The 62558-nt window shown below is 43.2% G+C and overlaps 1 pseudogene; it reads right to left on the bottom strand.

The window, feature by feature from the left end:
• Positions 1-21141: 21141 nt before the first annotated feature.
• On the bottom strand, positions 21142-39281 carry LOC102970351 (annotated as a pseudogene).
• Positions 39282-62558: the final 23277 nt, after the last annotated feature.

Raw genomic sequence — 62558 nt, 5'->3', positions numbered from 1 at the left:
TGCCTCTTCTACCCCTTGGTGCACCCTCGAAACAGGGACCTGCTGTCTGGGTCTCTCAGGCCTGGCTTCCTGTCCCTGCAAACTGTGAAATCACAACCTCTGTTTCTGTTGCATCTACAGACCTCATATTGTCATTTCTGTACACTGTCACTCGGGTATAGACAATTCTGACCTCCCTGTGATTGCTTCTCTAAGCCACGACAATTCAGGGGTTTGACGTGTGTTCTAATTTCCAATTATTTGTGGACTTTCCAGAGATCCTCATGTTACAGATTTCTAATTTAATGTCACTGCGGTTACAGAGTGTACTACATAATTTCCCTGCCTTCACATTTATTTAGGGCCAGACTGTGGTCTATTTTGGCTCATGGAATGGCCAAGTCCTTACCTGTTCTATTAACGAGAGAAGAGTATCAATCTCTAAATACAATAGTTAATTTGTCTATTTATTTACCCTTCTTCCACTTTATGTGTCACCTGTTTTAGAGCTCTGTACTGAGGGTCTTCTCCATTCATTACTTTGTCTTGCTGTGATGCTGACCTATTATTCTTATAGAACGTCCTTCTCTGTCTCTAGCGATGCTCCCTATGTGACAACATATTTTGCTTCAGATTAATGCAACAGTTCAGACTTCTTATGCTTTTTATTCCCATAAGATATTCATTCCTTCACCATTTAAGTTTTAACTTATTTTTGGTTTTGTAGTTCAAGTGTTTCTATTCTACATAATGTATAGTCCATCTTGATATTTATGCAGTCCAATAATGTCAACTTTTTGAGTAGAATTTTAGTTGGTTTATATTTAATATGATTCCTGACATGGTAGGATTTGGGTCTATCATTTTGCTCTTTGTGTCTGAAGTGTCTCATGTCTTTTCCATTCTTGTACCTCCTTTCTACCTTCCTTTGTTTCAAGCAAATAGTTTTTGTTTATGATTTGATTATTCTAATGGCTCTCTAGTTGTATTTATTTCTGTTAATTTTTATTGAAGTTGTAGGAATTGAAACCTGCATTTTTAACTTTTCACAATCTACTTAAGGTAACATTGAACTCCATCCAGTAAATACAGGAATGGAGTTTCATTTAGGCCCCTCTGTGCTAGTATTGTTACATGTGTCACCAACATACATTGTAAGCCAGATAATATCATGTACCACTTAGTGTTTGGCACAGTCATACATCTTTTAAAGAAGTTAAGAAGATGGGAATGCAAGTTGCTGCAGCCACGCTGGAAAACAGTATGGAGATTCCTCAAAAAACTAAAAATAGAACTATCCTATGACCCAGGAATTGCACTACTAGGCATTTATCCACAGGATACAGGTGTGCTGTTTTGAAGGGAGACATGCACCCCCATGTTTATAGCAGCACTATCAACAATAGCCAAAGTATGGAAAGAGCCCAAATGTCTAGCCAGGGATAAATGGATAAAGAAGATGTGATATATACATACAATGGAGTATTACTCAGCAATCAAAAACAATGAAATCTTGCCATTTGCAACTACATGGATGGAACTGGAGGGTATTATGCTAAGTGAAATTAGTCAGTCAGAGAAAGACAAAAATCATGACTTCACTCATATGAGGACTTTGAGAGACAACACAGATGAACATAAGGAAGGGAAACAAAAATAATATAAAAACAGGGAGGGGGACAAAACAGAAGAGACTCATAAATATGGAGAACAAACTGAGGGTTACTGGAGGGGTTGTGGGTGGGGGTGAGCTAAATGAGTAAGGGGCACTAAGGAATCTACTCTTGAAATCATTGTTGCACTATATGCTAACTAATTTGGATGTAAGTTTTAAAAACTTAAAATTAAAATTAAAAAAAATAACAGTAAACCAAATACGGTAAGCGTTAGGTTTCACTAAACACTTTTTTTTTTTAAGTTAGAATTATTTTCTGAAGGCATTCAGTGTCATGAAAGACAGGTGAGGAAAAATACTGTGCTAAATTTCTCTCTGAGTAAATTTCTGTCTGCCGCTGTTACGTTATCCATTATCTTAAAAATCAGGTTCTCTGTGATTTAATTATTACAAACTCTTTTCTGTTGTTATGAAGTAATATTCATACATTATTAAAGAAAAACTTCCGAGCTCAAAAAAAAGAAAAAAAGAAGTTAAGAAGAAAATGTATGTGTATAGACTATCACCATTTTTGTTGTTAATCACTCCATTCTGTTTATGAGTTAACATCTAGTGTCATCTCTTTCTGGCCTGCAGGACTTAAAAGTAGTTCATGGCAGAGAGCTCGCAACGAATTCTCCTAGCTTATATTTATATATAATACATTTATCTAAAATTTTTCCCATCATTTATATTTACCTAGGTTATATTTATCTCTTCTGTGCCACTTCCTCCCTACTTTTGTTTTATTTCTTAAGGTTTTTCAGATGAGATAAAATTCCCCAGGGGTGAATGCACAGTTAGAGGAATGTCACCAATGGTTTAGACCCATGGAACTAGTAAGACGATAGAGAACAGGTCCCTTATCCTGAGTTTCCTGATGCCCCTTTGCATCTGGTCCTCACCCCAGCCCCCGGCCCTGGGCGGCCACTGGTCTCCTTTCTGTCTGCACTTGTGACATTTCTCATTCTATTACATTTCTCATGAGGAGGCTCTCCTTATCTCCAGCAATGTGCTCTCTTTTCAAATCTCTTTTGCTCCTGATGTTAACATATCAGCCTCTTCATGTCACAGTTTGCCTGGCACAACTGTTTCATCAACTTACATTCCGCCTGTGTCTTCATAGTGAAAGTGGACGTCTCAGTTCTTGTTTAGTGTTTATTTATTTATTTATTTTTGTAGGGCAGAGAGAGAGGGAGTCAGAGAATCCAAAACAGGCTCCTTGCTGTCAGCACAGAGACTGACGCAAGGCTCGAACTCACAAACCATGAGATCATGACCTGAGCTGAAGCGGATGCTTAAACAATTGAGCCACCCAGGTTCCCCAAAAGTGCATGTCTTGTGCACAGCATGCAGTTGGCTTATGTCTCTGCACACTGTGACCCATCTTTCTGGGGTGTGAGACTGTGTCTGCAGTGGGGTCACCTCTTCAGCCTGCTTCTCCCCAATAGAATTGTAGGGCTCCCGAGGCTTCTTTTCCTTTTCTATGTCTCTGCCCCTTTCCTTGAAAATTTCCAGCATTCCTGCTAATCTTTTCCTCCTAAACTCTCATCTCACAGTCCTTCCGACTCCACCCCTGTCCCGCTCCTCAGCACCTGCCTCATGTTAAGTATCTGTGAGGCCAGCACCCATGTCCAGGTACCAACATCTGTATCGTCATCCATTGCAGTGTCACAAATTATAACACAATTCTGCAGCTTCACATGACATTATTATGGCAATAAATTCTTGAGGATCATAAGTGTAAGGACAGGGGAGCGGGGCAGCTTCAGCTAAGTTTTCTCATTAGGTTGCAGCCAAGATGAAACTAGAATCACAATGATGCGAAGGCTTGACATGGGCTGGAGGATCAAGTTCACGCACCCACCTGTGGCTACTGGCAGGGAGCTTCAGTGTCCGCAGACTCATAGGGGGAAGCCTCAGTTCCTCACATGTGGGCCTGTCTGCAAGTGAGGATCTTTCTGACAGGACACCTGGCTTCTTCCAGAACCCATGATCTGAGAGAGGGAAAGAAAGGGAAGAGAGAGAAAAAAAAAACACATTCCTTTGGGACCTAAACTCTAAAGTCACACCCCATTACATCTCCCTTATTTTCTCCGTTGGAAGTGAGTCACTGAGTCCAGTCCATGCACAAGAGGAAAAGAATTAGTTCCACCTCTTCATGAGGAGAGTATCAGTGAATCTGTGAAAATTTTGAAAACACAACATCCTGTGTGGAAGGTGTCACATGGACATGAATGAGCTTTGGTGTGGTTTTCTTTTGCTTCTGTTCTCATGAGTGATGACCTTCTCAGATCTATAGGCTCACGGTTTTTGCACTAAAGTAGAAGAATTTCCAAACATAATTTCTTCAAATCTTTTTTGTTTTTTTTTTTTTTGTCTCCTTCTAATTTTTGAACTGTGATTGTCTATTTGTCTTTTTAATTCTCCTTTGGATTTCTGAGGTTATATTAGTTTCTCTTCAATCTTTTTTCTCAGTGTTTTTTGAGTTGGGTAATTTGTATAGATTTATATTCAACCTCATTGATTCTTTATTCTCCCTTCCCAGGGTTTCAGTGGAGTTTGCTTGTTGAATTTTATTACTTTTTTTTCTTTTTTAGTTCTAGAATTTCTATTTGGTCTTCTTTGTACATTCCACTTCTTCATTCAGATTTCATTTCTGTTCAGTCTTTAAGAACTTGATTTTCTTAAATTATTTCAACACATATTTATTCATTCTTTAAAACTATTTCCTGAAGTTCATGGCAGCATTTGGTGTTGATTCCAACATCTGGGTACACGGGGGATATGTCTGTGTTGACTTTCTCACAGTCACACATCTCTGTTTCTTTGCATGTTTGGTAATATGTCCTTTAAAAGTAAATGAATTATGCATTTTAAGCTTTAGCAAATCTGGAATCTATTTTATTTATTTAAGTTGAAGACTGTTTTTATCCTGGAAGTGTTTCACTTGCATGGACCCCACTATGACTTTAACCCCCACATTGTTGGCAGCTATTGTCTATGCCCTGTTTTTCCCATATCCAGAGGCTGCATTTTATCCTGGGTCTTGAGTGAGCCCCCCTCCATCTGTGTGACCTGGTGGTCAGTCAAGGGTTCGTGCAGGTTCTTCTCAGATTTTGGCCCTCACCTTCTCTGTGGTCGTCTTGTTCCTGATATTTTCCCCTAACTTCCAAATGCCCTCCCAGCCACAAAGTCTGACCATCCTTCATCCATTATGATTTTATTTTTTAAGTAAACTCTATGCCCTATGTGGGGCTTAAACTCATGATCCCAAGATCAAGACTAAGCCACACTGGCACCCACAGTATGATTTTTCTTGCTGTTGCCTGAGCCTTGTGCTGATTGGAGAATTCATAAGTCAACAGCGCAGACTCACAAATTAGATCAGGACAGTTGTGTCTTTAAAGCTAGACCTCTTCTGGTTCTTTCTGTGTTATCAACAGTGTCTCCTGGCATCCCTCAGCCATGCAGAGTGTGGTGCTCATCCAGGGAACTTGAGTGACATTCTATTCAGATCTCAACCCTCTGCTGCTCCCTCACTTTCAAATTTCCCCCTTTAAATATCCAGCTCCTTGGCACTGTGACTGCTGTCATCTGCTCTGGGAGCCAATGGGCTGCAGTTTTGCTGGGGGAGGGGAGCACCCAGAGGGGAGAAGGCTCTGTACTTGTGGTTCTTGCCCATTGTAGTGGTGGTTATTCAAGATTAAAGTTCTCATGTTTCTGCCTGCATTTACTTTTCAGTGACTTCAAATGTTTATTTTTAATGTTTTTCTCCAGTTTTCATAATTGCCTTCTGGGGAAGAACTTACTCCACCCCTTCCTCCTGCCATTACCGGCAGTCTCACCTGAGAGAGGATTTGGGGTGAAACGTCCCAGCACATGATCTGATTTTGTGTGAACGATGTGGATTCAGGCCCCTGCGGTTTCATGTTCAGGCTTCTCCCACTGAAATAAAGGGAGTCCTGGGATCTGGGCACCAGCTGACTGGATATAACCCATAGTGATGTAGAACACTCCTGAGCCGCCTCCCATCCAACTGCTTCTGTAGTATTAGAAACAACATCTTTTTTTTTTTTAAGATTTTACTTTTTAAAAAGTAATTTCTACAACCAACATGTGGCCCAAACCCACCACCCCTGCAAGAGTTGCATGCTCTACTGACTGAGCCAGCCAGGCCCCCAGCCTTTTTTTGTAATTTTCAGTACAATATGCCCCCCAGAGTGGGCCTTGAACTCCTGACCTTAAAATCTAGAGTCACATGCTCTACTCCCTGAGCTAGACAGGCACACCTATAAACACATTCTTTCGTGAAAATTTTCTTTTTCTTTCTTTTCTTTCTTTCTTTCTTTCTTTCTTTTTCTTTCTTTCTTTCTTTCTTTCTTTCTTTCTTTCTTTCTTTTTCTTTTAGTATTCAGGTATTTATTCTTTTTCATTCTTTCAGTCCCTTTAATTTACAAACTATTTTTAAAATTTATTTATTTTTTTAAATTTTAATCTGAGTTAGTTAGCATATAGTGCAACAATGATATCAGGAGTAGATTCCTTAATGCTCCTTACCCATTTAGCCAATCACCCCTCCCACAGCCGTTCCAGCAACCCTCTGTTCCCTATAATTAGGGGTCTCATGTTTTTGTACCCGTCCCTGTTTTTATATATTTTTTTGCTTCCTTTCCCTTATGTTCACCTGTTTTGTATCTTAAATTCCTCATATCAGTGAAGTCATATGATATTTGTCTTTCTCTGACTAATTTCCCTTAGCTAATATCCTCCAGTTCCATCCATGTAGTTGCAAATGGCAAGATTTCATTCTTTTCAATTGCTGAGTAATACTCCATTGAATTTATATACCACATCTTCTTTATCCATTCATCCATTGATGGACACTTGGGCTCTTTCCATACTTTGGCTATTGTCAATAGGGTGCATGTGCCCCTTCGAAACAGCACACCTGCATCCCTTGGATAAATACCTAGTAGTGCAATTGCTGAGTCATAGGGTAGTTTTATTTTTAATCTTTAGAGGAACCTCCACACTGTTTTCCAGAGTGGCAGCACTCGTTTGCATTCCCAAAAACAGTGCAGAAGACATCCTCTTTCTCTGCATCCTCACCAACCTCTGTCGTTGCCTAGTTGTTAATGTTAGCCATTCTGACTGGTGTGAGGTGATATCTCACTGTGGTTTTGATTTGTATTTCCTTGATGATGAGTGATGCTGAAGATTTTTTCATGTGTCTATTAGCCATATGGATGTCTTCTTTGAAGAAGTGTCTATTTGTGTCTTTTGTCCATTTCTTCACTGGATTATTTTTTTGGAGGGGATGTTGAGTTTGAGAAGTTCTTTATAGATTTTGGATACTAACCTTTATCTGATATGTCGTTTGCAAATGTCTTCTCCCATTCCATCGGATGCCTTTTAGTTTTGCTGATTCTTTTCTTTGCTGTGCAGAAGTTTTTATTTTGACGAGGTCTCAATAGTTCATTTTTGCTTTTGTTTCCCTTGCCTCTGAAGACGTGTTGAGTAAGAAGTTGCTGTGGCCGAAGTCAAAGAAGTTTTTGCCCGGTTTCTCCTCTAAGATTTTGAAGGCTTCCTTTCTTACATTTAGGTCTTTAGTCCATTTTGAGTTTGTTTTTGTGTATGGTCCAGGTTCATTTTTCTGCATGTTGCCCTCCAGTTTTCCCAGCACCATTTGCTGAAGAGACTGTCTTTATTCCATTGAATATTCTTTCCTGCTTTGTCAAAGATTAGTTGGCCATACATTTGTGGGTCCATTTCTGGGTTTTCTGTTCTGTTCCATTGATCTCTGTGTCTATTTTTGTGCCAGTACCATACTGCCTTGATGATTACAGCTTTGTAATACATCTTGAAGTCCTGAATAGTGATGCCTCCAGCTTTGGTTTTCTTGTTCAGGATTGCTTTGACTATTAGGGCTCTTTTCTGGTTCCATACAAATTTTAGGATTGTTTATTCTAGCTCTGTGAAGAACGCTGGTGTTATTTTGATAGGGATTGCATTGAATATGTAGATTGCTTTGGGTAGTATCAACATTTTAACTATATTTTTTCTTCCAATCCATGAGCATGGAATGTTTTTCCATTTGTGTGAGTGTGTGTGTGTCTTCAATTTCAGTCATAAACTTTCTATAGTTTTCAGCCTATAGATATTTCACCTCTTTGGTTAGGTTTATTCCTAGGTATTTTATGTTTTTGGTGCAATTGTAAATGGGATTGATTCCTTGGTTTCTCTTTCTGCTGCTTCATTATTGGTGTATACAAATGCAACCAATTTCTGTACATTGATTTTATATCCTGCAACTTTGCCGAATTCGTGGACCAGTTCAGACAGTTTTTTGGTGGAGTCTTTTGGGTTTTCCACATAAAGTATCATGTCATCTGTGCAGAGTGAAAGTTTGACTTCCTCCTTGTCGATTTGGATGCCTTTTATTTCTTTATTTTGTCTGATTGCTGAGGCTAGGACTTTCAACACCATGTTGAATAATAGTGGTAAGAGTGGACATCCTTGTGGTGTTCCTGACTTTAGGGGGAAAGCTCTCAGTTTTTCCCCATTGTGGATGATATTAGAGGTGGGTCTTTCATATGTGGCTTTTATGATCCCGAGATATGATCTTTCTATCCCTACTTTCTTGAGGGTTTTTATCAAGAAAGGATGCTGTATTTTGTCAAATACTTTCTCTGCATCTATTGAGAGAATCATGTGGCTCTTGGCCTTTCTTTTATTGATGTGATATATTACATTGATTGATTGGCAGATGATGAACCAGCCCTGCATCCCAGGAATAAATCCCACTTGACTGTGGTGAATAATTCATTTAATGTGTTGTTGGATCTTGTTGGCTAGTATCTTGTTGATAATTTTTGCATCCATGTTCATCAGGGAATTTGGTCTGTAGTTCTCCTTTTCAGTGAGGTCTTTGATTTTGGAATTGAGGTAATGCTGGCCTCATAGAATGAGTTTTGAAGTTTTCTTCCCATTTATATTTTTTGGAACAACTTCAAAAGACTAGGTGTTAACTCTTCTTTAAATGTTTGGTAGATGGGGCGCCTGGGTGGCACAGTCGGTTAAGCGTCCGACTTCAGCCAGGTCACGATCTCGCGGTCCGTGAGTTCGAGCCCCGCGTCAGGCTCTGGGCTGATGGCTCGGAGCCTGGAGCCTGTTTCCGATTCTGTGTCTCCCTCTCTCTCTGCCCCTCCCCCGTTCATGCTCTGTCTCTCTCTGTCCCAAAAATAAAAAAATTAAAAAAAAAAATGTTTGGTAGAATTCCCCTGGAAATCCATCCAGCCTTGGACTCTGTTTTTTGGGGGAGATTTTTTATTACTAATTCAATTTCTTTACTGGTTGTGGGTCTGTTCAAATTTTCTATTTCTTCTTGTTTCAGTTTTGGTAGTTTTTCTTTCTGGGAATTTGTCCATTTCTTCCAGATTGCCCAATTTATTGGCATATAATTGTTCATAATATTCTCTTACTATTGTTTGTATTTCTGCAAAGTTGGCTGTGATCTCTTCTCTTTCATTCTTGATTTTATTTATTTGGGTCCTTTCCTTTTTCTTTTTGATCAGTCTGGCTAAGGGTTTATCAATCTTGTTAATTCTTTCAAGGAACCAGCTCCTGGTTTCATTGATCTGTTTTTTTTTTGTTTTTTTTTTTTTTATATATCATTGATTTCTGCTCTAATCTTTATTAATTCCTGTCTTCTGCTGGTTTAGGGCTTTGTTTGCTGTTCTTTTTCCCACTCTTTAAGGTGTAAAGTTAGGTTGTGTATATGAGACCTTTCTTCCTTCTTTAGGAAGGCCTGGATTGCTATATACTTCCCTCTTATGATTGCCTTTACTGCTTCCCAGAGGTTTTGGGCTGTCGTGTTTTAATTTTCATTGGTTCCCATGTACTTTTCAATTTCCTCTTTAATTATTGGTTAACCCATTCATCCTTTAGTAAGATGTTCTTTAATTTCCATGTATCCACGTGTTGCCTGTAGAGTTGGGAGTTTCTGGTAATGTTCTCTGGTATTTCTAGTCGTTTGGTCTTTTTGTCTTGTTTTGTCTTTTCTCTGCTTAGAGAGTCCCCCATAAAATTTCTTTCAGCGTTAGTTTAGTGGTCATGAACTCCTTTAGTTTTTGTTTATCTGGGAAACTCTTTATGGTCCTTCCATTTTGAACGACAGCCTTGCTGAAAAAGAATTCTTGGCTGCATATTTTCCTATTCAGAACTTTGAATATATCTTGCCACTCCTTTCTGGTCTGCCAAGTTTCTGTGGATAGGTCTGTTGTGAACATGTTCTCTCTTCCCTTATAGGTTAAGAGGGAAACCTTTTATAATTCTTTCCTTGTCTGTGTATTTTGTGAATTTGACTATGATATGCCTTGGTGATGGTTGGTTTTTGTTGAATATATTGGGAGTTCTCTGTTTTTCTTGGATTTTGATGTCTGTCTCCTTCTCTAGATTAGGTAAGTTTTCCACTATGATTTGCTCACATAAATCTTCTGCCCCTTTTTCTCTCTTTTCATCTTCTGGGACTCCTATGATTCAGACATTATTCTTTTTAATGTATCTCTGAGTTCTCTAAGTCTTGTATTTCCCTCCTTTTTTCTGCTTCATTATTCTCCACAATTTTGTCTTATATATCACTAATTTGCTACTCTGCTTTGTCTATCCTTGCTGTCATGGCAACTATTCAAGATTGCATCTCGGTTATAGGATTTTTAATTTCATCGTGACTAGGTTATACTTCTTTTACCTCCCCAGAAAAGGATTGTATGGTTTTTTCAGTCCCAACTAGTATTCTTATTATGGTGATTCTAAGTTCTAGTTCAGACATCTTGTTTATATCTGTGTTGATTAAGCTCCTGGCTTTCATATCTTCCTGATCTTTCTTTTGGGGTGAAATTCCTTAGTTTTGTAATTTTAAGGAAGAAAAAAATAATAAAATTAAAAAATTAAAAACAGAACAAAAATCATAAAAGCTAGATCCTGCGTATGTTTTGGTCTACTTGTTGAGAGAATCTTGATAGAAGACAGAAAAAGGGGAAAGAAAAGAAATGAAAAGAAAGAAAAGAAGGTTAAGAAAAAATTTAAAAATTAGAAAATGTATACATCAAAATAGAATAAAATGAAATAAAGGAAGTGAAATTGAATTAAGAATTTACAAAAAAAAATTAAAAACATAGTAAAAAATAATTTAAAAATTTTTTTAAATAAATTAACCAGCAAACAGAATGAAACCCAAATGAAGTTACATCCTGTTTCCCTTAGAACTCAAACTATGAAGCACTCTATAGTCCATACACTAAGCAGGTAGAGGGACTTGTGGTGGTCCTCTAGGGGATATGCTTGGAGGGTACAGTTGGGTGGGGCTCCAGTGCAATGGCTCCGATGTCCACTAGGTGGTGCTGATAAACTTACTGGGGTGGTAGGTGTGGTGTGCATGGATGTGCACCTGCATTTGTGTGTGGGGTGGGGGAGAGGTGAAAATGGCTTCACCCACTTTCTTACTCTCTGGCGCAGGAACTTTGCACTCTCATTGACCCACAATCAAGCACCCTTCCTTTGTCTCAGGCCTCTGTCCACGGCCCGCCTCAATCCTGTCTGTGTCCAGACATTCACCTACCAGGTGGCACCTTCCCCCAGAGTTTTATCTCAGATGGGGCTGTGTTTCCAAAACCCTCACTTCAGAGACCCTTTTGACTTGGACTCCTGCGGATTCTCTGGGGGAGTGTCTCACTGAGCAGTGGCCCGGTGCTGGCTTGCCCAAGAAAATGTTCGCGCATTTGCACAGCAGCAGAAGTTCAGAGATTATGGCAATTCACAATACACAGCCACCACCAGGTTTCACCATATTCTGGAGTCTTTGTCCCAAAATCAGCAAACGTGGCTGCTCTCTGGGGTCTGCTGGAACCTTTGTCTATGGGGACGCCATATGGCCTCTACCAAATGCTCTCCAGGCAGAGAACTGCCTCTCCCCATGTGGGCACAAGAACCCCTCAAACCTCTCTGCCTGCTCCTGGAGGTTCACCCTACTTCCTCACCAGAGCACCACCAGGCACTGAGCTCAGGGATTTCAGACTCTGTGCTCTACTGTTTATAGAATCCTAATGGTACTGAAACCCTCTCTTCTCTCCCCATCAGTGATTTCGAGGAACAGATTTCTTGTTCAGTCCCCTGAGAGTGTTTTCACTCTTTCTCTTTCTCTCCAGCTGCTTTCAGGGGAGTGCTTTTCCTGCAGATGCACTGCACTCTCTTCCCCACCCCCCTTTCTCTGTCCTTTTTCCACAAAAACAGCTTATCATTATCCTCAGTTTATCTATCATCCATGGCTTTTCTCTCCCCCAGTTCACCTCTCTCCACCAAGTACCTGCTGAGTTCTGTGGCTCAAGTCATGCAGATTGTTGTGTTAATCATCAGATCCATTTCCTAGGTGTACAAAATGGTGTGGTGTTGATCTAGCTGCATTTCAGGGATGAGACAAGCTGAGAGGTTCCATGCTGTTCTGCCATCTTAAACCTTCCCCATAGTGCAAAATTCTGATGGAAATTTTTCAATGTTTGCTGCTGTTATCAACCCTGTATTTTTTTTAAATTAAAAAAAAATTTTTTTAATGTTTATTTATTTTTGAGACAGAGAGAGACAGAGCATGAATGGGGGAGGGTCAGAGACAGAGGGAGACACAGAATCCGAAGCAGGATCCAGGCTCTGAGCTGTCAGCACAGAGCCTGACGCAGGGCTTGAACTCACAGACTGTGAGATATGACCTGAGCCAAAGTCGGACGCTTAACCGACTGAGCTACCCAGGCGTCCCAACCCTGTAAGTATTGTTAATAGAAAGTTTTAGTATTTCAAAGACTTTACTGTGTGAAGTTCATTTACAAAAAGTTCTTCTTGATTATTGCTAATTGTTCATTGCATTCTGAGCACTGACAGCATGCTTTCAGCACATTCACATTCACACAGCCTTGGAGCATGATTTGCACATAATATTTACATGGCTAGCAAGAGTAAGACACCAGTGAGTTTTGGCAGAGTAGCAGGGTTTTTTTCTTTAATTTTAGAAATGTCAAATAGTATTGAACTAAATCATACACAGTCTGGAAGCCACTCCCACTCATTATAACATTTGTACAATAGTAGATGCTCTGTTACACATCAGGCTGTGATTCATCACTAGTGTTGTGGCTCCCTGTCTCCTCTCAGACCCAGAAGATTCATGATTAGTATATTTCAAAGCAATATTAAAAGGTATTTAAGCTTTGTCACTTCATTCTTACTGCTTATTTCTTTGTATTCTATTTCAGTTCTTGAATTTACATCTATTATTTCCACAAGAATTGTTGCATACTGACCATAAAAACAAAGGAAAAGTCAAACATACATGGTTTCAGAAGTTATGCAACATGAGGATAATGATAAATTGAAGACTCTCCTAATCTCAGAGAGAAGAAATACAACGCAGATCGTTGTCCAAACTGCCTTTGGATCACGAATGCAGCATTAGCTCTGCTCGCACACCCAGCCTGCCCGCCTGCCCTGCACATTTTGGACTTCCAACTCCCGCCCCCGTCCCATAAGCCAGTTCCTTGAAATTCTCCCACCTCTCACTCTATGCACATATCTTCTTGTATCTGTTTCCCTGAGCACCCTAACACAGTACTGTGACAGGCACAAAGGATAGGGATCTACAAAAAAGAAAACTCACCGTTTACATGGAATGCACAGAGGCAGGTGGTGAACGTGCAATCACGTGATGCTCATTGGCCATGGCTGCACATGAGCAGAAGCTACCCATCTTACCCAGGTTGCAGCAGGGGGTTGGAGGAGGGAGGCAAACTGTCCCCAAGGAAGTAACATTTCAGCGGAGACCAGAAGGATGTAAGACCAAAGGTTGTGGCAGAGAGATGGGGAGAGTGTGCCACATGAGGGAAGAAGGATGAATCAAAGGTCCTGGGATAGAATGGAGTTTGAGGGACAGAACAGGAGGAGCAGGGAGGCTAGGACAAGAACAGCTGCAGGCTGTGCCTTCTCTTGGAGCATCCCTCCTTACTCCTGCACCTCCTCCTTCACACTCATCACCTGGATCCCTTGGTGACTTCTTGGGCTCTACAACTGTCACATAGCAGGACTGGAAGGCCCTGGGCCTTGTAGCTTCATGGCTTTGTTCTAGAGATAAAGAAGCCTAGGCCACAGAAGGGAGTGACTTTCGCAGGAAACAGAGGGTGTGGTGGGGCTGGAACCCCTGACTCTGAGGCCAGTGCCTTTTCCACAGTGACAGGGAGGGTGATGTGAAAGAAGGGGACCTTGGTCAGAAGAAAGGTGGGGCTAGCAGGGGTTGGGATGCTACGACATCACAGCAGTGGACTTGGAGAGGGTCCCATTCCAGGGTACTAACACCTCAGCCAGAGCCATGAGAATATTTCTAAATCTCCCCCACTCCTCCTGATGCCTCCACTTCTTCAAACCCTGTTCAAGATCAGCTTTTTCACAGAACTTTTCTTTTTTGAGAAAGATAGAGAGCATGAAAGCATGTGAGAGCAGGGGAGGGGCAAAGGGAGAGGGGAAAGAGAGAATCTTAAGAACATTCCATACCCAGCATGGAGCCCCATCTCACAACTGTGAGACTAATCAAGAGTTGGATGCTTAAGCAACTGAGCCACCCAGGTGCCCTGATGGCACTTTTATTTTTGGGGATTAGAGTAACATTTCTTTTTTGTTTTGCTGAATCCCATCAGTGTACAATGGGTGTGGGATTTGAATATCACTTTGGTGGTGGGGGGTGGGGTGGAGGTTGTTGTGTCATTGTCTTTCCACTATTGTATTCTGTATGCCCTGTCTCTCCTATCATACAACACGAGCATGCACACACATACACACACAGACACTCACACTTATTCCCCACACATGGATAATTAGTACCTAACTCATAAATACTGGAGCTTCCTCTGAAGGCACTGGTTCCTACCTCAGGAATGCGCTGTCTACAGCATTTTTCCTTGGCTGTGTCTGAACCAGCTCCAGAAGTCCTCGCATTTACTGTCTTGGGATTCATTAACTACCAACCTTTCATCTGCCATGAAAATGAGGAGATGAAGAGAAAGTCTTGAGTCCAGTGGCTGATGGAAGAGCCAAGATTTTTGACAACAAGACCAAGATTTTCACAAGCCAAATGAAGAGTAACCACTTATTTCTGAGAAACATGAAGCAATACTACAACCACACCACGGAGCACTGTCTCACAAAGAACACCATGAAAGAAAGCCTAAGTCTGGTAGACAGCCACTGTCTAGCTTTAACCAAAGAAGTGAAATACCTGTGCTCTGAAACTATAAAACACTGAGCAAAGAAATTGAAAATGACATCATGAAATGGAAAGACAATCAATGCTCATGAATTGGAAGCACAGATATCAAAATGTCTATACTACCAAAAGCAATTTACACATTTAGTGTGATCCCTACCAAAATACTAACAGCATTTTTCACAGAACTAGAAACACTCAATCCTATATTTGTATGGAACCACAAAAGACCCTGAAGAGCCCAAGAAATCTTGAAAAAGAAAAGCAAAGCTGGAGGCACCAGAATTCCAGACCCCAATTTTACAAAGCTGTAGTAATCAATACAGTATGGTACTGGCATAAAAATAGACACACATTTCAATAGAACAGAGTAAAAAATCCAGAAATAAACCCACAATTATATGGTAAGTTAATCTTTGACAAATCAGGAAAGAGCATTCAATAGGAAAAAGACTTCTTCAACAAATGGTATTGGGAAAACTGGACAACGACATGCAGACAAATGAAACTGCACCATTTTCATATACCACACACAAAAATGAATTCAAAATGGATTAATTACCTAAGTGTGAGACCTGAAACCATAAAAATCCTAGAAGTGAGTACAGGCAGTAAATTCACTGACATCGGACACAGCAACATTTTTCTAGGTATTCTCTTAAGGCAAGGGAAAGAAAAGCAAAAATAAACTATTGGGACTACATCACAATATAAGCTTCTGTACCGCAAAGGAAACAACCAACAAAACTAAAAGACAACGTATAGAATGAGAAAATATATTTGCAAATGACATATTTGAAAAAGGGTTATTATCCACAATACAGAAAGAACTTATATGATTCAAAACATAAGACAAAAATGCCAATTAAAAAATGGGCAGAAGACATGAACAGATAGCTTTCCAAAGAAGACATCCAGGTGGCCAAAAGACACATGAAAAGATGCTCAACGTCACTCAAAATCAGGGAAATGCTCGTGAAAACCTAGTGCTAATCCCAACAGGTGCCCTCCTCAATACCCATCACCCACCTTCCCCTACCTCCCACCCCCCCATCAACCCTCAGTTTGTTCTGTTTTTAAGAGGCTCTTATGATTTGCCTCCCTCCTTCTCTTTTTTTTTTTTCCTTCCCCTCCCCCATGGTCTTCTGTTAAGTTTCTCAGGATCCAAACAGGAGTGAAAACATATGGTATCTGTCTTTCTCTGTATGGCTTATTTCACTTAGCATAACACTCTCCAGTTCCATCCATGTTGCTACAAAAGGCCATATTTCATTCTTTCTCATTGCCACGTAGTATTCCATTGTGTATATAAACCACAATTTCTTTATCCATTCATCAGTTGATGGACATTTAGGCTCTTTCCATAATTTGGCTATTGTTGAAAGTGCTGCTATAAACATTAGGGTACAAGTGCCCCTATGCATCAGCACTCCTGTATCCCTTGGGTAAATTCCTAGCAGTACTATTCCTGGGTCATAGAGTAGATTTTTTGAGGAACCTCCACACTGTTTTCCAGAGCGGCTGCACCAGTTTGCATTCCCACCAATAGTGCAAGAGGGTTCCCATTTCTCTACATCCCCTCCAGCATCTATAGTCTCCTGACTTGTTCATTTTAGGCACTCTGACAAGAGTGTGGTGGTATCTGAGTGTGGTTTTGATTTGTATTTCCATGATGAGAAGCGACGTTGAGCATCTTTTCATGTGCCTGTTGGCCATCTGGATGTCTTCTTTAGAGAAGTGTCTATTCATGTTTTCTACCCATTTCTTCACTGGATTATTTGTTTTTTGGGTGTGGAGTTTGGTGAATTATTTATAGATTTTGGATACTAGCCCTTTGTCTGATATGTCATTTGCAAATATCTTTTCCCATTCCATTGGTTGCCTTTTAGTTTTGTTGGTTGTTTCCTTTGCAGTGCAGAAGCTTTTTATCTTCATGAGGTCCCAATAGTTCATTTTTGCTTTTAATTCCCTTGCCTTTAGGGAATGTGTCAAGTAAGAAATTGCTGCGACTGAGGTCAGAGAGGTCTTTTCCTGCTTTCTCCTCTAGGAGTTTGATGGTTTCCTGTCTCACATTCAGGTCCTTTATCCATTTTGAGTTTATTTTTGTGAATGGTGTGAGAAAGTGGTCTAGTTTCAATCTTCTGCATGTTGCTGTCCAGTTCTCCAGGAACCTTTTGTTAAAGAGACTGTCTCTTTTCCATTGGATATTCTATCCTGCTTTGTCAAAGATTAGTTGGCCATATTTTTGTGGGTCCAATTCTGGAGTGTCTGTTCTATTCCATTGGTCTATGTGTCTGCTTTTGTGCCAATACCATGCTGTCTTGATGATTACAGCTTTGTAGTAGAGGCTAAAGTCTGGGATTGTGATGTCTCCTGCTTTGGTCTTCTTCTTCAATATTACTTTGGCTATTCGGGTTCTTTTGTGGTTCTATACAAATTTTAGGATTGCTTGTTCTAGCTTCGAGAAGAATGCTGGTGCAATTTTGATTGGGATTGCATTGAATGTGTAGATAGCTTTGGGTAGTATTGACATTTTGACAATATTTATTCTTCCAATCCATGAACACGGAATGTTTTTCCATTTCTTTATACCTTCTTCAATTTCCTTCATAAGCTTTCTATAGTTTTCAGCATACAGATCTTTTACATCTTTGGTTAGATTTATTCCTAGGTATTTTATGCTTCTTGGTGCAGTTGTGACTGGGATCAGTTTCTTTATTTGTCTTTCTGTTGCTTCATTATTAGTGTACAAGAATGCAACTAGATTTCTGTACATTGATTTTGTATCTTGAGACTTTGCTGAATTTATGTATCAGTTCTAGGAGACTTTGGGTGGAGTCTATTGGGTTTTCCATGTATAGTATCATGTCATCTGCAGAAAGTGAAAGGTTGACTTCATCTTTGGCAATTTTGATGCCTTTGATTTCCTTTTGTTGCCTGATGGCTGATGCTAGGACTTCCAACACTATGTTAAACAACAGTGGTGAGAGTGGACATCCCTGTCGTGTTCCTGATCTCAGGGGGAAAGCTCTCAGTGTTTCCCCATTGAGGATGATATTAGCTGTGGGCTTTTCACAAATGACTTTTATAATGTTTACATATGTTCTTTCTATCCCGACTTTCTCGAGGGTTTTTATTAAGAAATGATGATGAATTTTGTCAAATGCTTTTTCTGCATCGATTGACAGGATCATATGGTTCTTATCTTTTCTTTTATTAATGTGATGTATCACGTTGATTGATTTGCAAATGTTGAACCATCCCTGCAGCCCAGGAATTAATCCCACTTGATCATGGTGAATAATTCTTTTTATATGCTGTTGAGTTCGATTTGCTAGTATCTTATTGAGAATTTATACATCCATATTCATCAGGGATATTGGCCTATAGTTCTCTTTTTTTTGCTGGGTCTCTGGTTTGGGAATCAAAGTAATGCTGGCTTCATAGAATGAGTCTGGAAGTTTTCCTTCCCTTTCTATTTTTTCGAACAGTTTGAGAAGGATAGGTATCATCTCTGCTTTAAATGTTGGTAGAATTCTCCAGGGAAGCCATCTGGTCCTGAACTCTTATTTGTTGGGAGATTTTTGATAACTGATTCAGTTTCTTCTCTGGTTATGGGTCTGTCCAAGTTTTCTATTTCTTCCTGTTTGAGTTTTGGAAGTGCTTAGGAATTTGTCCATTTCTTCCAGGTTGTCCAGTTTGTTGGCATATAATTTTTCATAGTATTCCCTGGTAATTGCATGTATTTCTGAGGGATTGGTTGTAATCATTCCATTTTCATTCACGACTTTATCTATTTGGGTCATCTCCCTTTTCTTTTTGAGAAGCCTGGCTAGAGGTTTATCAATTTTGTTTATTTTTTTCAAAAAAACAACTCTTGGATTCATTGATCTGCTCTACAGTTTTTTTAGATTCTATATTTATTTCTGCTCTGAGCTTTATTATTTCTCTTCTTCTGCTGGGTTTAGGCTGTCTTTGCTGTTCTGCTTCTAGTTCCTTTAGGTGTGCGGTTAGATTTTGTATTTGGGATTTTTCTTGTTTCTTGAGATAGGCCTGGATTGCAAGGTATTTTTCTCTCAGGACTGCCTTTGCTGCATCCCAAAGCGTTTGGATTGTTGTATTTTCATTTTTGTTTGTTTCCATATATTTTTAAATTTCTTCTCTAATTGCCTGGTTGACCCACTCATTCGTTAGTAGGGTGTTCTTTAACCTCCATGCTTTTGGAGATTTTCCAGACTTTTTCCTGTGGTTGATTTCAAGCTTCATAGGATTGTGGTCTGAAAGTGTACATGGTATGATCTCAATTCTTGTATACTTATGAAGAGCTGTTTTGTGACCCAGTATGTGATTTATCTTGGAGAATGTTCCATGTGCACTCGAGAAGAAAGTATATTCTGTTGCTTTGGGATGCAGAGTTCTAAACACATCTGTCAAGTCCATCTGATCCAATGTATCATTCAGGGCCCTTGTTTCTTTATTGACCGTGTGTCTAGATGATCTATCCAACCTAGATATTTCTCCTACCCTGCACTCTATATCCAGCTGCAAGCTCACTTGCATTTCTAATATGCATCTCAAACTTGACATTCCTAAAGTGGATGCCTATGATGCTGCTTCCCCCAAAGTCCTACTTCCATAACATTCTCATTTCCATGGAAGGCATTCCACATTTCTACTTGCAATCTGAAATATTGGATGCCCTCTGTATTCCTCCTTCTTACAACTCAGAATTAATCCAATAGGAAATGCCACAAAGTTCATTAAATACACCCAGAACCAAATCATGTCTTATTATTTTCCTTCCATACCCTAGACATACAGCTGACATCCCCCTCCTGGAACACTGCACTAGTTTCCTACACTTTTTCCTACTGGTCCCTTGCCCTTCACTTCTCGATTCTGCACAGCAGCAAACAGATTCTTCTAAAGAAAACTACATTCTTGTAACTCCACACTCAAAAGAAGAAAAGTCAAAACCCTTATAATATCCTGCGGGCTAGACATCTGACCTCATTTCACATGCTCTCTGCTCCAGTCACAGCGGCCTCTCACCCTTCCCTAAACACAGGACACGCTCCTGCTCTAGTACATGTGCACTGAAGGTTCCCCTGCTTGGAATGAACTCCCTGAGACATGCTCTTCAACAATTCCTTCATGGGGCCCCTGTGTGCCTCAGTCGGTTAAGTGTCTGACTCTGGGTTTTGGCTCAGGTCATGATCTCGCGGTTTGTGAGATGGAGACCCACACTGCACACAAAGCCTGCTTGGGATTCTTTCTCTCTCCCTCTTTCTCTGACCCTCCGCGGTTCTGTCTCTCTTTCTCTCTCTCAAAATAAACAAACTAAAAAACAAAACACAAAAACAAAAACAAAAAAAAGCTCCACCAATTCCTTCATGTCCTTCACATCTCCCAGAGCTCACCTTCTCACTGATCCCTTTAGTAAAGTAGCCACCTTCCCCGTCACAGCACAGGAGACTCTCTGGGTCGCCTTCCTCAAAGCACCTACCAACCTCCAATTTAAACACTTCTCTTATTTACTATGTTTATATAATATACAGCTAACCTCTGAATTACACTGGTTTGAACTATGCATATCCACCTATATGCAAAATTTTTTACCATAAGATTGTCAATGCGATTTCTCTTACATATGATTTAATATTTTCTCCAGCTTTATTTATTGCAACAATACACTATATATGTAACATACAATATATGTGCTAAGCGACTGCTCAAGTTTTCAGCAAAGCTTCTATCCAACAGTAGGTTATTATTAGTAGTACTTAAGTTCTAGGGGAGTCAAAACTTATACTTGCATTTCTGACTGCACAATGGGGTCATTGCCTTCAATCCCCACATTGTTTCAGGGTCAAGTGCAATCTACCCCATCACTACTAGGACATATTCTCTACAACACCAGCATGTTTGTCTCTTCTTAGAGTCACTGAGGTGTCCTAGATGAAAAAAATAGTGGGTCCTGCACGTGGCACACGACACTATCAGTAGAACGATTGCTCAGCGGAGAGGACCTCTGTCTTCTGGATGAGCCTCAGGCACAGCCCATCCGTGGCAGCTCCCGCACAAAGTGCCCCCACCTCACCATCAGTGCCGCCTTTACTTTCCCCCAGGGCTGCTCCTCCCTCCCTCTGTCTGCTCAGCTCTCCCCGCCCCCCCCCCCCGCCCCCACAGCATTTCCCCTGCACAGCACAGCACACAGTTACAGTCCTGTCTTCAGAATCAGGCTCCATGGGCCTTAGGCTCCATGGGGCCCTTTCTTCAACCACACAGAAATCTACATTAGACCCTGCTTTATAAATCCATGAATGTGGATGGGAACCAGCACCAACATCACTAGAACTAAGGGCAGGAAGAGGGGGCAGAGAGGCAAAGAAGGTAGAAACTAACTGAAGTTGAAAAAGGATGAGAAACTCCCAGATTCCTCTCTGTCTACCTCAGGATGTAAAGAATAATCCAGAAGACAACTAAGAGGGAGGAGATGGATGAATCTGAAAATTCATGTCTCCAAACCACAGAGACTCCTGTGTGCAGGGCCCACCTAGGCCTGTGGAAACAACAGCCCAAAGGACTCCTGCTGCTGTAACTGCCAGTTCATCCAGGAAGAATGAGACAGGAACTCAGACACAGGAGCAAAAACAGGCCTGATGCTCCACAGAAAAAAATAAAAAACACCCAAAAGATGGGGCTGAGGGCTCAACCCAGGATGGAGCCTGGGATGACCCAGTCACAGGAAGCACTTGCTGCACAAGGTCCTTGTGACAGGTAATGTCTGAGTCCGTGTGATCACAGGTCCTAGTGACACAAGGTTCCACAGAAGGGACAAGGACAAGGAGCAGAGACATGACCCAGCTGAGGAGTGAGCACGTGATGCCAATGGTGCACTGAGCACGGACTGGACACAGGCCCCATCCACACTCGGCTCCTCCAGCCCTCTCCTGTCCCCACTTGCAACAGACACAGAACAGCAAACACACAGATTCTGGAGGGTTCTCTGTGCTTTCATTTCTTTTCTGCCTCAACTTTACAGATCTTTTCTTAATAAAAGATTTTCATTTTCAATAGGGAAGTAAGGCAACAATACTCTGACCAACATGAAATAAAGACAGGGATGGAAACAGTCCAGCCCTACCTCTGCTGGAACAAGAAAGCAGATCAGAAAAGAAACAGGAATCAGTATGGGGAGGGGTCATGGTGGGCAGGGTGGGCCAGTCTCCCAACATTTTCACAATATGCTAATGGGAACATTAGCATAATGGGAACATTCTGACACCACTTGCAGAAAGAGAAGTCAGGGGCTCTTGATGTTACCAAGTGGGAGTGTGGGCAAATCTTGCATTGGTCAGACCCCCACAAGGGAGCAGGTTTCACACTGAGAAAAAATTAATCATGAACACATTTAGATCAGTCACATAAGTGCCACATTCTCAACAGCCCCTCACATGTTCAAAGTGTCCCTAGTGCCCCCACTCCTCCCCTCTTCAGGCCCTCCAGAGTCTTATCTTTAGGAGCCATTAGAGACGAATCAGAGCCCTGGGTACTGCCATTGCCTGGGGATAGAACACACAGGATGTGATCAGAACCACAGGAGTTGATACTAAAGGAGCAGCTTATAGGGGGTGGGGGCAGTGAGCTCCCCATGGGGTCCTGTCTACACTATCCCAGGGTGCCAGGGATCACCCCCTCTATACTTACATGCAGCGGGAGAGTAGCTTGGTCCTTTTCCTCCTGTGGGAAGAAAATATGTTACAAACCTGGGACAGATGGGCCATGAGATCCTAGAGCAACTTCCTAGTCCTGGTCCAAAATGAAGTTTCCAGAATTTTGACTGAAGACCCAGGACAGGATCAGGAAACATGAAGAAAGGCAGGATCTGACCCACCTGACTTTCTGGAGGTCTGTCCTTAGCAGGGACCTTCCTCTGTGTCCTGTCACTGCTGGGAATCAGGTCCCCATCACCAGAATTACCAAGTGAAAATCTGTCCTTGATTTTCACAAGTGCTTTGTTACAGAGTGAATGTTACTAATGGCTCCAGAGTGGGCAGGTACATGTGTGTGGATGGTACTTCCCAGGAAGTGCTACCTAGGAAACCCCCCAGCAGGACAAGTGAACTCAGATCCCCCCACTCTATTCCTACCTGAGAACTTCTTCCTCCAGATCACAGCTCCAACCACCACAGTGACCACAAGGACAACCACACCAGCAATGATGCCCAGGATGGGGATGGAGGGCAGAGAGGATGGCTCTGGAAAGGGAAGGAAGGTAAGGGGCTCAGACCTCTGGCTTCAGTCTTGACTTTGTGAAATTCTCCAGAAGGGCCCTGCTTTCTCTGACACGGGGCTCTACCACAAACCCTTCTTACCCCATCTCAGGGTGATGGGCTCAGGCAGCCCCTCGTGCTGCACATGGCACGTGTATCTCTGCTCCTCTCCAGAAGACACCACCACAGCTGCCCACTTCTGGAAGGTCCCATCTCCTGCAGGCCTGGTCTCCACAAGCTCTGTGTCCTGGGTGTGGTCCTCCCCATCACGCTGCCAGGTCAGGGTGATCTCCACAGGGTAGAAGCCCAGGGCCCAGCACCTCAGGGTCACCTCACGGTCAGAGATGGGGTGGCGGGTCACGCGTGTGTTGGGAGATTCTGAGGAAGAAGAAACAGAGAATCCACACTGTGGTTTAGATTTATGGGCCACTGAAACTGCATCCACGTGACCATCCTGAGGTGGACAGGACAACTGGTCTGGATGGAAGAAGCACAAAACCCAGACAGCAGTCTAGCCTTTGGGATCTCCTGATTCTTGTTAAGTTCTGGAATCAGGGAGAGAAGCCCGGGTAGGAAGCTGCTGGTCCAAAGGGGGAACACACGGTGGTCCTGACTGTGGTGGAGGGTGAATGACTCAGAAAACCCAGACTCAGATCTCCAAACATGTTCTCAGATGGAGAACAAGGCCTTGAAAGGGAAGGTCAGGGTTCACAAGGTGGCTGCCAGGGCCAAAGGGAACTGCTGATGGGTTATTTCAGGGATGATCTCAACAGCCATCCCAGGGAGAGACTGGATTCCTGTCTGTCCTTTATAGAGAAAAGCACCCTCAAGGTGAGTCTGTCTCTAGTAGGAATATGAACTTCGAAGCGGATCTCCCTCTTCCCACCCGGGGAGGGGCGCTGTTCTGACACTGAGTCCATTTTCCCTTTCTCGTGGGAAGCTATGCCCAGTGGAGGGGAGATCGAGGAGGCCCCGCCGCCCAAGTACCTGTGCGCTGCAGTGTCTCCTTCCCGTTTTCCAGGTGCCTGCGGAGCCACTCCAAGCACGTGACCTCCAGGTAGTTCCTGAAGTCCTCAGTCACACCAGCCGCCTCCCACTTGCGGCGTGTGATCTGCGCTGTGGTGTCCGCCGCGGTCCAGGAGCGCAGGTCCTCGTTCAGGGAGATGTAATCCGCGCCGTCGTAGGACTCCTGACTGTACCCGCGGAGGAGGCGGCCGTCTGGCCCCTGGCCCCATTCACAGCCGTACATTCTCTGGATGTTGTGTGATCCTGGACCCACCCCCGCGGTCAGCACCGCCTCCGCGGTCAGCTTCGCCCCACTGTCAGCCCCGCCCCCACTGTCAGCCCCGCCCCCGCGGTCAGCTGCGGAGACAGAGACCACGTGGATAGACACGCCATTAAGTACAAACTGTAACAGAAACTGCTCAAAAGTGCCCGCGGGTTTTTCCTGGGTCGGGAAACGCAGTGGAATGGCGGTGGGGGGAGGGAGCGGGGGAGGGGAAATTCTGCGGCCTCGAGGTTGCCCTCACACCCGGAGACTCGGGGCGACCCTGGCGCGTCCTTTCGGGTGGGGTTCCTGACCTGGACTCAGGCCCGCGTCGCTCACCGGAATCGCTCTGGTTGTAGTAGCGGAGCATCGTGTTCAGGTTCACTTGGGAAACTTGTGCGGTGTCCAAGTAAATCCGGGTGTTCGGTCCCAATACTCCGGCCCCTCCTGCTCCACCCATGGCGCCCTAGGCTCAGCCCTTGGATTCGGGGCGTCGCTGTCGAACCGCTCGAACTGCGTGTCGTCCACGTAGCCCACGGCGATGAAGCGGGGCTCCCCGAGGCCGGGCCGGGACACAATGGTGTCGAAATACCTCAGGGAGTGGGAGCCTGCGGGCACGGAGGGGCTGAGACCCCGCCCGACCCTCCTCCCCGCGCGGGGCCCGGGTCCCAGGGGGAGGGGGACGGGAGCGCAGGGCGAGGGGGACCCGAGTTGGGGAGAGCAGGGCGGAGTCTGGGAGGGACGCGGGAGGAAAGGCCGGGGCAGGGGGCGGGTGGGGGTCTGGGGCGGGGCAGCGGACAGGCAGTTTTCCCGATGGTCCCGCGTCCCCGCCAGGCGGTCCCCTGGCTCCTACCCCGCAGAGTCCCTTTCCTCCCGACCCTGCACTGACCCGCCCAGGTCTCAGTCACGGCCAAGGCCCCCGACAGCAGCAGGAGGAGCGTTTGGGGTTCTATGAACCCCGTCGTCAGCGACTGGAAGAATGAGTCCCAGTTTGGTAGAGGAGCGGGTGAGGAGACTTTATAACTCAGAATCGCTTTGTGGCTGATTGGCTTATCTAGAAATGGCATCCAATGGGAGTGAGAACTGGATCTATGTCATGAGGATCCAGACCGGAGGACATGACACAGACTGTGACTGGGAGAAGTAAAACTGTGGAAGATGGGGACTCCCCGTACACACGACCTCTTTTCCCCAGCACTGCCTTAGTGTCTGGAAACCTGAGAGGCAGGCCCAGCGACGGGGGACTTTGCCTAGACCCCTCTCCTACTGCGGTGCTCTTTGTGACACTGTCTCCCTTAGTCCTGCCCCAGGAGCTGTGTTAGTGTTTCTCATTGTGTTCGCAGAATATCTATCCAGTCTTACAAAGGATCCGAAGGATAATTTTGTCTGTGGGTTATACCTATCAATGTTTCCCATAGTTGGTAGAAAACAGGTTTAAATATTTATTAATTCATTTAGAAAAATATTAATTACTCATAGCATGAAAACAGAAATAGATTTTTTAAATTTTATTTACTTATTTCTTAATTTAAATTTTAGTTAGATAACATACCGTGCATAATTGGTTTCAGGACTAGAATTCAGCGATTCTTTACATACATATAACATCCAGTACTCATCACAAGTGCCTCTCAATACTAATCACCAATTAGAACACTTTCCACCCACCTCCCTCCATCAACCCTGTTTGTTCTCTATGTTGTGGTTTGTTTCCCTCTCTACTCTCCCCACTCCTTCCCCTTTGTTCATCTGTTTTGTTTTTTAAATTCCACATATGAGTGAAATCATGTAGTGTTTGTCTTTCTCTGATTTATTTCGCTTAGCATAATGCATTCTACTTTCATCCACATCATTGCAAATAGCAAGATTTCATTCCTTTTGATGGCTGAGTAATATCCCGTTGTGCGTATATACCACATTTTCTTTATCCATTCATCAGTTGATGGACATTTGGACTCTCTCCATAGTTTGGCTATTGTTGATGACGCAGCTATAAACAGTGGCGTGCATATACCCCTTTGAATCTGTATTTTAGTGTCTTTTTTGGTAAATAACTAATAGTGCAATTGCTGGGTCATAGGGTAGTTCTATTTTTAGTTTTTTGAGGAAAGTCCATGCTGTTTTCCTGAAGGGTTGCACCAGTTTGCATTCCCACCAACAGTGAAAGAAGGTTTCCCCTTTCTCCACATCCTTGCCACACCTGTTGTCTTTGTGTTGTTAATTTTAGCCATTCTGACAGGTGTGAGATTGAGATTGCTATCTCATCGTGGTTTTGATTTGTATTTCCCTGATGATGAGTGATGTGGAGCATCTCTTCATGTGTCTGTTACCCATCTGGAAATCTTTGGAAAAGTGTCTCTTCATGTCTTCTGCCAATTTCTTAAATGGATTGTTTGTTTTTTGGGTGTTGAGTTTGATAAATTCTTAGAGATTTGGATACTAACCCTTTATCAGATATGTCATTTGCAAATATCTTCTCCCATTTCATCGATTGCCTTTTAGTTTTATTGGTTGTTTCCTTCACTATGCAGAAGCTTTTTATTTTGATGAAGTTCCAACAGTTCATTTTTGCATTTGTTTTCCTTGCCTTCGGCAACATGTTCAGCAAGTTAGTGCAGCTGAGCTGGCTGTGTTCTCCTCTAGGATTTTGATGTTTTCCTTTCTCACATTTAGATCTTTCATCCATTTTGAATTTATTTTTGTGTATGATGTATGAAATTGGCCCAGTTTTCCCAACACCATTTGCTTAAGAGACTGTCTTTTTTCCGTTGGATATTCTTTCCTGCTTTGTCAAAGTTTAGTTGATTATATAGTTGCAGATCCATATCTGGGTTCTCCATTCTGGTCCATTGATCTATGTATCTGTTTTTGTGCCAGTACCATACTGTCTTGATGACCAGAGCTTGGTAATATAGCTTGAAATGAGAATTTTGATGCCTCCACTTTTTTCTTTTTCAGGATTTTTTTTTTCTTTTTTTTTTTTTTTTTTGGCTATTCGTTCGTGGCCTTTTGTGGTTCCATACAAATTTTAGGATTGTTCTAGCTCTCTGAAAAATGCTAGTGGTATTTTGATAGGGATTGCATTAAATGTATAGATTGCTTTGGGTAGTATAGACATTTTAACAATGTTTGTTCTTCCAACCCATGAGCATGGAATGCTTTTCAATTTCTTTGTGTTCTTTTCAATTTATTTCATACGTGTTACATGATTTTCAGAATACAGATATTTTACCACTTTGGTTAGGTTTATGTTTAGGTATCTTATTATTTTTGGTACAATTGCAAATGGGATCGATTCCCTGATTTCTTTTTCTACTCCTTCTTTATTGGTGTATAGAAATGCAACAGATTTCTGCAAACTGATTTTATGTACTGCGACTTTGCTGAATTCATGTATTATTAGTTGTAGCAATTTTTTTGGTGGAGTCCTTCGGGTTTTCTACATAGAGTATCATGTCATCTGCAAACAGTGAAAGTTTGACTTCTTCCTTGCCAATTTGGATGCCTTTTATTTCTTTTTGTTGTCTGCCAATGCTAGCACTTCCAGTACTATGTAAATAGTAATGGTGAGAGTGAATATTCATGTCCCCTGACCATAGGGGAAAGGCTATCAGTTTTTCCCCATACAGATCTTTGTATATGGCCTTTATGATGTTGTGAAGTATGTTCTATCTATCCCTACCTAGTCGAGGGTTTTGTCAAGAATGATTCTGTATTTTGCCAAATGTGTGGAGTTTTGTTTTTTTGTTTTTTTGTTTTTGTTTTTTACATCTATTGACAGGGTCATATGGTTCTTATCCTTTCTTTTATCATGTTGGTTGATTTGCAAATAGTAAACCAGCCCTGCAGCCCAAGAATAAATCTCACTGGATACTGGTGAATAATTTTTTTAATGTACTGTTGAATTCAATTTGCTAGTGTCTTGTTGAGAATTTTTGCATCCAGGTTCATCAGGGGTATTGGCCTTTAATTCTCCTTTTCAGTGGGGTCTTTGTCTGGCTTTGGAATCAGGTAATGCTGGCTTTGTAGATGAGTTTGAAATATTTCCTTCCATTTCTATTTTTTGGAACAGTTTGAGGAGAATAGGTATTAACCCTTCTTTAAATGTTTAGTAGAATTTCCCTGGGAAGCCATCTCGTCCAAGACTCTTGTTTGTTGGGAGACTTTTGATTACTGATTCAAATCTTTGCTGGTTGTGGGTCTGTTCAAACTTTCTATTTCTTCCTGTTTCAGTTTTGGTAGTGCATGAGTTTCTAGGAATTTGTCCATTTCTTCCCAATTGCCAGTTTGTTGGCATATCATTTTTCATGGTATTCTCTTATAATTGTTTGTATTTCTGTGGTGTATCTCTCTTCTTTCATTCATGATTTTTATCTATTTGAATCCTCTTTCTTTTCTTTTTGATAAGTCTGGCCATGGAGTTATTAATTTTGTTTATTCTTTCACAGAACCAGTACTTAGTTTCATTGATCTGTTCTACTGTTTTTGTTGTTGTTATTATTGTTGTTGTTTCTATATATTTTGTTCTGCTCTAATCTTTATTATTTACCTTCTTTTGCTGGCCTTAGGCTTTATTTGCTGTTCCTTTCCATAGCTTCTTTAGGGGTAAGTTAGGTTGTGTGTTTGGGACCTTTCTTACTTCTTGAGATAGGCCTAAATTGCAATATACTTCTCCCTTAGGATCACCTTTGCTGCGTCCCAAAGTTTTTGGACTGTCCTGTTTTCCTTTTCATTGACTTCCATGTATTTTTTAATTTTTTCTTTAATCTCCTGGTTAACCCATTTGTTCTTTAGTAGCATATTCTTTAACTTCCATGTACTTGAAGGCTTTCCAAATTTTTCTTGTGGTGACTTCGAGTTTCATAGTGTTGTGAACTGAAAATACGCATGGTATGATCTTGATCTTTTTGTTCTTGTTTAGGGATGATTTGTGACCCAGTATGTGATCTCTTCTGGAGAATGTTTCATGTGTACTCGAGAAGAATGTGTGTTCTGCTGCTTTAGGATGAAATGCTCTGAATATATCTGTTCAGTCTATCTGAACATGTGTGTCATTCAAAGCCAAGGTTTCTTTGTTGATTTTCTGTTTGGATGATCTGTCCATTGTTGTAAGTGGGGTGTTAAAGTCCCCTACTCTTATTGTATTATTATCAATGAGTTTCTTTATGTTTGTTACTAATTAATTTATATATGTGGATGTTTCAAGTTGGGGGCATAAATATTTACAATTGTTAGTTCTTCTTGATGGATAGACCCCTTAATTATGAAATAATGCCCCTTTTCATCTCTTGTTATAGTCTTTGTTTTAAAATCTAGTTTGTCTGATGTAAGTATGGCTACTCCAGCTTTTTTTGACATCCATTAGCATGACAGATGGTTCTCCATACCCTCACTTTCCATCTGCAGGTGCCTTTAAGTCTAAAATGACTCTCTTATAGGCAGCATATAGATGGATCTTGTTTTTTTCTTTTAATCTCCATTCTGATACCCTATGTCTTTTGATTGGAGCATTTAGTCCATTTACATTCAGAGTGATGACTGAAAGATATGAATTTAGTGCCATTGTGTTACTTATAGGGTTGCTATTTCTGGTGATTTTCTCTGGTCCTTTCTAGTCTTTGTTGCTTTTGGTCTGGTTTTGTTTGTTTGTTTTTTGTTTTTATCTACTTAAAATTTCTTGCAGGGCTGGTTTAGTGGTCATGAACTCCTTTAGACTTTGTTTGTCTAGGAAACTCTTTATCCCTCCTTCTAAACTGAAATACAGCCTTGCTGAATAAGGAATTCTTAGCTGCATATTTTCCCCTTTGAGTTGAATATATCCTGCTACTCCTTTCTAGCCTGCCAAGTTTCCATGGACAGATCTCCTGCAAATCTGATCTGTCTTCCCTTGTATGTTAAGGACCTTTTTTCCCCCCTTCCTGCTTTCATGAAGTTTTCCTTTTAGGTGTATTTAGTGAATTTGAATATCATATGCCTTGGCAATGCCTGACTTTTGTCTAAGTTAATGGGAGTTCTCTGCACTTCTTGAATTTTGATATGTGCCCTTCCCCGAATTAGGCAAGTTTTCAACTATAATTCACTCAAATAAACCTTCTGCCCCTTTTTCTCTCTCTTCATCTTCCGGGACTCCTATGATTCAAATGTTTTTACGGTTTAATAAGTCACTGAGTACCCTAAGTGTGCCTTCGTGATCCATGGTTTTTGTTTCCCTCTTCTTTTCAGCTTCATTATTTTCCAGAATTTTATCTTCTATATCACTAATTGGCTCTTCTGCCTTGCCTATTCTTGCTGACATGGGATCTTTCAGGTTTGCCTCTTGGGTATAGCATTTTTAACTTTGACCTGACTAAATTTTAGTTCTTTTATATCTGCAGGAAGGGATTCTTTGATATCAGAGAATGTTGGTTTTTTTTTTTTTTAAAGCACAGCTAGTATCCTTATAATTATTGTTTTAACTTCTGGTTCAGACATCTTACTTATATCTGTATTGATTTAATTGCTGGCCACGAGTTCTGCTTCCCGTTCTTTCTTTTGGGGTGGATTTCTCCATCTTGTCATTTTGTCTGGAAAAGAAAAGTAGAAAGAAAAACAAATAACAGAAAACAAACAAACAAAACAAAAATAAAAAGCAAAAAACAACAAAAAATCTAGGTCCTTGGGTGTATTTTGGTCTGCTTGTTAAAAGAATCTAGAGCTAAAATATAAAACAAAATAAAACAAAAATAAGGAAACAGAAAACTAAAAGTAAATAAAATAAATATATAAAAATACATATAAATAATAAAAAAATAAAAAAGGAATTGAAAAAATAAGAAAATAAATGAAAATAATAAAAAATAAAGAATAAAAGTAAACCGGAAGCCAGATCCTATTTCCCCGAGGGTTGAAGCTTTGTAGCACTGTGATCAGTAGACTTATTGTGAGTGAGTGGTTTGTGCTGGTCTTCTGAAGGAGGGGCCTGCTGCTGTGGACTCAGGCTGACTTGTTTCGGAGGAAATGTGCTTCCAGGGTGCAATCGGGCTGGTCTTGGTGTAAGTGGCTTCAGCCCCCACTAGGTGGTGCTGTTTTGCTCCCTGAAGCCTTTCAGCGCTGCTGGGCGGGGATGAATAGGGCGTCGCCCCACTCTCCAGCCCTGGAGCTAAAAAGATCGTGTCACCCACTCCTCGGGGAACCCTCAAAGAAGAGTAATCAATCACCCCTCTTGCCCCTGATTTCCATCAGAACCTTACTTTCACCCTGCCGGTGTCCGAGCTTTTCTGTCTCAGGCAGGACTGAGTTTCAAAACCCCAAATTTTGGGGACTTCCACAGCACACTGGCACTGTTCCTTTGGGTGATGGTCTCACTGCGCTTTTGTCAGCCTGTAGGAGGAAAGCAGAAAGTGGTGCAGCTGTTCAGAATTTCTGGCAAAAGGGAGCAGAAAGCTGGAACCCCTTCCTGCTGCCTTCAGCCGGAGTCCCCGCTCTTACACCTGGGAGCAGTGCAGCACTTGGGCACCCCGGTCTTTCTTGTTACCAGGAGATTCTCATACCGCGCTGCCACTCCTGGGACTCCTCCCAGTTCCCACCTGACCACCTATAAGCCAAGCACACCCCCACAGAAGCGGACTAAAATTCCGATTTTGTGCTGCTTATAATACTTGAAGTATCTCCGTAAGCAGGCTCACTCCCTGCTGCCCTACCCTCAACTTTGTCTCCCCCAAATCAAATCTCCTGCCTCCTACCTTCCAGAAGGTGGTCGCTTTTCTATTCGTAGACTTAAAGTTTTTGTTTTCTCAGAACTCCAGTTGAGTTCTCGGGTGTTCAGAATGATTTGATTTGATAAGTACCTGGCTGTGTTCTAAGGAGGAGACAAGCTTAGGGTCCCCCTACTCCTCTGCCACCTGAACTCCCCCCCTCCCAAATAACTATTTCCCCAAATAAACAAGGCAGTGAGAAGAGTGGAGTTTGTTACATTTTACATATTTGGAAGTCACTTTCTTGTCTGTCTCATTAGAGACCAGTAGATGTTCAGATTTGCTTCTACATCTGTTGTGTTGTTTTGGTTGAAGTATATGAAAAAATTACATCCTTGACCAAACATAGGAGAATAGTATGTGTCATAACCTTTTCAGATAATTATGGATATTCATCTTTGATACTGTATTACAACTACACAAGTTGTACTTTCTCTAAGGTTATTTGCAAACTGGATCCTGAAACAGCATCATTGATTGACTGGTACTTCTCTGTTATATTAAATCCATAGGCCCATCTGCACACGGAATGGATCTTGTACTAATGCATGATTGTTTTTAAGTAATGTGTTGTGTGTTGTTTCACTAAGTAATATAGGTGTTCCATCACTGATTAGAGTGGAATCGAATTATCAAAAAGTTACATCTATTACAGATCCCAACAAAATGCTTGTCAGTATGAGAAGCTATCAGGATTATTGGTGGACCACAAGTTTTCCAAAATGCTGATTTTCTCTCAAGAGCTTACATTTTATCAAGGCAACAAGTACTGCCTTGTCTTATGTGAGTTGATTTTCGTGAAGGGATAGGTTCATGTCCTTTTTCAAGAAAACTTCTGCCAAATATCTAGTCTAAATAATCCAAGGTTCTGTGTCATTCATTCCTTCAAGTAAAAAGAGCATTTTGAAAAAAAAAAAAAAAACGAACTGTTTTCCTTGAGGCTTAAGGTTGTAACAGAAGTGCTATATTTCCCATGTCATCATAGAAGACATGTTCAAAATGTTGGTTTGAGAATAATTTAGTAAAGATAATAATTAAAAAATTATTTTTAATGTTTATTCATTTTTGAGAGACAGAGAGAGACAGAGTGTGAGCAGGGGAGGGGCAAAGAGAGAGGGAGACACAGAATCCGAAGCAGTTTCCAGGCTCTAAGCTGTCAGCACAGAGCCCGTTTCGGGGCCCAAACCCACAAACCATGAGATCATGGCCTGAACCGATTGAGACATCCAGGTGCCCCACTGTCTGTGAGGTTCATAACAATTTCCCCAGCAATGTAATCCCCAGTGACTTCAAATTTGCCAGTGTGACCCTGCTTCATCATCACAGTTAGAAACAGGACGATGACTTTGGAGCATAGCCTAATAAGACCTGGTGTTTGCCTCTCTTTCCGGCATTGTTTATGGTCTGGGGAGCGTCTGCCAGGACATGCGCGCCATTATGGTGGCACAGAAAGAGGACAGAGGTGTTTGGTTTGGTTTGGCTTGGTTTTTTGTTTTGTTTTGTTTTGTTTTGTTTTTTGGAAGTAGTGGTGAAGAATAACAACTATGGCAGTTTGGACCCATAACCTCCATTCTTGCTGTTTTACCTCAGTACGAATATCAGCATAGTGAAAAAGCAAATACTGTCTAAGTGCTATTATGAAAATAGTTTAAACCTCTGTGACAGAGCCCCAGTGACGTACGGTGTTCCACAGACCTCACTTTGAGAATTGCTGCTCTGAATAAGCCTGGGAGGGTCTCCCAGATGATCCCTGCCCTGGACTCCTCTTAGCAGAATCCCTTTCCCTGAGCTGGACTTGGCTCTGATAACTTAGCTCTGAGTTTAGCCCCTGAGGGCACCCGGGACAGAACTCACCTCCTGGCAGTTTGCTGCCAGAGTGTCCTCAGTCTGGGAAGGGAGGTGGAGGGGCCGGTATTTCCCTTTGTAATTGGGAACAGTTTGTGCCTGAAGGCACCAGACCCATGCATGACCGACTTTGATTTTGTGAGATACCACCTTACTATGTATTCGCATCCCAGAGATCTCATGTAGTCTGTAAGAGAAATAATATTGGTCTTCACATTTTACATGTACCTAATGCATCTGACTTGAGGCCCATAAAGCATGCAATGCAGTACCGTCCAATACAACATTCTGTAATGAAGGAATTGTTCTATATCTGCCCTGTCCAGCATGGTGGCCACAAGCTGCATGTGGCTCTTGAGATACAGGTGGCACTTGAAATGGGGCTAATGTGCTGAGGAGTTGCATTTTTAATTATTTCAAAGGAATTTGAATTTAAGTAGCCATATGTGGTTAGTAGCTACTAGTTTTAAAAATTTATTTATTTTGAAAGGGGAGGGACAGAAAGAGAAGGAGAGAGAGAATCCCAAGCATGCTCTGTGCTGTCAGTGCAGAGTCCCATGTAGGGCTCGATCCAAGAACTGTGGGATAAAGACCTGTGCTGAAATCAAGAGTCAGGCATTTAACCAACTGAGCCACCCCTGTGTCCTGAGTAGTCTCTATTTGGACAGTACATACCTAGAATATTCTTAGTTTTCAGAATCCTCCTCAAAAAAGATACTATGTGATTCACAGGTATATGTGTATTAAATTTATCTTCGTATAGAAGTCATAGATTTATCTATGTGTGTTTGAGACATACCCTTACAAGACAGCATGAGAGTTTAATTAATAATGCATTATAACTGCTAAAGTGTATAGAGATTAACAAAACATGATATATCAAATCAAGGTGATAACTGTTCAAAAATGCCCATCACTGGAGGTAATTTTAGTTTCTATTACCTTTGGTGCCTTGGTGTTGTTTGTGTTAACCCGGTAAACATAAGCAGGCACATAAGTCTTCACAGAGCCCAAGAGAGAGGATTCATTGAACACAACATATATGAGCTACCTTGTAGGCCCTGCACATACTTGTAAAAATCCTAAAGCAGAAGATGTACATCTTGGATTCCACCACCTTAGAATCTTTTACCTGTTGCTCCTTTGCCCAAATTCAGACATTTCTCTGTGTTTTCCTTCACCCTTGAAACCCTCTGCTCTTCATTTCTACCAAGGTGAAAATATACCTGAAACATTTATAATTGTGGGATGAAGAATTCTCTAAGTGTGGCCCAATGATTTGAAAATCGTGATATGAAAATGATAAAGCCAAACAAAATTTCTGCATGTCAAGCACTCACAAAGATTCAAACACATGTCGTGATCAAATTAAAAGACACAGAAACAATTTTGACAGACAAAAGGGTAACATGCTTCAATGTTCTCCAGCCAAAGACCACCAGGAGCAGCTGTGGGCATTCAAGTTGGATCTATTACTTGTTGCACTGAGAAAGAACGCACTCCTTTGGGGCCATGAGGCATCTTAATATGAAGGTGTTGGAACCTATAAGAATATGAGCTTTGGATGGGTGTTTGGGGGAGGGTTTGTGGAAGCTGGGGCGCACTCCTGGCTGCATGTTGTGAGCATGTGTGGGCAATTCTATGCTTGACCATCTGAGTGAATTTCATTTCTAAGCATTACAGACCAGAGTGATGAGAAAGCAGAAGGGTAAAGAAGCAGTGATTGCTCACATTAACCAGCACAGGGAGATGTTGGGTATTTTGTGGGTTGTACAGTGCCTGTTTTTGTCTGTAATTAGACAAAGCAATGTCATGGTTTCAGAGTGTCCTTGTCTGATGTTGATGTTCTTGAGATGACTGGCTCGTGTCCCACAGGAGAGTAATATGGCCCAGTGGTGGCATCGGTCAGCTTCTGACCACACTGCAGCCCAGCTGCAGTGTCAGACCAGTTCCCAATGTGGGGGCTGCTGTTTTTTCTCTGTTATATTCCATATTTTAAAATAGCTACAACTCATTCAAAAAATAGTTAAGGAATTGGAGTTTCCATTATCTTTGAGTAAATACCCAAGAGTGGAATTATTGGATTACATGATGAATCACTATGTTGTAAACCTGAAAGGAATGGAGCAGTGTGTCAAATGCACTCAAATAATAAAAAAAGATAAAGAAAAAAATTAAATGTTAGAAAACAATTTGGAAAGGAAGGAATTAATATGTCAAGCAAATATATTGGTGATAAAAATGAGGATGTGGAATAAGAAATGGGAATAAAACTTGGAATCTTCAACTTGGCAAAGATGAAAGTAGGTGATGAGAGTGTACAACACAGGGTTGGGAAAATACAACGGCATAAAGGGTGATGGGAGTGAACACTGGTATAACATTTTTAAAGGGTTGTTCTGAAAAATGTCTCCACAATTTAAATGTGCTTATATTGTGACACAGACATTTTCTTTTAGGAGTTTACCCTAAGGATATAATCATACATGTTCTCAAAAGTATATTTTCAAGGATGTTCTTAAATTTGGGCTTATAAAAACGAAGAACAACTTATCTTAAGTGCTATAACCAATATTATGATGGTAAGTATAGATGTGGAACACTTAATATATCTCAGGCATTATCACCATGTGACTTACACAGAGGGTCAAAGATAATCATCAAAGCAAACCCATGAGGAGCCCCATAGGGAATCCCTTTGTACAAAACAGAAAGAGAGACTCAGAGGGGATAAGGAGACAGTGGAGCCAAGGTTCAACCCAGAAAGTTTGCTCTTAGAAGCCTTGTTGACTTGTCTTTCCTTGGTTCCCTGTCCATCATGAGGTAAGTATGGTGTATAATCCATGCAGGTGAACTACTGCAATGTTCTAGAATGTTCTGCAATGGGAGGCTGCTAGGCTCAGAGTCTAGGAGGACATTAAGAAGCAATGTGACTTACCTGCTCAAATCAAACTAAAGCCCATCATCCCGTGTACATCTCGAGGCCTCCAGTGGCTCAGGATCAGCTGACTCCAGATGTAAGATGAAGATCAAGCATGAGCCCCTGGTGACACAACACTGGCACTGTCCTGTGGGAGGTGGGCATTAGCAGAAATGACAGAGACAAACATAAGTCACTGCTGAGATAAGTGCTGCATGGAGAAACATCAGGATATCCCGAGAACAGATGACAGGAGACCTAACAGCTCCCCTACCGCTAGAATCAATCATATCTACAGAGTGTAAGAGGCATATGGAACAGAATGTGAACCACACACAGTGGTGAACCATCATAGAAAAAGAAGGGAGCTCTTGGGAGTTAAAACTATAACCATAGAAATGAATAATTTAGTTGATAAAGTGGATAATTACAGTTGTACTTTCCCGAAGTAGTACAGTCAGGAGGTGATGGCAACAGGAGACAAGAACTGTTTGGTTCTCAATCAGGTGATTCCAACAAGTTAATAACAATAGTTTAAAAAATAATGGAGAGTATGAAATGATGAAAAAAAATTCAAGAAGATTTTTCTGAGTGGGCACCTGGGTTGCTCAGTTGGTTAAGCCTCTGACTTCAGCTCAGGTCATGATCCTACAGTTAATGAGTCTGAGTCCCACATCAGGTGAACTCGTGCCCTGCTTCTGGTGAGCCCAGCTTCTCCTTCCCTCTGTCTCCCTTTCTCTCTCTCTCTCTCTCTCTCTCTCTCTCTCTCTCTTTCTGCCCCTCATGGGATTCTCTCTTTTTCTCCCTCTCTCTCTCCACCCTTGCTCACTTGTGCCCTCTCTCTAATTAAAAAACAAAAAAAATATTTCTTGGAGTTTACAGGGAAAAATACATATGTTATTAAAAGACCTGACCAAGTTCTTGATTGGAGTAGATGACAAGAGGCCCTGATTGGAGTAGATGACAAGAGGCCCACACCAGGAGACTTCACAAGGAGATGTCTGAAAGAAGGTGGAGGAACAGACACCTTGAAAACTCTAAGACACAGCAACACAGTCCTGGTGGCTGGAAGACATGACACATGGTTTTCAAATCCCAAGGACAACTGTGTCCAGTACAGAGTCTCATCCCATCACCATAAGAATCAGGGTGAGGGTAGCCTAAAGGCACATCAGATGTTTAGAGTGCCGGTGTCTACTTTCCACATTCCCTTCCACGGATACCACTAGGCAAAGGGGGGGAAATGATGGAGAAAAGCAAAAGATGGGAGCACGTGGGTCCAGGCAACAGGGAGCCAGAAGGAGAGAGGCAGAGGGCACCCAGGCTGAACTGAAGGGGATCTGGGTGTTGGCCCTGCCCCAGGTATGCAAGCATCCTGTCCACATGGGGCAGGACTGAAGGCTGTGGGACAGGAGTCTGCATAGACATGAGGTGGAATAGTGGATGGGTTCGAATATTCATGAAGATTTACCCAGGGGGAGCTTGGAAAAGATTTAAATGAGAACAACACAAACTAAGCAAATGATGGATAAGATATTTACTTAGTCCCGGAAAATAAAAAGTTGATTCAGAAAAGGTAAAGCAATCATAATCTACTAAATCCTCATTTGTGACAAGCATTTCATGGTCATAATAAAGCAAACACTGCACATTGAGCTAATCAAATTATCAGATAATTATAAGGAGGAGATGGGAGAGTGTGAAAGAGGAGCCAATTTGGTAAAGATAATGCATAAAACAGAACCAGAGAAGGTATATGATAAGCAGGCTATTTAGAAAGAGGTTCATCACCTCAAGGTGCAGAGGAGGGAGGGGTGCAGGAGACTGAGGAGGGAGGAGGAAGTGAGAAGCAGCCCTCTCAGGAGGGGGGACAGTGAGCTGACTGGGGAAATGGCATCTGGAGAGAGCAGGGCTGGGGCTGCTGAGCTCTGTGCTCATCACCTCAGAGAAGAGAGTTCCAGCAGCGGGAGCACCTATAATAGACTAGAAAGAGATGCAACAAAATAGCTCAGGTGTGAGAATTACCATCCTTTTTACTTTGTCATCATTTGCTTTTCTCATTTTACAATTTTTCTCTAGTGAGTGTACATTATATCATATATATTGTACATTATATATATACATCTTAATTGGATATAAACATTTTATTTAAGTTTTAAAAGGGAAGACAGATGTTAGAAAAGTCAGCAGCTCAGGCCACAGAGCTGGAAGGTTGGACCTGCCTGTCTGAGCTGTGGGCAGTGGACTCACAGAGTCTTTGCTCCATTCATGTTCTCTTCGGATGCCAAACAAGGTCTTTCTCTCCATTTCGGGGTAGGCTCATTGTTTCATTTATTACTATCTTGTCAGTTTTAATCCTTTCAAGACAACTATTTTTCTACATTACACGGCATTTTAAGCTATTTTAGTGGGAGAATTTGTCCATACAATCTAGCTCTCCAGCTTCAGAAATGGAAATTCAAAAACAAAAGAGTTCAATGAAAAAGATGATTGATCCTAAAGTAAACCAGAGTTTACTTTATGGTTTGAGTTTAATTCATGGTCTGAAGCTGATCTGTCAAGTGTTAAGAATATTAAAGTAGTTTATTTTTCTGAAAACATTATTCATGCACATACAAGAAAATTCAATAGATATTCAAAAATATGAGAAAATAAAGAAGTTACATGGTAACCCCTCAGCTCCCAGTCACCCAAGTTCTCTACCCCATATGAGCAACATGGACCCAGTGATGATGGGTCAAAGTCGCAATTTAGGGTGCATGGGGCGGTGCACAGAGCAATAGGACTGCCTATATGATGGTGGGTCAATGCTCCCATTCAGGTCTCAGGGGGAGGGATGTAGAACAGCAGCTGCATGGCCCTAGTTAATTTGTAGGTCAAACCTCCAATTCTAGAGCAAGAGTGGAGCACAGTGCAGCTGCATCTCTAGCCCTTGTAGATAGTGAGATTCTGTGGTGTCCTTATCCCAGAAATTGGATCACAGCAGGGATTTGGGCCCCTGGGGGCAGGTCTCACCACAGTGAAAGCTCCAGTGCTGGGAAGGAAATGAAGTGGCAGGGACTCCGGGCAGCTCTATCAGCTGGGTTTAGCAATTGGTCAAGATGTGGGGGTCCTTGGTAGCAAAGGATGCAGATGTACAGGTGAGCAGCATGGCTGGAGTTCTCCGGTTCTCTTCTCCCTGGAGGTAAAATCCCTCCAAGGGCATCTTGCTTGGGCGGAGCTGCTCCAGACTGAAGGATAGAGTGACACAGGTATAGTGCTTCCTGTGCTTTTTTATGCAGCCACCATTGGGTTTTGTGCTCTATAGGGTTCTGCTGTTTCCTGGCGATAGTCCAGGGCTTTCCCAGAGCCATTGTCATCAACTTCTGTGGTTTATTCATTGTTTATGTTGATGTTTTTACAGAAGCAAGGGTTGTACCCTATTTGTTTGTTTGTCTGTTTGTTTATATTTTTGCCTTTTGATTTTTTGATTTTGCTCTTTTTCAGGAGAGACAGCCATTGGGACCTTCTAGTCTCCATCTCCTGGAGCTTGAACGTCTGTAAGACCGTTGACTTAAAAATCTTTGTCTAGTAGGTTTGTCATCTGTTCTTTCTCAGAGACAGTTCTACTGATTGATTTTTTTCCTTTCAATAGGTCACACTTTCCTGTTTCTTTGTATGCCTTGTGATTTTGGTTTTTTGAAAATTGCACACGTGATCTTATGTGATAACTCTGGAAACCATATTCTCCCCTTCCCCAGAGGTTGCAGAGCTTTTTTGTTGCTATTTTGTACTTATGGTATTTGGTTTTTCTGTTGTGTAGAGTGTCTCTGTGCCAGGAATTAACCTAAGGTGCAAACTTAAGAATATCTCAGGTCGTTTTTGAGCCTGCACTTCCCATGGGCATGTGTAACTTTCTAAATGTTCCTGTATTTGCAGTTGCTTTTCGATGTCTAGTCCTTATATACTTCCCTCCCAAAATGGAAAAAAAAAAAAAAAAGGGAAAATGAAGTGGGTGAAAGCCTTTAAATACCCTTGAGTTTGTTTCAACCACAGGAGAAAGGGCTTGTCATATTCGTGATGGGAATTGCAAACATGGTTGCCTACATCTTTGCTGCATCCCCTTGACCAAAAGCAGCAAGCAGCAATCAGAACACTTATTCCTGATGTTTGGAGGGCACTGTCCTAATTGCTCACCTTAACTTCCACAAGCAGTGTTCAGACTGCTGTAGGAATCACTCTGGGTGTCTGCAACAGGACTGGGGGTCAGGGGATGGTAGCCTCATCTATGGTGTCAAGCTGAAAATGACTGAAATTAATTGCAATTTACCATCTAAGCCTTGCCCCCTGCAATTTGCAAGCTTTCAATAGACTCCAGTTTTGAACCACAATTCTATCAGACAGATTCCAGCAGTGCACCTGTTGTCCAGGTAGAAAAGTGGATTACTGATCTCTCCTGCTCCACCATCTGCCCTGACATCACTTCCCTAAAGTAAGTTAGCGTAACTTAGAGATTCTACTGGATTTAGCATGCTATTGGTTATGGTTTTTATTAAAACTTTACTGAGACCTTATTCATATACTAATCACTGATTTATATGTACAATTAAATCGGTTTTAGTATATTCAGAGTTGTGCAACTATCACAACAACCAATTTTAGAACATTTTCATCACCCCTAAAAGAAACCTTATACTCATTAGAAGTCACCCCCTGTTTCTCCCATCTCTTTTCCCCCCGTCCTCTGCAACCATGAATCTACTTTCTGTCTGTGTAGATTTGCCTATTATGGACATTTATTAATATTGGAATTGTACAGCACATGGTCCTTTGAAACTGAGTTCTTCCACATAGCATGTTGTCAGGCGCATTCATGCTGTTATTATGGTAATAATTTGCATTTCTCTCAGTGAAGAAGATAAAGCACATTTCCATATCCATGTTTATTAGATTTCTTCTTTTTAACTTTCCCATTCCTCCACTTTCCCATGCTCACCTGCTCTGTGCCCTGGGAAACCATCCTCTATCAACCACTTATGGAGTGGACTCCTGTATCTCCAGATGCCCCCTTGCCTTCTGGTTTCCACTGAAGTTTGGCAAGTGGGAGGCATTAGGCCATTTATTCATTAAGTAGTCTGTCTTATTCTCACTGGTCTGAGCAGTGTTTTCATATTCTGCGTACTAATGCTTCGTTGGTAGTATGTGTAGCCAGTAATTTCTCCTAATGTGTGGCTTGTCTTTTCACTTTTTTTAATGACATCTTTTGATGAACAGCAATTATTAGTTTTAAGCTAATAACATATAGGAATTTTTTCCCTATTGCAAATGTCTTCTATGTTCTGTATCACAAATTCTTAAATCATAGTCATAAAGTTATTTTGCTGTAATCTTTTCTGAAACATTATAGATTTTAATTGATTTCTTTCTGCATGTGTATGGTGTGAAGAAAAGGGTGAAATATATATATTTTTTCCTTCGAATAGACAATAGTGGATTCACTTTTCATTGAAAAATCCATCCTTTCTCCTCTCCCCTAAAGTCCTCCTTTATCAACAATCAGGTATCCACATAGGTGGGATTATTTCTAAGCCTCTTATTTTGTACCCTTGTCTCTTTCTTCATCATGTTGACAATTTTGTGCTGATTATCCCAGCTTTATAGTTCATGTTTCATTGGACAAAGTAAGGCCATAAATTTTGTGTTCTGACATCGAGAGTGTCTGCAACTTTTTAAGTTTGAGAAGCACTTTTCCAAGTTCCACAAAAAAGCGTGACCTCAGGAACATGCATGTTGAGTGGCTAAGCATTCTTGCTGCTCTGGGCATGCCCCTGAGTGATGAGGAGTGCAACGAGTATTGATTTGGGGGTTAAAACAATTATTAAAAAATAGGCAGATATGCAAATATAGAATCTGTGAATGATGAGAATTGACCATAAGTGTGTTTCGTGGCTAAACTGGTGATGTCTCTCATGGATACCAAGGAGCTACGCATGAGGGAAGTGCCATCCAATGTGGGATGTCCCAGGAGGAGAGGTGAGTCAGAGAGGAAAATATGTTTTCTGTCCTTGGAGGAAATGAGACCATTGAGAGAAGGGAAGGTGAACATTTTTCTAATTTCCTTTCTGACAAAGGCTTTCTTGGTATCAGTAGTTTTTTTCTTTTTATGTTTATTTATTTTTGAGAGAGACAGAGAGAGACAGAGAGACAGAGCATGCATGGAGGAGGGGCAGAGAGAGAGACACACACAGAATCCAAAGCAGGCTCCAGGCTCCGAGCTTTCAGCACAGAGCCTGATGCAGGACTTAAACTCACAAACCAAGAGATCAAGACTTGAGCTGAAGTCAGATGCTTAACTGATTGAGCCACCCGGGTGCCCCATTGGTATCAGTACTTTAAAGATCTTCAACGATGGGGATGTCTGGGTGGCTCAGTGTTAACACACTGACTTCAGCTGAGGTCATGATCTTGCGGTCCGTGGGTTTGAGCCCTGTGTCAGGCTCTGTGCTGACAGCTCAGAGCCTGGAGCCTGCTTGGGATTCTGTCTCCTTCTCTCTCTCTCTGTCCATCCTCTACTCACACTCTGTCTCTGTCTCTGTGTCTGTCTCTCTCTCAAAAATAAACATTTAAAAAAAGATCTTCAATGATGAACTCTTGTGACTACCAACTTATGTGGCTGAGGCATGGACATTGAGCAGATGAACACTGTCTTCAACTACCATGTGCCTGAGTATTCCCACACTGACTTACATCACGTAAGCTGTGTACCCATGTGGGCATCCCAGTGTCCACTCCTACCTCATGATTTCCTTGCCTTCATACTTTACTTCTTCATCTCTCCTTTTGGGTGTCTTCCTACTTTAGAATCTTCCAGTGGTACCCTCTGTCTCCTTCCAGGAGGCCCAAGCAGAGCAGTTTGGCCCCAAAGGCTTGGCCATCATGTTTGCATCAGATGAAAAAGATGCCAAGGTTCTCAATGATGTGAAAGGTCACACTGAGGTCACATTGTGTTTCTGCCAATCTCACTTAGACTTTTCATGCCTTATTGTAACTGTGCATCTTTTCTCTGAAGTTGCAGCCATGGGAGATGATGCACCCATCATATTGGAATATGACAGTCTGTCCCTCTTAAGGGGAGGAGAGCAGGCTTGGGGGAGAAGGAGGCATTAGTGCCACCTGCCCCTGACACCCCCCAACTCCATTCATGGTTTCCCCCTTTGTGTCACCACTACTCCTAAACCCCTGCATTAGTAGTATCTGTAAGTGATTGAGTTTAGGGTGAGATTATTTTAGGGCACGATTCAGGGTTGATTTCTGTAAGGGTTTGGGGCTCATGAACTGGGCTATGGAGCCCAGGTCCAAGGGCAGTAAAAGTGGTTTTCTTTCCTTGTAGTATCTTTGTCTGCTTTGGGAATCTTGGTAATGCTGGCAACATAGACGGGTCAGGAAGTGTTCCCTCCTTTTTAATTTTGGAAGACTTTGAGGAGACTGGTGTTTATTCTTCTTGGAATGTTTGGTAGAATTCACCAGTGAAGCCATATGATCCAGGATGTGTCTTTGTGATTTGATACTGATTCAACCTTCTTACTAGTCAGGTTGACTGTTTCTTCATGATTAAGTTTTCATAGGTTGTCTGTTCCTATGAATTTGCCCATTTCACATAGGTTTTCCAGTTTTTGCATGTGCACTTGTTATTTCATTGTGGCTTTCCCCCCTCATTAATTGTTGGCTTTTAATTGTTAAATTATTTTACTTCACAAAATGTGTAGTTTTTAAAGTCATGTAATTAAGAGGAGTTTCCAAAAGAATGTAAAAATTCCCCAAATGCCCTTGACCCATAAATAAAAATTGGTATGTTTTATAGTTTATTCTTTCTAATTAATTTCTTTAAAATTTTTTATTATATGAATAGTGTTTACATACAGGTTACATTAGTTTCAGGTGTACAACACAGTGACTCACCTTCTGTCTACACCATGCTGTGCTCACCACAGTGTAGCTGCCATTTGTCACCAGACAGAGATGTTACAGTATCACTGATGATATTCCCTGTGCTGTGCCTTTTATTCCTATGACCTTTTCCTTCCATAACTGGAGCCTGTCTCCCACTGCCCTCACCCATTGTGCCCATCCTCCCAACCCCTTTCCCTCTGGCAATCACTAGTTCATTCTCTGTATTTATAGATCTATTTCTGCTGCTTGTTTCTTTATTCTTTTTTTTTGTTTTTTAGTTTCCACATGTGAGTGAAATCATATGGTATTTGTCTTTCTCAGTCTGACTTATTTCATTTAGCATACATACTGCCCTGTTTGTCCATCCATGTTGTCACAAGTGGCAAGATCGCATCCTTTTTCATGACTGCATAAAATTCTATCCTGTGTGTATATATGTGTGTGTTTATACCATACATCTTCCTTATCCATTTGTCTATGGGGGAACATGGTTTCATCAGTGTGGCTTTTGAAAAAACAAAAACAAAAAAACTTCATACTCTGAACATCAACTGGGATAAGGGGGCCCCTGGTGTCCATGTCCCTGTCCAGGTGCTGGTTGTTGAATGAGACCCTAGGGAGGGCCTGGCTGAGGAGGAGAAAGGCAGCTGGGTCTTCTCTCCTTAGTCCTGTGGCCACATGTGGGGTGGAAGGTAAGGGGACATCCCCCACTGTTTTGCTCTCAGGTGGATTCTGACTGAGAAGCCTGAGTGGGGTCTGGACTGTAAATCAGGTAGAGATGTCTGAGCAGAAGCCTGGATGTCAGTGAGGAGAGGAAGTTTCTGAGAAGCCCTGGACTCCACAGCGGTCAGGCTCAGGGGTGAGGCAGGATTGCCAGAGAGGAGAGCTCAGGAGCCAATGCCATTGCTGAGGTTTCTTGATATGCCCCGATTCGAGAGACCCCCCGAAAACAAACCACCAGAGTCCAGAGTCAAAGCCAAGCGGCAAGGGTCGTTTATTGCAGGTTTGAACCTGGTCCTCCACGCACTCGTTGCCAGTGACGCTAAGAGGCCCCGAGCAAGGATCTTACAGCTTCTTTTATAGACAGGCACAAACAAGTTAGGGATTTTTTTTAGAGGTTACAGAGCTGTTGTTGGTTGACATTTAAATTTGAACGCTCAGCAGAACTTGATTGGTTCCCACCTTTATTTCAAACCACTCAGCAGAACTTGATTGGTTCCAGCCTTTATTTCAGACTACAACTGGGCACGCCCTGGCTGGTTTCGGGAATGGCGGTGGGGGGGGGGGGGGGCGGGGGAGGGGGAGGTCTTTTTTTGCAGTTGTGAGTACACCTGGTAATTTTTCTCTTAGTCTCTCATACTGTATCCCTGTGCACCTCATCCCCCAGCCCCTTGATGGTAATACAGGGAAAACCACAAATAGAAACACTTTTTGACTCCTTATTTCTAAAATTCATAACTCAGTTAAACAAAAATCATCTCTCATTTGGAAACAGCATCTCAATATCTACGTATTACTCTATGGCGTAGACTGCACTTTGGGGATTTTGGGATTAAAATCACAGCCCCCTAGGCCTCCTGTCCCCTGGTGGTGGTCCCCTCCTCCAGGACAGGACAGGTCCCCCTCCTGTCCCCTGTGCTGGGGTCACACCTGATATCCCAGGAGTCTCTCCCAATGCAGGTGTCAGGCAGACCTGTCATTTGGTGTGAGTGCATCCTGCCCCACAAGAGTCAAGAGTGAACCCGCAGACTTCACTTAACACCCAGCCTACCCCAGGGACTGCACCCCCATAATCCAGGGGTTGAGAAAATGTCCACACAGTAGAATTAAGGTCCAGCCCCCCCTAAACCTCCTTGTCCCATTGTCAGAGCCCAAGTGAGAGCCACAAACCCCTATGCTTACCCCCAGTCATCTTTCACACACTCCCCACCACCATCTGCTTCAAGTCTACCAGGACTAATGTCATTACGTTATGCCCAGAATTCGTGATCCCCAAAGACCACCAGGGAGCCGAGTCCGATGTAAAAGCAAAAGAGCCTTTATTCGAGCTAGCTCGAGCTCAATCCCCTACCTGCACTGGTTCAATCCCCTACCTGCACTGACGCAGCGGTGAGATACCGGAGACAGAGGAGTTTCAAAAGGACAAAGGTTTTATTGGGGTCTAGGGGCAGTTGGTGAGGTAATGGCTATGGCCTCAGCAGATTGGCTGGGGAAGGGTCCTGGGGAAGGGTCAGAGTCCTGTTAGGCAGGTGGGGGGGGGGGTTACTCAAGGGGAGGAGGTGTGGTCAAGGTGAAGGACACAAAACAAGATGGAGTCGGCCGGTGTAGGCCCGCCCTTTCAATTACATTCTTTTCCTCACTTGTGTCAGTCACCCCTGCTCCCCAGACATTCTATACTCTTGTTCTACAAGGCTCTGCACACCCCTATTGTGCCTGCTCTCACGCCCACTTCCTAGCTGCTGAACCTTCCACTTCACCCCATGGAGTGCTCAGCCCATGATTAGCAAGTGTCCAGAGTCCTCTCAGGACATTCCCTCACTTCATAGCTCTGACAGAAACCAGGTCTCCCTGAGGACACAGCTGCCCATGCAGTCCTCTTCCAAGGGGTGATTATTCTCACATAGACCTTGTGCCCCTGGACCAAAAGATGGGTGGGATCTCATTACACTCAACCCTTCTTCCCCATTCTTATTTCTGCTAATGACCTTGTTTCCTACTTCCCTAAGCAAACTGAGTATATTAGAGGTGAGTATTTACAGATTTATACACTGAGGAGGGAGCATAAAGCAGGTTGACAGGCCACAAACAACCCCCCCCCCCACTCCTAGATGGGATATGTGTGATATTCCTTGGGCACTCCTGACTGCCCAAGAACAAAGAAAAGGGGAAAAAATAAATGGTTAACTGATAGAGATCATAGTCCTGTAGGACCTAAGTTTCCATCACCCCTCCATAGTGATGTGAGAAACAAAGGAAGAAGGAAATGGCAGATAGAACTAAATTTCCTTCTAACCTGCAGCCCATTGACAAATACTTGAGGCTGGCAGAGTAAAACCTTTCTCCTGGAATTCCCTACTGTCTTAATGCTAATGCTTTGCTAGAGGGAGAACAACCTTCCCTTGAAAACAGCTAGGCCTCCCTCCACTATCCTGTGAGTGTTCTTTAGCATATGAAAATCTCACTGGAAACTTCCCCTAGGCTTTACTTCCCCCCAGTTCCATAGTATAAAACCAATGTTGCCTCATCGTCCTGGGGCAGCTCTTTCTGCCCATGGGTCCTGTCCCTGTGCTTTAACAAAATCACCTTTTTCCACCAAAGACATCTTCAAGAATTCTTTCTTGGCTGTTGGCTCTGGAACCCAGGAACCCCACTGTCACCCAAAAAAATCTCATCACACACCACCTACTCATGCCGGCATCTGCACCCACATGACGGACAGTCCAGTTCTGTAGCACAGGTTGCCCACCCATGGTTGTGCCAGTCAGAGCCAGTCCCCTGCTGGAGCCCTCCACCTCTCCCCTTTTTGTCTACTTACAGGTATTGCTCCAGTGTTCTTCTCCTTTTATCGTTTTTATCATCAATCTTTGTTCTCATCCAGACTATTGTGGTGGCTGTGAGAACATACATCCCTGACCCTCAGCTTGAGGGGCAGTAACTGATCCAGGGCCCCGACTCTGTGCGCTCGGATCTGATGCCATGTTTGCTCTGAGATGACACTTCCTGCGGAATTCCCCCAGCCAAGGCTTGTGAACAGCAAGGAAACGAAGGCAGGACTCTTCCTTTCTGGAAGCTGACCTAGGCTCCAGGGCCCCCTGACACCCTGATGAACTTGCCTTACTCTGCACTGGGTCTAGGACACTTTCATCCAACCTTCCTTCTCTCTCTCCTTCCCTCGAATCACACTTGCATCAGGATTTGGTGTTTTCCCAGCCTTTTTGGCTCCTTCCCTATTTTTCCTCACAAAGGTTTCTCCTAACAAATTACTCACAACATAATGCTGTATGGTTGTCTGTTCCTTGCAGAACCCTAAACACAGGTGGTGTCAGGAATGGACTGAGATGCAGGCAAAATGATGGGGGTTTGGGACTAGCTCATCCACTTGGCCTCACAGACCAAGAGGACACCATCCAGGCTGGTAGGTGGGATACAAATGGCAGCTGAACTACTACTGTTATGCCCAGAATTCGTGATCCCCAAATACCGCCAGGGAACCAAGTCCGATGTAAAAGCAAAAGAGCCTTTATTCGAGCTAGCTCGAGCTCAATCCCCTACCTGCACCGACACAGCGGTGAGATGGGGGGGGGGGGGAGAGCGAGTTTCAAAAGGACAAAGGTTTTATTGGGGCCTAGGGGCAGTTGGTGAAGTAATGGCTATGGCCTCAGCAGATTGGCTGGGGAAGGGTCCGAGTCCTGTTAGGCAGGTGAGGGGGTGGTTACTCAAGGGGAGGAGGTGTGGTCAAGGTGAAGGACACAGAACAAGATGGAGTCGGCCGGCGTAGGCCCGCCCTTTCACTACAGATTTTACTGGCAGTGACCTGAGAAAATGTCCTAGTTGGTGAAAGGAACAGCTTTGAATCCAAATGACAGCCCTGCCTTAGTTTAAAGCTATGTTCTCTTTTCTGCTTATTATGGATCTTTGATAAGAAATACAATTGCTGAGAAGTCTGTTTTGCTTGCTGTTTGCTATGAGCATTGTGAGACCTTTCCTGATTGTAACCCTCTGTGTAGTAGAATGGGCTGTAAAACTTCCTAAATGTAGTCTGATATGTAATGGAATGAGTGATTGTACATAAACTAACCGGCATTTCTCGCTTCTGTAAACCTGCTTGCTTAGCACATTCCTCACCTACCCCCTTCCCCCTTTCTTCCTCCCGCCACATTTAACGGACAAAGCCTTCCCGCCAAAGGACAAAGGACGCCCAATCAGAGAACAACAAATGTCCTTACTTTAAAATCAACTAATCAGGCCCCTCATAATTTGAAATCTCCCCTGTGCTATTTGTCTCTGCCTATAAAAACGCTATACCAACCCTGATCGTGGCCTTTTGCGTCACCGGCGACGAGTGCGCAGAGGACCAGGTTCAAACCTGCAATAAACGACGCTTGCCGCTTGGCTTTGACTTACGACTCTAGTGGTCTTTTGTGGGAAGTTTTGGAACTTCAGGCATTACAGTTGGGGGAAAGCTATGGCAAGTGTTATGATAGAACCTTTGAAAGAATCTAAGGATGGTTATCAAGCAGTTCATGGCTAAGCGTGAGAGCCTCTACAGTATTTTTTGGAGGCATTCATGTCCTGTAGAGGAAGGGCAGAGTTGAATGGCAGCTGAAGACATAATTGTGAGAGTCACAAAAGTACAGAGAGGTGTGGACTCAGCCATGGCAGACCTGTGATATGAAAGTCCTGGCACTGGTGGGGGAATCCTAAGATCCTGCAAACCAGATCTAGGCTATCCCAGTGGACGCCCTTCATGACCCTCTGGAGAAGCAGAGGAGGCTCACCCTTATCTAGTAATGGTTAACACTTCCTGTACTTGAAGATGACACAGAAGTCTCACTTCTAGGATGCAAGTGGTATCTACTCAGGAACTTTGCAAGAACTAACCAGCTTGTGTGTGTAGCAGCAGAAGAAACATCCTGGGATTGGATTTTGAAGGTGCTTCATCAAGGGGCCAGAATGTCAGGCCGAGTAAGGAAAAATGCATTGAGTGGAGGCACTTTCTTAGGACATGGGTTTGTCAGGACCCCAGGTCATGGACAATCTCAGTATTGAGGTAGCTCTATGTAGACTGGAAAAAGTGATATACAACCTCAACAAGGTAGACATTGAGACAGGAGATAGACTGACCTTGGGCAGATAGAGAGAAGCAGCCCCTTGTTAACAACAGAGCAGAAAGTACCAGACCTTCTTGATGAGGTTTTTGGGGTGACAGTGGGGTTTGTGGGGTCCGGAGCTGACGGCCAACAAAGAATTCTTGAAGACGTCTTTGGTACAAAAAGATGATTTTATTAAAGCATGGGGACAGGACCAGTGGGCAGAAAGAGCTGCCCCAGGACGATGAGGAGAGACTGGTTTTATTCTATGGAACTGGGGGGAGGTAAAGTCTAGGGGAAGTTTCCAGTGAGATTTTCATATGCTAAAGAAGACTCACAGGATAGTGGAGGGAGGCTTAGCTGTTGTCAAGGGAAGGTTGTTCTCCCTCTAGCAAAGCATTAGCATTAAGACAGTAGGGAGTTCCAGGAGAAAGGTTTTACTCTGCCAGCCTCAAGTATTTGTCAATGGGCTCCTTGTTAGAAGGAAATTTAGTTCTCTCCCTGGTTTTCTCAGACAGACCCTGGGTCAGGACTCAGGAAGACGGGATGACAAAGTCACCTGACCACCGTGCAAGAGGAGAGGGGTCAGAACAAAGTCTCAGGTCACTGAGAGACTAGCTGTCAGAGTCCCCTTGCAAGGGTGGTGTCTGGGGTGGGGAAGCCTAGTGTAGGGGACTTCCCATAGCCCAGTGTTTTCACTTCTCCCTCTCATGGTCTGTGTCAGGTCCTCCTGCCTGGATACTCATGACTCAGTCCCAGTTCTCACTCCCCTTGGGTATTGGGCTTCCAGAGAAGTCAATTGTCAGCACCACAGTTATGGGTTACAAAGTCCTTACCAAACCCTTGGGGACTCAGCTACTCCTCAGACCCATGGGTCTGCCTTTGGGGCTCCCAAACCTCCTGCTGCTGTTGCCGCTGATGGTGTAGGCCATCGCGGTGACCGAGACTTGGGTGGGTGAGTGCTGGGTCCAGAGGAAAGGGACTCTGAGGGGCAGGAGTGAGGGGACCACCCAGCGGGACCCCCAGTGAAGGCACCTCCCTGCTGCCCAGGTCCCTGCGCCTGGAGGAGATTCAGGTGGGGTCTCAGCCACTCCTTGGCCTCAGGCTCCCACTCCCTGAGGTATTTCTGCCCCACTGTGTCCTGGCCAGGCAGCCGGGAGCCCTGCTCCATCACCCCTCACACAAACCGTGCACTTGCCCCATGTGCCCTGCCTTCTCCTCCATCATCTGCTCCTCTGTTCCCTCAGGGGACCCAGCCCTCTCCTTTCTTGTCTGTATCTCATCCCTGTTGGTGCCTCTTATCCCAAGGCACTGCAGCTCTTACTCCCTCCTTGAATGTAAAATTCTGATACCCGTTTGTTTCCTTCCCTTCTTACCTTGTGGGGTTGGTGGGTTAATTAAACAAGATTCCTAAAGTTTGAGAGGAAATCAGTTAAAGCATCGAGAACTTCCAGGGTCTGCATGTTTGCTGTGCTTTCTCTGGGGATGGGAACAGGAGAGGCTGTGAGGAGCCAGCGTGAACAGGACTGTGAGCGTGTGTGCGTGTGTGTTGTGTAATAGGAGAGTAGGGCACACAACATAAAAGAATAGGAAGACAATTACACAACACTCTTCCAGACCCCCTCTCCTCACACAAGTGATTGTGATATTCAAATCCCACACCCATCGTGCACTGGTATAATTTAGAGAACTAAAAAGAAACCTTCCTCCATATCTGAAAAGTGCCAAGAAGAAGCTGATCTTGAGCAGGGCTTGAAGAACTGGAGGCATCAGGAGGAGTGGGGGACATTTAGAAATGTTCTTATGGCTCAGAGTGAGTGTGAGGAGCCTGGAATGGGACCCTTGCCAGGTCCCCTGTGTGATCTTGTAGCATCTCAACCCCTGCTGGTCCCACCGCTCTCCTGACCAAGGTCCGCTTCCTTCACATCACCCTCCCTGTCACTGTGGAAAAGGCACTGGCCCCAGAGTCAGGGGCTTCCGGCCCCACCACACCCTCTGTTTCCTGGGGAAGCCACTCCCCTCTGTGGCCTCAGCTTCTTTATCTCTAGAACAAAGCCATGAGGCTACAAGGCCCGGGGCCTCCCAGCTCTGCTATGTGACAGTTGTAAGGCCCTGGAAGTCACCCAGGATCCAGGTGATGAGTGTGTAGGAGGAGGTGCAGGTGGAGGAGGGACGCCCCGAGAGAACGCACAGCCTTCAGCTCTTCTTGCCCCAGAGTCTCTGCTCCTGTTCTGTCCTCAAGCTCATCCATCCCACCCCAGAAACTTTGATTCCTCCTTCCTTCATGTGGCACACTCTCCCCACCTCCCTGCCACAACCTTTGGTCTGGCCTCCCTCTGGTCTCTGCTGACATGTTACTTCCTCAGGGACAGTTTACCCCCCTACCCCCGTTGCACCCCAAGGAAGGTGAGTAGCTCCTGCTCAAGTGCAGTCGTGGCCAGTGAGCATCACATGATTGCATGTTTACCACCTGCCACTGTACTTTCCATGACAACGGTGAGTTTTCTTTTTTGTAGGTCCCTATCCTTCGTGCCCCTAACAGTACTGTGTTAGTCAGGGTGCTCAGAGAAACAGACACAATAAGATATGTGCATCAAGAGAGAGGTGGGTGTATTTTAAGGAACGAGATCATGGGACTGGGGTGGGGCTGGAGGTCCAAAATATGCAGGGCAGGTGGGCCAGCTGGGTGTGCGAGCACAGCTGACACAGCAGACATGATCCGAGGTCCTTGGACAAGGACCTGGGTTGTATTTCTTCCCTCTGAGATTAGAAGAGTCTTCAATTTATCATTACCCTCATGTTGCACAACTTTTCCTTTGTTTTCAGTGTCAGTCTGCCATAATTGTTGTGGAAATAATAGATACAGATTCAAGAACGTAAAAAAAAAATACTAAAACAGTAAGAATGAAGTGACAAAGTTTCAACACCTTTTAACTTTGCTTTGAAATATACTAGTCATGAATCTTCCGGGTCTGAGAGGGAACAGGGAGCCATAACACTAGCAATGAATCACAACCTGCCATGTCACAGAGCATCTAATACTGTACAAACCTTATAATGAGTGGGAATGGCTTCCATATTATGTAAGATCTAGTTCAAAGGAAACATTATATTGCATAACAAAAACTTTAAAAAAATCCCTGCTTTTTTTTCCAAAACTCACTGGTGTCTTACTCTTGCTAACCATGTAAATATTACATGCAAATAATGCTCCAAAGCTGTGTGATTGTGAACGTGCTAAGTGCTTGCTGCCAGTGCTCAGAATGCAATGAACAATTAGCAATAATCAGGAAGAAAAGTGTGAAGAACATTATAGATGAACTTCACACAGTAAAGTCTTTGAAATAGAAAAACTTTGCATAATAGTCTTTACAGGTTGATATGAGCAACCAACATGGAAAAACTGCCATCAGAAGTCACACTATCTACTGTGCAGTGAAGCAGAGCATTTTACATGGTGAACGAAGGCTGTGACCAGATTGTGAGCAGACATGTGACTGCGGTCCCTGTCACTGTGCTGCTGGCTGCAAACTGTGTGTCTGCCAGAATAAGACAAGTATTTGGACAATTTATAAATCAAGCAAAAAATCATTATCAGTGTTGTTTCAACTATGTCACCTGAATGTGTTTTAATCACTTCAATACTAAATTGAAGACTTGTAAGAAGGAGGGTTTTTGTTGATCTGAGAATCCAGTGCATCAAAGGTAGTCATCAGTGCTCAAACAAGATGTGACACAGTTACATGTGTACCCATGGTGCCAGTGTGGCCACAAAGTTCAGGGTCTCACACAAAGTTTTAGAGAAATTTCTGGATATTCTAACTTGGTACTGCATAAGTCATGTATTCACTGATTTCAGGATGATACAGTGAAATGTGAATTCAAATAAATCACTTTAAATATTTACTTCAGGACACTTTGTATTCACACGTATTATCATACAGTAAATGAAGATCTGAGTTGGTTGCCAGAGGGGAGGGTGTGGGGGTTGGGACAGCGGGGGAGGGGGGGGCGGGAACACAGGCTCCAGTTAGGGAATGAAGAAGTGACGGGAATAGAAGGCACAGCATGAGGAACAGTCACTGATACCGTAACAGGATGTGTTGGGGCAGCTACACCTGTGGTGGAGAGAGCACAATGTGTGAACTTGTCATACGTTACCTTGTACGCCTGGAACCAATGTAACATTATGTGTCAACTCTACTCAAATTGAAAAAAAAACTATTTTTAATTACTCTATTACAATTGTGGTAGCTTCTTTGACATTTCAGTTTTTCAATGTTTATTTATTTTGAGACAGAGAGCAGGGGAGCGGGCCAGAGGGAGGGAGAGAGAATCTTTAAGCAGGTCCATGCTTGGCGCAGAGCCATACTCCGGGCTCGATCCCACAACCCTGAGATCATGAGCCAAAATCAAGCCTGATGCTTAACTGACTGAGCCACTCAGGCGCCCATTTTTTGACATTGTAAATTAAGTGAATGTACATAGCAAATTCTAATCTTGGGTATGGGAATTGATAAATAAAATGTATAATGATGGCATTTATCTTCCACAAAGTCGGCTGTAAAAAAAATTTAAAAATAGATAAAAAATTAAATAAATAAACATCTAAGAAGATTAAATAATATCTGAATATTTGGGTGGGAATATCTGGGCTCTTGCAGTGCTAATATGTCAATATTAGCTGGAAATGATATGAAACCTGCTAGAGTCACTTTATAAGAATTTGTGCAATTGGAGGATGTACATGTTTGGAAAATAAAACTCTTTTTCAGAGAGTTGATGTTAATAAATTGTCCGTGAACAGTGAGGTCACTACTGTCTTTAGCCTTACCAGAGAAATATGTTACTTATTACAGCTGGATTAATTTGAGAAAAGAAGTAATTAACTTATAAAAGTAATAAATCAAAGGGGGTAAAGTAGGCAATATTATTTTTCAAAAACTAATAGGACATACCATTTTAAGGAAAAATCCCATATCAAGACAAAAAACAATTATATTATTTAATAATTTATGTGATTGCACTTGAAATTTGAAAGAAATAAACACATAAAGAAACTTTAACTTTTAATTTAGTTAACCCTGATTGTTTACCAGACAATATATATTTTATTAATTAAAGCAATAAAACTAATCTCACTGATCAAGTATGTCTTTACAACAAATGATTTCTGTGCCTGAGTTAACTACAGAAATATTAAATATACAGTAAAACTTTGGATCGTGAGTAACTTGTTCTGTGAGTGTTCTGCAAAATGAGCGAAAATTTCTTTTTTTTTTACGTTTTTTTATTTATTTTTTTGGGGGGGGACAGAGAGACACAGAGCATGAACGGGGGAGGGGCAGAGAGAGAGGGAGACACAGAATCGGAAACAGGCTCCAGGCTCCGAGCCATCAGCCCAGAGCCTGACGCGGGGCTCGAACTCACGGACCGCGAGATCGTGACCTGGCCGAAGTCGGACGCTTAACCGACTGCGCCACCCAGGCGCCCATTAGCGAACATTTCTAATAAATTTTAATTTGATAAAGGAGTCATGTGTTGCAATTCTAATAGTACGTGATGCCGAATGTCACATGATCACAACTGAGCCAATGGTTCTTGAAATTCTCTTTGCTATACCAGTGCTTTGAATTACAAGCATGTTTCCTGACGGAATTATGTTCACAAACCAAGATTTTATGGTCTAATGATTTCAGACAGTATTACAATGGAAAAGAATCTTTAATGTAATAGTTAGAGTGAGAGAGGATGATCAATATAATTGACATTTTATGTGTTGTTACATAAAAGGCAAATGAATGGGCAACACATTGAAAATTGTTTATGGGGCTCCCATGTCAAACCAGGGCTCACATTGGCATATCACTTCGCTAATGACATCTGTATTCAAAAATCACTCCAAAATACATTTTTAACTTTTAAAAAAGTTTCTTTATTTATTTTGAGAGAGAGAGACAGACAGAGAGAGCAGGGAGGGGCAAAGACAGAGGGAGAGACAGAAACCCAAGCAGGCCCCCCTCTTTCAGCAGTGCTTGAACCCACAAAAAGTGACTGAACTACCAAGGCACCCCCTCCGAAATGTTTTTAAATCTCAACATATATGTAATCCTTTTTACAATGGTTTTAGAAATAAAATATACTACCCCTTATATCATTTGTAAAGAGTTTTCTAATACATAACTTATTTAGAAAATAGAAAGGCTATAACTTCAGCTTTTTTATACATTACATTATTGTTCTGATTGTCAAAATTTTTTCATACTATCCTTGTCTCACATATAGTTTCCTTGCAGTATTGTAGACTGACTGACTGAATATCTGACATAAGAAATAAATGGAGACAAGGTGGACACGTGGGACAACTCAAAGTGAAGAGATCAGGGAATTCAGAGGTTGTAATCCGGACTGTTAGTGGGGATGTTTAGAACCAGAAAGAATACACACACGCAGGAACATAATAGCGGCAGTCCCCTGACTTTCAGGCTCACCTTCCCTGTGTTTGAACCCTGCTGACCCATCCACATGGGCATCTCCATGTGATCACAAGACTTGGAACACAGCACAATGGTACTTCTCTCTGAATTCACGAAGCCAGGTCCTTGTTGGTTTGCTTTTGTGGCCCCCACTCGCTGTGCTGTAGGACTGCACACGTGTGGGCAGGATTCATGAAAATCTAAGTTCCCCCAACAGCTCCCAATGGAGGGAAGGGTGGCTGGGGATTCCCAAGTAACTGACTAACAAGGACTGACTCAGGGTTACCAGGTCTGAACCAGTTAGGAAAGGAATCACTTCCTGATTGTGGGGGGAATAAGATATTTTCATCTTCAGGTGGAATAGTCTGGATGGACTCCCACATAGGAAGGGAGAGTGAGGGCAGAGCACTCCCCCAAAGAGGGGCAGACAGGGGCGCCACCCATTCCCACAGCCCAGCTGGCCTGCAGTCCTTGCAGGAGCCCCCTGACCCCCAGAATGTGCTCCTCACCCTGCTGGCCCCACCCTGCTTGAAAGAGGTGAGGAGGATGGTGGGGACAGGAGGAGAGGGCGCCCTGGCTGACCTGCCCCCAGGGCTCAGCATGCACACAGGCAACACCAATCACTCCCTGAACCTCTAACCCTCTAGGGAGGGAGGGGGTGGGGCATGTTGCTGCAGTTCCCTGAGGACAGTTTGAAGTCAGAGCTGGAAGAGGACTGTTTGCTTGTGCTTTCGGGTCCCCATCTCTCCTGAGCTGAGCACTCTGGCAGCAGGTGGAGGATCCCAGACAAATGCCAGGATTTTCCTGCACCCTCCTCCCTCCCACCCTCATCATGTACTGTGTTCAGGAGAATTCCCTGGTATGATGTTTGCAGGGGAAAGTGCAGATGGCACTGGCTTGGAACTTGACCACAAATCTGCACGCAGCCCCTGAGGAGACAGGAGAAACACAGAGGGGACGGAACAGGTCATGTTACAGCTCAGTGCACTTGAGAAAGGAGAAAATCACGTGCATTCGTCGCCTTTCTCCCCCATACACCTCCTCTTCCATTTTCTCTCCAACCCTCCAGAGCAGCAGCACCTTTAATGTTCTGTCCCAGGGAGCTGGGGGCAGGGCGGGGGTCAGGGGACAGTGGGCCTTCCTGCACAGTTCCCTCTGTGGTTCCCAGTTACAGCTACAGTCATCCTTCCATCCTGGCTCACAACGGAATGCAACAGACACAGGGCTGCTGTCCCTTAAGGTAGAGGGATTGCAGCTGAGGGGCTGGGCTTTTTCTCATTTAAAAAATTCTTTCCTGTTGTTGCTACAGGATGTTGTGCAATCAGAAACGGAAATGGGAGAAGGAAAGAGTTGACTTGGGTTCTCAGAAGGAAAAGAGAAATGAAACAAAGTAAGAAACAAACAGGAATTTACACGTGTTACAGAGTTTAAACCATTTATAACTCTGTGAAGTCAGTGCGATAATACTGTCGCAGCGTCACTATCCAATGTGAGAACAGTGGACAGAATTGCCAGATGACAGAGCTGGTGGAGCCCAAGCCTGTGACATGCACCCCAGGGTTCCGTCTCCTGTGGCAACTTCAGTGAGGAAGGGGCTCAGAGGGTCTCCACTTGTCCCCTCATGATGTCATCGTTCCGCATACAACGTCAATACCACAGAGTGGAACCCTTTCAGTGATGAAGGATCACAACCTACTAAGGAAGGGCATGCCTGTGTTAAGTCTGATTTGTAAGCAAACAAAAACAAACATATCTTATGATGCCCAATTCTGTCTCCATGAAGCTTCTACAGAAATGAATGACTTCTGGGACTCCTGGGAGGCTCAGTCCATAAAGCCCATGACTCTTGATCTCAGGGTCATGAGTTCAAACCCCATGTTGGGTGTAGAGTTTACATAAAAAAAATAAAATGATTTAGAAATGACTGATTTCTGGGGTGCCTGGGTGGCTCATTCAATTAATTGTCTGACTCTGGATATCAGTTCAGGTCATTATCTCATGGTTCGAGAGATCGAGCCTTGTGTTGGACTCTGTGCTGACAGCAAGAAACCTGCTTGGGATTCTCTCTCACTTTCTCCCTCAACATAAAAAATTAAACATTAGAAAGAACTCTTAAGAAAAGAAATTACCAATTTTTGACCCCTATAGTCAAAGAGACTAATATAAGTCTTCACATAATACCCTTCAAATATTTGAACTCATGTCACAGACAAGGTATATTGCATCAAGATAAAAACAAACTAAAACAGGCTGTTTTCAGTAGGAAGCTTAATGCAATTACTCCAGACCACCATTACCGGAAGTGTGAAGTTCTCCTTAAGTTCTTTATGATGAAGCTAATTAATTGATTAACTCTGATGATATATATTTGGGGCCTGATCTCTGCTGGGCACTGGGGATACAGCAGTGAGCAAGTAAAACAGGCTTGTGTGTTTATATATTAAATATTCAGCATGAAGAGACAGGCATTTGGATTATGGAGCAGGGACACCATCCTGGGAGCAGCTCAGGACATCCTCCCTGAGCAGGTGACATCAGCCTGAGCCCCCAGGACGAATAGGAGCTGACACTGGATGAATGGTTTACTAGGGGAGCAGCTGGGGAGAAGTCCTGGCTGGTGGCCGGTGTGGCAGGCTCTCAGGTCTGACCAAGTACAGGGAAGCTGCTGGCAGCTGCAGCCTGGAGCTGAAGAGTGTGAGCCTGGACCCGGCCCACCTGGATCCCAGGATGTCCTCTACTGACCACTTAGCTTGGGACCCAAACAAGTTCCTCACCCAGGGGCACATCAACTTCCTCCCTGTACTATGGCTGATGCTCTAGGGATGAGGTGACACCTGTGAAGTGCTTGGAAGAGTGTCTGGCATTGGCTGATGCTCGAGTACTGTTTGCTTTCATGGCTGGAGGGAAACAAGGTGGAGGGAGGGGAGGCGGAGGATAGAGGCCAGGCCCTGGAGCCCTCCCTCCCTGGCATGGGAAACACAGTGAGGGTGAAAGTCCATGTGGAGGAAGGCTACTTGGGTGCAGTGTAGGGAAGAGATGGAGAGGAGGAGAGGATATGCGGGGACCTGTCAGGATATGTGGGAGCCACACTAGTGGCACATGTCAGCCCTGTCCCTCCTAAACCATCCCTGTGCCATCTCTACTCCTTTTCACACTCCTCACCTCATCATCCTCCCATCACAGGTCAGCCTCGGGTGAGAATTATTGAGCACACCTTGGGCAGCAGTGATGGTGACCAGTCCAGCTACATGGAACCTTCTGGAAAAGGTGACCTGTAGTGTCTACCTGGTGAACTGGAAGGACCCTAGGAGCATCTTCTGTGGCCACAGTTTCTCCAGGCCCACATCACCATGTGCTGTGTCACTCTCAGAGCCACCAAGGAGCCATGAGCTGTCCATCCTGAACAAAGCCATTTCAGAAGGGACATCAGGCCCAACTGGACACTTGCCAGTATGGTGTCAGCCTTCTAACACTAAAGCCCAGGAGTGGGAATCCAGCACAGCAAGTTTTGTCCCCTACCCAGCATCTTCCTGAAAGCCAATCATTGAGACATCAGGATACAGCAAGGAAAGGGTTTATTTGAGAAGCAGTCAAAGGAGATGGGAGGGCAAGCCTCAAATGTGTGTCCCTGAAAGGAGAGAACAAATTTTTTATAATCACGGGAGTTGAGATTATATACATATTGATAAAAAAGATGGGAAATTTACAACTATTTGTGAGGAAAGATGCAGCATGAGGAAGACGGAGCAGGTGAAGATCACTTGTGAATGCGTACTACTTCTCTTCTAGAATTCTCTGGCACCAAAAAGCATTACAATTTGTCTTCTTGTCGAATATGAAATCTTCAGTGTTGCTTGAAGATTTCACACACCCGCCCAAATCCCTTGAGGTTTCTGAGTGTGAAGAAGCCTCATTGGACACAAAGTTGTAAAGCAAACCAGGTCTACATGAACAGGGCTGTTACTGGAGGTGGGCTGTACTATTTGCACAAAGGAAAACCCCACGTTATTGCCTGAGAAGCACAATCTTCATGTGTTCGCTACCTATATTTCGGCTGAAAGACGCAGAGAGGAACTCAGGCTGTCAAAATGAGGGTTCAGTGTCTCAGTGAACAAACTAAAACTTGCAAGGATGCTACTGAACGTCAAGTGTGACTAGAACCAAGGTTGAAATACAGTTGAAACCTCCCCATCTCTTATTTCCTCTTTTCTCTGTATTGGATCATTTTTCAGAGCAATCACATGTACAAGCTGTATTTGTAATGCTTTCTGGATCCACACGTCTCATCTTGCCAACAAAGAAAGATGGAGATCCTGTCTGGTCTGCAAGAGAAAAATTCTAGGATGGAATTTTGAATCAATGGCCTGAGTACTGGCTTTTATTAGAATGGGTTATACTATTTGGACAAATAAAAGGACTATGTTCTTTCTAAAAACTTTTAACTTTCATATATTCATCAACTATTTTTTGGCTGAAAATAGCAAAATGTAACTCAAGATTGTGAAGTGGGGGTTGGTTGTCTTAGTGAAAACTATAGGAATGCAGGGGAGCAGTGAGCCCACCCCACAGCCTGACTGGACTCCCCCCTCTCTACTGGAAGGGGTGAAACAGCCTGTCCAGAAAAGGCTGTCCTGGACCCACACTGCCACCATGGAGTGAGGGTGTGACTGATCCAGGTTTCCCTGTGAAGAAGCCATGTGGCTCTCACACTAACCTGTGCCTGTCAACTTCCATGTTCTCAGGCCACAAAGGATCACTGGATCTCTGGCTACCTTATTCTGCTCTCTCTAGTTGTTAGTGAGGAGAGAGGCCATTTATCCGAGGCCCCTCACAGATGACAATAGTGCTGGTCTCTCAGGCTGGAGGAACCTCTCACTCTCAGAGAGATATCTGGGGTCATGGGACCATAGTCCTTTCCTTCCCTCCAGGAGGAAATGGGTGCAGCTTCCATCCCCCATAGTTGGGTCCCCAGCCCTTGAAAACGGATTTCCTGAAATCACAAGGAAGATGGACATGCTGTAGAGTCTGGAACATTTCAGAGTTCAGAAGGGAATTTGATGTAGACTCTTGTTGTCCCTTCTACCTTGTAAGAGTGCAGAGTTTATAATGAAGACGAGTTTATGGGTCATCACCATACAGGAAAAAGAAAAGAGCATATTCTACACTGGAAAGCGAACTCATGGATATGTTATTTATGGTCATTAAAATGTGGGAAAATAAGGGGCGCCTGTGTGGCTTAGTCAGTTGAGTGTCTGACTTTGGCTCAGGTCATGATCTTGCAGTTCATGGGTTTCGAGCCCCACATCGGGCTCTGTGCTGACAGCTCAAGGCCTGGAGCTTGCTTCGGATTCTGTGTCCCCCTCTCTCTC

This window comes from Panthera tigris, chromosome B2 (genome assembly GCF_018350195.1).
Source record: "Panthera tigris isolate Pti1 chromosome B2, P.tigris_Pti1_mat1.1, whole genome shotgun sequence".
Taxonomy (NCBI): domain Eukaryota; kingdom Metazoa; phylum Chordata; class Mammalia; order Carnivora; family Felidae; genus Panthera; species Panthera tigris.
This window is presented reverse-complemented; position numbering and strand designations above follow the sequence as displayed.